The following is a 70106-nucleotide window of genomic DNA, read 5'->3' as shown; positions in this document are numbered from 1 at the left end:
GGTTTTTGATGCAAACATTTTATGAACATGCAGTGGGCTAACCTGGGAGACAGTGAGCTCTCTGAACCTCAAGATGCTTATGCAGGAGAAAAATAACTACTTTGTCCCATGTTGTAGAGAGTTCCCCCCCACCCCCCAGCCTGCCCTTCTACATGACTTCCTACAAGTCAGCCTGCACCTAGCAGATGCCCATGGAGATGAGCATTGGCCCCAGGAGAAATGGCCTCATGCTCACCATTATCCATTCTCTCTCCCTTTCATTTCAAACCATGACTGGCTCTCTTCCAGTCTGGCTCTTTAAGGATAGAGAGCAAGGGTTGGGGGCTCTGAGGGCTTGTAGAAGGCTAGTATTGGCCCTCTACCTTCCTTGTCCAAGGCACACAAACTAGGAAGAGGAAAGAGCCTTTGACAGAATTGGGCGCAGGTTGTAATAGTTTGAAGGGACTCTGTCTGAAACCATGTGTCCACCATCCTCTCCATTATGTAGCTGTGGAGGCTGAGGTCCAGACAGGTGACGTGACATACCCCAAGCCACATGCCAGACAACGAGAGATCTGGGCTAGAAAGCACAACCGGACCCAGGCCAGATCCCTCCCCAGCTGCTCATCCCCTCCTCTCCCTGTGTGACTTTCTAGTTGGAAAATCTTCTCCCCGAAACTTGGTCCCTCTTTTGGTAAACCAGAAAATCAGAATCACTGTGTTTTGGTATTTTGTAGTCCATGCTGTGTCCCGGGGAATACAAGAGCGATTGAACATACATTTTCTGCAGACATTATTGAATCCCTTTTCATTCTTAGGGGAAACGACAACAGGACCACCACTCACTACCTTGTGGTTACCGTCCTGGGGTCAAACACACTTTCTTTCCAAACCTTCCTTCAACACTACCTGTGTAACTCAGCCAAGTCACTGCTTGTAAGACTTGATGTTCCCATCTGTAAAGTTGGGTCAAGATGATTCTTTCCTACAGGGATTTTCATGAGGCTGACCTGAGAAAGATGGACCTGCTTTTAGGGACACTAGGCACATGGTAGGGGCTGGGGTCAGCACGCACTCCCATTCTTTCTCCTCCTACCTGTGAGAACTCATGTGCCCAGATGGGGGGATGCCCAGACATGCCTCTCTTGCCTGACAAGGCCTGGCGTTGGTGCCTCTTTGAGCTTGGCAAGAAGGTGACAGAGAAACATGCCTCCCTAGTGGAGAGGTAAGCTCCTGGGTGAGGCTCAAACCACTCCCAACCTTTATCTGCATCTCTCTCCTGGTGGGGAAGCCAGCTCATTAGCTGTTTAGGTGCTGGAAATGAGGCTGAGTCTGCCCACCATACCCGCTCCCCTCCCAGCTGCAGGCTCCTGGAGCCTGGGACTGGGCCCTTCTCCTAAAGATAACAGACTTAGAGTTGCCAGGGCCTTGGAGATTGTCTGGTGCAACCTTCACTTAACAGATGGGGAATGGCAGAAGCGGGTGGGGGACTTTGCCCAAGGCCTCAAGGCCAGAGGAGGCTGGACATAGGCTCAGCCGAAGACCGCCCCCCTCACCCTGCCTAGCAGTTGGTCTGGAGCTTTTACATTTATTATCAATCCTGGAGGCAGCAGAGCAGAAAGGTTTAGAGCTCTCTGGCTGTGTGTTCAGACAGCTCCAACCCTGGCACTGCCATTTCCTGGCTGTGTGACCTTAGGGAAGTTACTTATCCTCTGTGAGCCTTACATTCCTCATTGACAGCATGGAGTGATGGGGTCGGATTAAATTAGAGGACATTTGCAAGAACTTAGTACTGTACTTGGCACATAGTAAGCACTCAATAAATAATAAATAATGACAGCTATAGGATACCACATCATACTCTGCACTGTTGACGTTTCGGGTCAGAGAAGGCTTTGTTCTGTGCAAGGCACAGATGCAACCCTGTGCACCCTATATTTAGCAGCGTCCCCAGCCTCTGTCTACCTACTAGATGCCAGTAGCACCCCTCTCCCCAAGCTGCGACATCCCAAAATGTCTCTAGACTTCATCACATGTGCCCCAGGGTCAAAATCACCCGTGGTTGAACACCCAGGCCTGAAGAAGTCCTACTCAGCTTTCCAGGCTCAGCTCAAGTGTCACCTGCTCCGTGAAGCTTTCCCTGACTTGCCAGGCAGAACTGCCTGGCACTCTCCAGATTCTAATACCGGGTCAGACCCTGGCATCAGCATCGAGAGCTGTGTGTCCTTGGTCAGGTGACTTCCCTTCTCTAGGCTTCCACCTGCTCACCTATATCAGGGGTGAAAGATAGTGTAAAGGTGAGGGATCCTACGTCAAAAGTGCCAAATACTTCCCTGACCAGTGCAGCTCAGTCGGTTGGGCGTTGTCCCGCAAAGGGAAAGGTCACCAGTTCAATCCCTGGTCAGGGGACATGCCTGAGTTGCGGGTTTAGTCTCTAGGCGGGGCGCTTAAAAGAGGCAACCAACTGATGTTTCTCTTACACTGATGTTTCTCTCCCTCTCTATCTCCCTTCCTTTCTCTCTAAAATAAATAAGTAAACAAAATCTGTTTTTAAAAAGTGCCTGATACTGTGCCTGGCACACACCAATTTTTAAGTGTCTTTTTAATTTTTTTCAGATTATAGGATTAGCATAATAAACAGAGCCTTATGATGTAACAGTTAAAGTCTCCCAGTAGTCCCACCCCATGGGAAAACTTGCTTAGAATTGTTTTCTAGTTCTACAGAATTTTTGTTGTGTAAATAGCATGTGAATGTGTATATGAGTGTGTGTGTGGGGGGGGGGTTCTTTTTTTCTTTTTCTTACTGCTGAGCACTAGACCGCAGAGCAAAGGGGAGGGAGGGAACCCCATCTCAGCAGGTTTGGGGACTTCTCAGGCAATACTTACTGAGCTCTAGTCTGATGTCTGGGGCTGTACTAAGCGCATTTATGGTATTACCTCATTTAATCTTCATACTGCCCTACCCAGTGGGTACTGTAATTTGATTCCTTTATAGATAAGTAAACAGAGGCGCAGGAATGCAGTGACTTGTTTGGTCGCCCAGCTGGTAAATGGCAGGGGCAGGATTTGAGGCCACCCTGACACGGCCACTCATAGACTGAGCTGCCTCTGAAGGCCGGGTAGTCGTCTTCCCACCTCCCCACCCCCTCCCTGCCTGTCTTTGTATTTCAAGTACTCAGCACAGGGTCAGGCTGAGGACACCGTCTGTGCCAGCTGATGCACCAAGGGCAGGCGGCTGGATGTCATCTTGGTCAGGCATGGTATCCGGCTCTCTGGCCAGCTCAGCTTCCTGACCTCCAGGGAAAGGATCGGGTTCAGGCCCAGCCACCCTCTCCAGGCTCATGTGACCGCTGGAGCCGTTCCCAAGGCCTCCTTCATGCCACAGGAGACAGCAGTATGTCAGCCTTGGATGGGGGCCTTGAAAAACTTGGTGTAGGGATCCAGGGACACTGAGGCAGCCACATAGGGAAAGAGCTTAAAGGGTTAAGGGACTGGGTTTGAATTCTGCCTCTAGATTCCCCCACCTGAATGGAAGGTAATGCCTTCTCTGCACCCTTTCCCAATCTGGGAAATGGAAGTAGGAACAAGACTGTCCACTTCATGTATAAAGAAGGAGAGAGAGTTTCTGCCCATGCAAAGAAATGACAGACACAAAGGACAGGGAGGCAGCCAAGCTGCCTGTGTCCTGAGAGGCAGCCTCTGCTGTGACTTTTATGTGCAAGCAGCAGCCTCCGTGGGGGCGAGGCTGGCGGCGAGTCAAAGCCAGGACTAGCTGTCGGTGTCTTACTTCCCTCGTCACTGGTGTCCTGTTCATTCAGGACGCCTTGGCTAAGCACAGGCTACCGTGTGGAAACCTAGAGTTGAAGTTCATTTCATAGAGAGGAAAGGACCTGGTAGGGAGTGACTACAGAAGTAATAACAACTCTAAAAAAGGCACTGGCCGAAGTCTACTGGCTACGTGCTGTTTGCCGGGTGCTGTTACAGGCACTGAATCCTCACAGCAGCCCCGCCTCCCTTCCCTACTCCGAGTGGGACTAGGATCAGCCCATCGCACAGATGAATACACTGAGGCTGAGAGGCCCAGTAACTTGTCCGAGATCACACTGCAAGTGTGAGGCAGAGCTGGGATGCAGACTAGGGTCTGTCTGGCCTAGAGTTCGGCCTCCCCACCAATATTCGAACTGCCTCAGGGAGCATCCGAATGGGGAGGGAGCTCGGAAGCCATCCAGTTCCACCCTCTCCCCACTTTCCACATGGGAAGTGGACACACCCATGGCTAGACCGGAACCCAGCTCTGTGGGCTCTCATCCGGTGGCGTTTTCACAGCATCATTGACCTTCGGGACCTTGAGAGCTGCTTGGACACTGGGGGTGGGGGAGGGGCATGGAGGACTTGGAGGTGGGTTACATTTTGTACTCAGAGATTAATTCCGTAATTTCTCCAGTTGACACCCCTGTTGTAGATACTGAGGCTACAGCCTGTGGGGGGCCCGGGAGAGAAGGAATGAGCCCCGGCCTTGCTGTGGTTCTCTGTCCCTCTCTCTCTTGATTAATCTTCACGGCAACCCTATGAACTGGGTCTCATCGCTACATTTTTAAATGAGGAAACTGAGGCTCAGGAACTAGGCCTAAGTACAACCACTAAGTGTCACTGAAGCTGGAACTCCGACTCAGGTTACCTGAGTCTGCCCAGGGACAGGCGTGGAGGTGAGCACCCTGTGATTTGCTGTGGCTGGAAGGGAGGCTATATGGGAGGAGGTGAGAATGGGAGAGGTCTGACCAGCTCAAGAAGGACCTTGAATACACCCTCCCCCAGCCCAAGGAGCTTGGACTTGATCCTGGAGATGCAGTGGAGCCAGGAACAGGTTTGAACAGGCGTGCATGGCCCGGTCCCATCTGCTCAGGGTGGCCTGGTGGGAGAGCCTGGAGGCTGGGGGAGCAGCCAGGATGTGTGGCCAGAGGCGGCAAAGCTCAGAGACAGACAAGATATACAAGAGTTCATATCTGTCGGGAGGAGTAGGAGCATAGGGAGTCTGGGCATTGAAGAAGGGTTGGGAGGAAAGGAAAAAGGAGAGGCAAGTTCAGTTTGCCCTGTGAAGATTTCCAGCATCCTTGGGTGAGAGGGAAGAGAGAGAAGGGAAGAGAGAGCAGTACCAGGGCAAGGAGAAGGGGAGAGGGCCTCAAGCACCTCCGACGTGCCAGCACCATGCTGGGCCCTTTCATGGGTGCCGTCTCATTTAATCCTCATCACAGCCTCGTGATGGCTCTTATCCCCATCTGATGACAGGGCTGCAAGAGGTGGGCCCTGAGAAAGGAAAGAAGTGCCACTGGGATTAGAACCCAGACTTTTCTGATGCCAGAGTTCATGCTGCCTCCACTGGGCTACGCTGATCGGTGAGGGGGCAGAGTCCCTGAAGTCAAGGGGAAGTCAAGGGGAGATGGCTTCCTGAGGCAGCCTTGTCCTCTGGGCTGGGAGAGGGTGGCCTCGCAGGAGGGGAGGTCTGGCTCTCTGTCCAACCCAGCTGCTGTCCCAGCCCTGGCCTCTCCAAGGCTTCGGGAGCCCCAGAGCCTCTCAGCTGACATTTTTGTGTAACTGTGTGCTCAGGTCTGCACCAGCCCTGACTCCGTCCCCTCTCTGGGGGAAGGGGTGGAGAGCTGTGGCTCTGCCCTCTGCAGGTGCCTCCTCCTCTCCCCTCCTCCTGCCCTGCCTCAGCTCTGATTGGCCCCTGCAGAGGCCAGCTCCCCCAGGCTGACCTTCAAGGCCTTCTCCACGCCCCCAACGCTCACCTGAGCCGGCCTCATGGCCTTTCGGCTTGTGACTGCCCCTGGCCACATACTTGGCTCCTGCCGTCCCTTACTGCCCCCACATCCTGCACACACCGGGTAGGTGTGCCCCTGCCTGACTAGTCCTGTCCAGCGAAACGCTTGGGCCCTACCCTGGAGACTAGAAGGAACCCTGCCCACCTCTTTCCCTGATCCTTCCACCAAAAATAAACTCTCTCCTGGAAGCTCCCCAGGTCTGAGCCCCTACTTTCCATATAATTGTAATTACCGTGATGATAATGACAACAGCTAAGAGCAACAGAGCACATCTGAGCATCGTGGCGGGTCGTGAATTAGGTCGTCATGTAATCTGCACAATCCCGTGGAGCCTGCACTGCTATTAGTTGCGCTTCACGGATTTGGAAACTGAGGTGGAGGGAGGGTGTCACAAACACAGTCGGGTGGTGGCAGCCAGTTGGGTTGGTTCCTAGGTGGTCCCACCATGTTTATTCCGTTCTCCCATGGAGTCTTCATATTCACGTTTCTGCCTCCCCAACCAACTGCAGCCTCCTCAAGGGCAAGACTGTGTCTGTAGCCCCTGGAGTGGCTGGCCCAAGGCCTGACCGTGGGTGACCAGACATGATGCTGTGTTGAACTGAGTGGGAGACAGAGCAGCCAAGGGCTTCCAGCACGGATTTGGAGTCACTCAGAGCCCCTCCTGAGCTGAGTGACCTTAGGCCAGCCGCATGACCTCTCTGAGCCTCCGTTTCTCCCTCTGTGAGACGGAGGTGATAAGGCACTAACCTCATGAGCTTGTGAGAATTAGATAACATGACGCCTGTGAAATTCAAACCCCAATCACGCCACCTCCAGCCCGTCTGGTCCTGAGCTCTGGCAGTGCCACAATCCTTCCCCCCGGTTAGCCCTGTCACTTAGGAGTTTATTGATAGCTTCGTGTTTCTTCTCAGACCTCTGCTAGGGGTAAATTACCCGGTTGGTCCTCCTGTGTCAATCCATGTGGCTGTGGGCCACCTGGTCCCTCTTCTTGGACTTTAATTTCCTGTTTCAGAAATCCAGGGGGCTGGACCAGATGGTCCCGGGAGCTCCTTCCTGCCCTGGCTGCCTGAGGACGCAGGGAGGCACCTGGACACAGCAAGGGGTGAGGATGTGGAGAAGTGACTCAAAGCCTCACTTGGGACATGGTGAGCACTCCATCTCCTGAGCGCTCAGTGTATGCCAAGCTCTGGCCTGTGAGGCTACATGCTTCCTGGTATTCATCTCATTTCACCCTCCCAACCATAGGAGGTATTGTTATCCCCACTTCACAGATGAGGGGCTGGGGCACAGAGAGTTGGGGTACGTGCCCAAGGTCACACAGCGAGCCTGTGGCAGAGCCAGCTTCCTGACCAGGTCTGATCCCAGGCCTGGAAGGAGATGAGGAAAGGGGGCGGGGAGGGGGTGGAGGCAAAGCTCAGGCTGCCTCCTAGTCCTGCTCTGTGAGTTCCAGGGTTTGGCTTTCCTAAGTTAGCTGTTCCCTCAGTCTGGGAAGCCCCCCTGGGGTGAGCTGCCTGCCTGGGACTCTCTCCCCTCCCACCCTTCCGGAGGTGAGCTCAGATCTGTGCAGCCTCTTCCCTGGACAGATTCACAGTGAAATCACTCTGTGCCTGGCCCTGTCCTAGGTACTGAGAGCGAAAATCGAGCAGATGCAGCCCTGCCCTCCAGAGCCCACAGTCTCATAGGGGAGATGGACAGGTCACTCTGTAGTGGATATGCCACATGTGCCACCATGGTGCCAGTGAAGGAGTGCCTAGGGCAGTGTGGACAGTGTAAGATACTTCTCAGTGGAGGTGACATTTACTCTAGGTCTTAAGAGATGGGCGTGAGTGTAGTAAGTGAAGAACAATGTGGGTGAGCACTCCAGACAGACAGAGGGAACAGCAGGTGCAAAGACCTGGAGGACGGCAAGCAGGGTGCTTAGTGCCTCTAAAGCAGCTCCGTCCAGGAGCTTCTAGAATGGTGGGAGTGCCATGCATCTGTGCTGTCTGATGCTGACGCCACGAGCTACCTGTGGCTTTTGAGCACTTGAAACGTGCACCCCAGTGCAACCGGTGCAACTGAGGAACATAAGTTTTAATTTTATTTAGTTTTGATTTTGTTTTAATTTGAACAGACACATGTGGCTAGTAGACCTCTACCGTATTGCACCGTGCAGGTCTAGACCAAGAGATAAGGCTGGAAAAGAAATCTGGGGCCCATGGTGAAGGGCCTTGAATACCTTGTTCCGACGTGTGCTATTCTTCCCAGACTGTGGAGATCTTGCAGAAGGCGCAGGGAGAGAAACATGGACACATCTGCCCTTTACAACAATCCCTCCAGCTGCTGGGATGGGGTGGGGTGGGGGGGGCGCACTTGGAAAGTACAGGGGCAGGGAGGGACCTGGGGCCACAGCCCAGGAGTTTGGAGGGGGGCTAAGGGGTGGGGGTGGTGATGGCAGAAGGCATAGAGAGTGGGTAACAAATTTCAGGGCAAACTGAAGACTGGATTGGTAGGTGAACAGTGTCAAAGATGACTCCCTGATTTCTGGCTTCACTGGCAGTGGGGGGTGGGGTGCCCTTCACTGAGATGGGGAACATGGTGGGGTAGGTTGGGAGTCCCCTAATATTGTACTTCCAGCATTCACTGCGATGTTAATGTCTGTGTCGCTGTGTTCCCAACTCCTCTGCACCTCTCCTGAAGCATCATGGGTTGGAACTTGTCCCTCATCACTCTCCCTGACACAGCACCATGTGGGGCCCCATTCGAGTGCTGCTGGGGTCCAAGAGGAAGGGACAGGCCTGCCATCCCTATTCGCTGGCCATGAAGGCGGGAAGGAATGTGTCCAGTCCCTCAGGGGCCCTGTTCAGAACACAGCCTCCAGGGCAGTTTTCTCAGACTCTGAAGAGCCACCTGGGGGTGCTGGGTCCTTTGCGGACCCACGAGGACCACCAGTGGGGAAGACTGCAGCACTGGGCCCACCTCCTCAAACACGCATCTCCGCCAGACCTTGTCCAGAGCTGGACGGGCCCAAGGCAGCCAGGGAGGGCCTGAGCAGCTCTTATGAGATCCATCTGCTCCAGCGGCTCAGATGCACAGGAATCAATCAGGAATGACTTTCAGCTGTGAGTAATCCAGACCTGACTAAAAGGAGCTGAAATTAGATGGCGGTGTATTTCTCCTCCATGCAAAAAAAATAATAAGTCTAAAGGAAAGGACCCGAGGCAGTGATGTGCTGGAGCCAGTTTGTACCGGTTCCCGAGAGCTGACCATGCAAACCTCTTCGCAGCCGGGTGGTGTCCTGTGACCTCTCCTGTTGAGAGCTTGAAACCGGCTTGGGTGGGAGCGTTCACATCACAGAAACTGGCAGTAAACCCCCTGTAAACTGGGGCTTTTTCCCCCGCAGAGGGAGCTGAAGGAGCAGCTTCAGGCCCTTCAGGACAGCGAGCGGGAGCACACAGAGGCGCTGCAGCTCCTCAAACGACAGCTGGCGGAGACCAAGGTGAGCCAGGCCTGGGCTCGGAGGTGGAGCCGGCCGGATGGGGCGGGGCTCCGTTGGGGGCGGGGCCAGCAGGGAAAGAGAGGGGCAGAGGCTGGTGCCTACTGTGGGGGCGGGGCTTTGAGGGGCCAAACTCCAAGTGGAAGGGTCGGAGCTGTGGGAGTGAAAATGAGGTTGAAGTTTCAGCAAAGATGAACGGGGTGGGACTCACTCCAGGGTGACTGAGGTCAAGGATTTGGTTTAGCGCTTAGGTTAAGAGTGGGCCCTCTTCTCCCTTCTTTGGGTGGAAGTAGAGGTAGGACCAGGGACCCTGGGGAAAATCCTGGCTCCCTGCAGGGGTCTTTTCCCCTCTTGCATCATTAAACACATCTTCCCTTGAAGCTCCGGCCATGGGCTTATGGATTCTGAAAAATAGGGTCAAACCCTGCAGTCTCTGGCTACCATGGTTAAAAAAAAAAAAGCCTTTTTTCTTGACTTGAGAGGGGGGCTGTGAGTTCTGAGACAGCCACTCACTCACTGTGTGACTTGCAGAAAACTGCATACTTTTATGGAGTTCCTGTCCGTACAGTGCGGACTCTGCCAGGCTCCTCGCAGCTCGCTTCTGGATCCTGGCGCACGTCTGAGGTGCTCCCTCTAAGCTCCCCTCACAGACAGCTCACTAACTGGGCAAGGCTTGCTTTGATTGCTGGCCCGTCTTTCTGGGACCAAGAACTGGGGACCCAGGCCCAGCTGCTGGGCTCTCAGGTGATTTCACTCTGGCTGCACTTCATCGGCAGGAGCGCCACAGCCAGCAGCAGCTGGAGCGGGGCGTTAGGAATGCTCTGGGCCTGGGGAGGCCACACTGGAGCACCAGGAGGCCATGGGAGATCCAGATCTGTGCCCCGGCGTGGTGACCTGCTGTGGGGTCTCACACATTTCTTCAGAGAACATTCCAGAGGGACCCTCCGGGCAGGACCCCCCGCAGGCAACAGATGAGAAACAGTGCCAGGACTCTGGCCTGTCTGCTTCTCACAGCCTCAGTTTCCCCATCTGCCTGGTGATTCTATGCCTTCCTCGAAAAGAGAAGCAAATGGAAGCCTCTGTCTGGATGAGGTGGGAATGTGATGGTCTGTTTCTTCTCCCCAGCATTCTCCTTTCTCCATCCCCCTCCTTGTTTTTCTCCACTGACCTCTTCCTCCTCTGATTTCCTGTCCATCTGTCTACCTCTGGGGGGTCCTGTGGGGCCACCTTCCCCTCCAGCTCCCCCAGCCCTGCTTCCTGTCTGGACCAGGGTGTTTATACAAGAGATGCCTATGGATGCTTTGGAGGTCATATTTCACCTGGTGCCTGACTCGGCTTTCCTGCGGCGCCTGCTCCCCCAGTGGCCCAGCCGGAGGGTCTGTCTGACCTCCCCAGGCCCAGTGTTTTCCTTGGTCGGCTCTGCCTGAGCGATGCATTCTTGGCAGGGTGTTTTTCTGTAATGGCCCCAGCTCCTCCAAGCCCCAGTGTGTTCCCAGGGAGGTGGTGGGCTGGGGCGGGGGCTTCTTTCCCAGCCTCAGCAGTGAAGGGACTACTGGGGCAGGGGGGCGGGGGCGATGGGGTAGCTCTTCCATAGAAAGAACTAACGTAACTGGGACACACCCATTAGGATAAACCTTCCTCTGCTAGAAACTGTTTCCCATGCATTGCCGCACAGCACACCACCTCCACAAGAACAGGACTCCCCAGATCTAGCACGGTGCTTCCCACACAGGAAATAGTCCTCGAACAAATGAGGGGGTGGGTGGGAACACCCTTTGAGGTAGAAACTATTATCACCATTTCATCAGCAAGGAGACTGAGACACAGAGAGGTGGAGGGGCTGGCCTGAGGTCCCAGAGCTAGTCAGTGGCCAATTGGAAGCTTATGTTCCAATTCTGTCAGAACCTAGTGCCCATCCCAGCCTCGTGCTGGGAGAACCTCAGCCGGATCCTTGGCTTTGTGATCAGCAAACCGGGTAGGTCAGGAAACATGCTTGGGTCTCCTGGGGTGGCTGCCACCCAGATGTTCAACTTCAGAGCTGCCTCTCCCACTTTCCCTACCCATCCTCTGTTCTTCTGGGGAATCCTGGGCTCCCCCCTAGAAATAAGGTGGAGTTTGCACCCACCTTTGTAGAGTAGTCTTGGGCAAGACCCTTCACTCCTTTACCTCTCAGGCTGCTACCAGCCTTGCATCAAGCCCTGGGATGGAGGGGGGTGGGGGGGTGGTTGAGGGGTAGAGCCGAGGAAGACATCATTACCATAGGGCAGGGGGGTTGATCTAGCCGGGAGCCACATGAACCGTGGGACAGCGCATTAAGTATTTATAAAATGCTCTGGGAACTTTTAAGTAACTGCTTGAAAAAGTAAAGGAAGGTGTCACAGAGGAGATAGCTTTTGAATAAATGATTGTTGGGGTGTCCACTCTAGGCAGGTAGAATGGAAATGCAGTGGCACTAGAGAGGTAAGATAGGATTAATTAAGGACTCTAAATGCCAGGCTAAGGAATTTGGAACTTAACTAGTCATCCAGGAGCCAAGAAAGGCCCCCAGACGCAGAACTGGCCGTGACCCAGTTTACGCATTGGAAGGATCACTCAGGCAGTGAGTTTGTTGGCCGAGACACAGAGTTGACTTTGGACCGAGTGAACTGGAGGGCCTCCGGGTCCCGGGTTATGTGTGGAAGAGGCAGGTAGAAAGATGAATGTGTGCTCAGGAGATGCGGAAGGCTAACAGTAAGGACAGGACATGGGAGCCATCCTCAAAGCCAGGAGAGCCGGCAGTGCGAGAGGACACGTGGGATGAGAAGGGGAGGAGCTGCCCCAGGCACACCCCGAAGAACCTGGGTGGCAGGGAGGGAGCAACCACAGAGGTGGGAGGCAAACCAGAACTTTCAGCTAGTAGAGGGGGCCCCCATGGGCCAAAGGCTGCTACACAGAGGTTGAGGGGGGAGTCGAAGGGGCGGCCATGGGACTGGGGGAACTTTGCAGGGCAGCGGACGATGGTGCCCGAAGGGCAGGCCCCGTCTTCTCTGTCTGCGACCTGCCACTGCAGAAGCCTCTGCCCGCCCTGAGTGAGGGGCTCAGGAAGGCCACAGGCAGCCTGGTTGTTCTTCCCCAGCCTCCCCCCCACCCCTTTGTCTGCCTGGCGCTCTGGGTGGGCATGCGCAGGGAGGCTGGCCCACTGCCAGCAGTTCTTCCTGCAGGCCGGCCGCCCAGACAGGGAGGGAACTGGCCCTAATTGAGCCTTTGTGGAGCCTCCCACAGAGCCCTGGACACTGCGCACCGCAGGACGCCTGACTCTGTGAACTCCCAGCCAGAATCCCACAAAGTGAGATCGCAGAGGCAGGCCCCACACACTGCTGTGGCCGGGCCACACGCCCGTGCCCTGTGTGTATCATCCTGACTCGCGCTGGCCCCTCTTTCCATTTCCCTCGCCCGCGGTTGACATCCCGCTCATCCTCCGGGCTGCAGCTCAGAAGCCAGCTGTCAGTGAAGACTTCCAGGATGCGTTAGAACTGATGCCTTTTTAATTGGCAGGCTCTTTCTCTGAACCTCGAACAATGCCATGCATGTGGTGAGCGTTCCCTCACTTAACCCGCACCGTAACCCTGCAGTGTGGTTGTGCTCCCTCTCTCACGGATAAGAGAACTCAGGTTCAGACAGCAGGCAGCTGAGGTTGCTCCAGACCCAGGGCTAGGTGCTTCCCCATCGCGATGAGCACAGAAGCCTGTGCCCTGCCCTTGCTCTTCCTTGGCCAGCGGGTGTCAGGGGTGGTGGGACAGACGGGGCGAGTGACCACCGAGGTTTGCCCCGCGTATTGCAGTTTCTAAAGCTTCTGATATCTGTCATCTATTTGTCATCTTTGTTTGAGCCCGTGAGTGATTTGGTTAAAAAGTAAAGACTCAACTGTATCCCAGGTGACACTCACAACTTTCTCCCCGCCCCCTATACCAGCTTCGGCTTCCCATCCCTCTGACCCCCGAGCCAGAAATCGGGCATCATCCTCACACCTTCCTCACTGCAGCCTGCCAGGTGGTCACCAGGGCCAAAGGTGTCTTTGACACCCTAAATGTCTTTCAAGACATGTATGTCCTTTTGCTGATCCTGCCGTTCATGCCTCATTGTCTCACCTGGACCACCCCATTAGTTTCCTAATGGGGCGCACAGAATCATTGGCTGCGCCTGGCCGTGGGAGTCATTTCGGACCACCGTACCTTCTCTCACGCCCCTGCCCCCATCAAGCGTGTCCTCTCCCCCTTTCCTCTCCGAGTGCTAAGGCTCTCAGTGTCCTCCTCTCACCCAGGGGTCGCCCCACCTGCTCTCCCTAACATAACCCTGACGGCTGTCCCCACAGTCTTCCACCAAAAGCCTGCGCACCACTATCAGCGAGGCCTTCGAGCGGCTGCACCGGCTGCTGCGGGAGCGGCAGAAGGCCATGCTGGAGGAGCTGGAGGCCGACACGGCGCGCACACTGACCGACATTGAGCAGAAAGTCCAGCGCTACAGCCAGCAGCTGCGCAAGGTGCAGGAAGGGGCCCAGATCCTGCAGGAGCGGCTGGCCGAGACGGACCGACACACCTTCCTGGCCGGGGTGGCCTCACTGTCAGAGAGGTGAGTGCCCGCCTGTCAGGGACCTTCCCCAGATGGGTATCCCCTCCCCAGCCCATGCGGGGTGGTGGGGATGGGGCAGATGGGGCGGTTAGCAGAGAATTCATTCGTTCCAATCTTTATCAAATATATTGGACATGTTTCGTGTGCCAGAGACTATGCTGAAGGCTTGATGTATTTATATATACATAATACAGTATATTACTTGTGTTATAAATGTATGTTACAGTACGTATTGATATATTATTTATAACATTGCTATTGTATCATAGCCCTCCTGAAGGTAGTTACCACCATCAACCCCGTCACACATGTGGACACTGAGGCACAGAGAAGCTACATCAGTGGGCTGAGGCTCCTCATGTGGCGTGTCAGGAGAGCCAGGATTCAACCCCAGGTCTCTCTGGTGCCACCTTTAATGACAGTAACACCTAATCACGGATTTGTTGATGATCCATGCTGATAACTACCATCATGTATTTGGCGTTGACCATGGCTAAGCACTGTGGTAAACATTTTGTGTATGTTATGCCATGTAATCCGTATAGCCTAGAAGGCAGGTGCTATCACAGGGCCCATTATAAAGATGAGGAAACTGAGGCTGATAGCTAAGAGGTAGAAAGCGGTACGAGCAGGCACTTGAATCTGGGTCCGGCAGACTTCACACACGCAACCTCACCTGTGTTAGCTACCGGGAAGGTGGCTGGCCGCAGGGCCCCCGTGTTGGGACGGGAATCCAGCCCCCGATGCAGCCGGCTCTCCTGCTCTCCTTCCAGGCTCAAAGGCAAAATCCACGAGACCAACCTGACATACGAAGACTTTCCAACCTCCAAGTACACAGGCCCCCTGCAGTACACCATCTGGAAGTCCCTGTTTCAGGACATCCACCCAGGTAAGGCCCCGCCTGCCTCTCAACGAGAGTGCCCAGGAAGAAGCAAGGATTATCAGGGGCTGAGGCTAGATGGGGCGCATCCCAGCCCAGCTCCCCTCTCTAAACACAGCAAGGGTGCAGGACGAAGGGACAAAGAGTGCCTTGCTGAGCACCTACTGTGTTCTAGAGCCTATGCCGAGCACACGTACAATCACTTAGCTCAAGGAATCCTCATACAGCCCCAGGAGGTAAGTTCTGTTAGTATACCCATTCTCCAGATGAAGAGACCGAGGCCCTGGGCAGTTCACAATATAAAGCACCTACCTCACACCAGGTACTACTCCAGGTGCTAGAGATACAGCAGTGAGCAAAACAGGCAAAAATCTCTGCCCCTGCAGATCTTACATCCTAGGTGTGAGAGAGTAAGATAGAAAAGTAAATAAGTAAAATGCAGAGTTTATTAGGTAATGATAAAGGATAAGGAAGCGGGCTCGGGGATGCTGAGGTAGGATCGAGATTCTGGATCGGGAATGCAGTTAGAAGGCCACACTGAGAAGGAGGCATGGGGGTAAAGACCTAAGGGAAGGAGAGTGACCTGTGTAGCCATCCCCGGGAGGAGCGTTCCTGGCAACAGGAAGAGCATGTGCAAAGGCCCTGAGGCGGGAGCAAGCCCAGAGTGTTCAAAGAGCAGTACAGAGGCCGGTGTGGCTGGCGTGGCACAAGGGAAAAGGGAGGCCAATGTGAGGAGGAGAGGCACGGACTAGCGGCCAGACCCTGAGGGCCTGCAGACCGGTGTGAGAACTTGAGACTTCATGCTGAGTGAGAGGGGGGCCACTGGAGGGTTGGGGGCAGTGAAGAGACTTGAGCTGGCTGGGGTTTGTAAAGGATTTCTCTGGCTGCCGTGTTGAGAAGAGACTGAAGAGGGTCGAGGATGGAGGCTGGGAAAAGGGTTAGGAGACTGCTACTGTGATCCAGATGAGAGATGTTGGCAGCTCGGAGCAGGGCCGTGACAGCGCGGGTGGTGAGGAGTGATCGGATTTAGGATCTGCTTTCATGGGAGAGCGACAGGATTTGCCAAAGGATTGGATCTCACGTGTGAGAGAACGAAGACGAGGAAGCCGGTGACGATTTTGGCAGAGGTGACTGAAGGATAGATTGAGGTTTGCGGTGCCAGTTAGGTGTCTCAGTGCTGATGTGGGGGAGGCGGTTGTCATGGCAAGTCTGCAGTGCAGGAGAAAGGTCACGGCTGGCGTCCTCAGCACAAGGACCATGGTGAGTGAGCCCGGATGAGATCACCTAGGAAGTGAGGGTAGGTGGAAGAGAGAGGGAGCCACTCTAACATTTGGAGCCCTGACACATTCAGGGGCAGGAGGGAGGCCCAGCCAAGGAGACAGAGAAGGAGCCGCCGGAGAAGAAGGAGGGAACCCTGGGCCGTCCTGGAGGCTGAACGGATAAAGTGGTTCCATTAGGAGAGTGGCTGGTGGTGACAGGCTGCTAAGCCAAGGGTGGGAGAACCCGAAACTGACTGTTCTCCAGGTCTAGGGACATGGAGGGCTTTGCTGACTTTAACAAGAGCTATTTCAGTGGAGCAGTAGGGCCGAAGAGCCTGATTGGAGGTCATCCAAGGGAGGTGGAAGGAGAGGAAGTGGAGACCGCGATTTCAGGGAGTTTTCTTTAAGGGAAGGACAGGGAGTATGGCAGCAGCTGTTTGTTTAAGACAGAAGAAATAACAGTGTATCTGTGGGATGATGGGAAAGACCCAGGGGGAGAAGGCAGAACTGAAGGTGAAGGAGGGGGAGCGTGACTGGAGTGACGGCCCAGGAGCGGGACCTGCTGGGAGCCCAGAGAAGGCAGAGTAATGGGCACTGAGCAGTGGGGCTCGTGGGAGTCCTCTGCTGAAGGCTTCACCTCCCGCAGGGAGGCAGGGAGGCCCTTGTCAGAGATGAGGGTGGGCACACGGGGGTAAAGGAGGTTTGCCGAGAGGGGAGAAGTCCGAACAGTTTTCCAGCAGAGTGAGTAGGCCCTGGGGCTCAGTGCCTTCCCGAAGCCACACAACCCACGGGGGCCGCAGGCTCCAGCCTCTGGCCGCAGAGAACCTGTGTGTTCCTGAGTCTGGCACGATGTCCTTCACGGGCAAGGCACGGGGATGTAGCAGGGAATTCTCCCCAAGAGGCAGGCACTATTATTATCCTCATTTTTTCAGGTGAGGAAACTGAGGCACAGAGCTGTTAGGAGCTTGTCCACAGTCACAGCCTTGTCCAGCAAGACAAGGACTATGCGTGAAAGGGACTTACCCAGCACTGTGGGAGCCCAGAGCAGGCAATGGGGGGCTCTGGATGGAGCGGGGTAGGGAGCAGCCAGGGGATGTTGAACATCACTGAATAGATAATGTTTGAACTGAGTGCCAAAAGCCACGGGCTTTGCCGCTCAGGGAAGGGCGGGCCTGGAAGTATCTCCAGACAGTCCCTGGTGGGGAGGGCAAGGGCATGAGCATGGGCATGAATGACCCCAGGGTGTTCACACCCAGGCTTTTGGGCAGGGATGGGGAGGGGCTGAGGCCCATCACCAAGCACATAAATGCCAGAGGTGGGGCTCCCCCGTAGGTGACGGAAGGCCTCATGTGATGCGCCATTACCAATTTCACAGAAGTGAAGAGACACCTCCTGCTGCTCCATGCCCTTGTTCAGAAAGGGGGCAGCAGTTGGGGAAAGGCCCGTTTTCCAGCAGACGGGGTGGGACTCTGGGTTATCCTCCTGGGCCTGGGGTCTCCATGTGCTCCGACCCTTGGAGGGACCTCCACAGTGGAACCCAGCAGGGTGAGGGCCACTCATGGCTGAAGCAGCATAACGCAAGGAGGCAAGCAGCACGTCCAAGGGTCCTGTTCCCTCCCCAGCCCCTGACCCAGGGAGGCCCCTCAGGTAGAGGGTCTCAGAGCTCTCTTTGCTTCAGGTGCCGCCTGTTGCACCCCTGTCACAGCTCACAGAGGCAGTCCAGGCATCTCAGGCTGATGAGGCTCTATGAGCCACATTCTCCCTCCTCCATACTCCTACACACGCTGCTCCCTTTGCCTGGAGCCCTCTACACAAACCTCAGTCATTGATGCCTAACCTGTACCTCTTTTATGTCTTAGTTTATAAACACCCCCTCTGGGAAGCCTTCCTGGATTTCTCCAGGTGGCCCTAGGCTTTCCTGGTCTCACTGCTTTGTCAGTGTCCCTGTGGCTGTCTCCTTCACTAGACTGTGAGCTCCAAGGGGTCAGGAGCTGGGTCTGATTCATCACTGCCTATCCCCAGCAGCCAACACAGTAAATGTCTATTGATGAATGAATAAAAAATTGAGTCCTTGTCTCAGTTCTGCAGTTAGAATAGTAACTGGCATAAAGTAGGGACTTAATAAACATTTGTTGACTGAAGGAACTTGCCACACCTTCCTAAACAAGTTGCTTCCTTCCTTTGAGCCTCTGCCCTCCTCTGCGAAACAGGGATGCTTGTGTTCCCGTCCCGAGCTCTCCCACAAGAGAGCTCGTGGATGTGGGAACTCGCTGCTTGCCCCAGAGCGGGTTTCTCAGCCTCATCACTACTGACATTTGGGGCTGGATGAGGCCTTGTTGTGGGGGGCTGTTCTATGCATGGTAGGGTGTGTGGCAGCATCCCTGGTCTCCACGCAACTGGATGCCGCACCGTCCCTCTCCCCAGACTGCCCGAGGTGCCCTGCGAGGCAGATCGCCCCAGTCGAGAGCCACTGCCCCAGGGAAAGCTCCCCGTGCACTAGGCGAGGCGAGGGGCTGAGGGAGCAGAGTAACATGTGCCCTGAACGTCCTGCCAGAACAGAGGCCCCTGGGGGGTTCAGAGAACAGTGATCTGGTTAGCGAGGCCCCTTCTTTTGTCAGCAGGGCCTGTGAAGTCATTCTGACTCCTCTGCCAGCACCAAGGCCCTTTATGTCCGGATGGGAGGGGCGGGCACCCCCAGGGACCCAGCCCGAGGATTCTAGCAGCTCCCTGCGTGCCCCCTTTGCAGCTCAGACTCCCCGTTGGCTCATCTGAGAGCTCTATCTAGCACCTGTCACTCCCCCCAAACCCTCACCCCCTGCTCTGGAACCTCTCCCACCACTCACCCCTCGTCCCACCCCTCAGCTGACATTGGAAACCCTCCTCCAACTGCCTGGCCTGCTTGTCCCAGCTCTCAGGCATCAAATTCTTCCCCAGCCAGGCCAGGTGGCCATTGTCCCAAGGACACCAGACACTACTCCCTTTTTCCCTGGCCTGTTCTCAACTACCCCTGCTTATCCGAATCCAGTCATTCTGGGTTCCATCACGCTCACTCCCCACCTAGCTGTGCGCCCAGGGCCAGTCACTGCCCTCTCTGATCCTGTGTCTTCGTCTGTGAAACAGGGGTCGGGAAAGTGTGATCTACCTCCCAGGGTAGGCGTGAGAGTTAAATAAAACCACTTATTTGTGATAATAACCTGGAACTTAGTGAGTACTTGACACCTGCTTGTCCTTATTACCGTGAATGCCAGATGGGTCCTCAGTCTTGCCGAACAGGCTTCCTGGGGCCACAGAAAGGGCGGAGCATGTGAGAAAAGACCTTAACTCATGTTCCAGTGCTCTTCCACCCCCAGTGACAACTTGAGCAAGCCACTGACCTTAGAGAATTCTCCTTGGAGCCTCAGTTTCCACTTCTGAAAAATGGGTATGGTTATTGGCGTTCCTGGGGTATTCCCACCAGCTAGTGGGTAGGGAAGTGTTTTTGAAACGCCAGCACTGTGCAGCTGAGGGCCTGAGCAGGTGCGAGGCCTGAGGGGCCAGAGTTTTTAAAGGACTGGCCAGAGGAAAGAGCTGATGGCGTCTCCCGTCCTGTTGGGCCTGAGCATGCTCAAAGCCACAGTCCTTGAGAACAGAGGCACGGGATACTCACTGCTGGACTGTGGGGCTTCTGTGCTGCTGGGGCTACTGTAGGTTCCTTGTTGTGTGCTTAACAATGGCCTGGAGACATTTCCTGGGGCCTCCACAGTCCACGCTCCTTCCAGAATGCCTTTGACCTTGTGGTCTCAGAGAGGCTTAAATGGACCAAGAACCGGCCTGGAGACCAGACGGGCTGCCTGCTTTTTGTTTCTATAAAACAGTGTCTTGGGCCTAGGAAAGAGCTCTGCCCTGTAAAGTAGTAAACCCCAGGGGACTGGATTTGTTTCCCTGGGTCTGTCCCAGTCTGCAAGGATAAAGGATGCTTGGAGGGGTGGCCTGACTTCCAGAAGGGAGAAAAGGTGTCGCATGTCCTCTTCTGGGTCTCCCTCTGTTCTGAAGGCTGTTCACTCCGAGGTCAGCCCTAGCCTCAGGGAGGGTAAGAGAGTGGCTAGAAGACAGGACCCTCTGTTTACGATGAAGTGGGAGGCCCCAGAGGTGCCCCTCAGCCCACCCTTTGGGGTATAAAAGCCTCCCAAGAGTCAGGCCACACCTTCTGCCTAATAACACCAGGCCCCGCCATGGCTCTGCGCTGAGATGTCCGGTCCTGCCCCTGTTATCAGGACTCCCCCACCCCCACCCCTAGGCCCACTTAATGAATGGTGGGTCCTGCCCTCATCCAGCCCCCTGCGCTTCTGTGCCCAGGACCTGGCTCCCAGGGCAGGATTTCCTCTTCGTGGGCTCACTGGTGCCGCCCAATCTCAGGACCACTGGCCGCCCACTTGGCTGCCTCCTAGAGCCGCTCCCCAACTCGCAGCAGCACTAGAAGTGGCCTGTGCTGTTCTACCTCTGGGGCTGAGCCCTCCTGCCTGTGTGCCGGTCTCCCCCAATCATCCTGGGCACCTCAGATAAAAGGCCCAGATGCCTGCAGGGCACTCAGAGCTGCTGTTACCCACCCCTGGGCCTTGTACCTGCTCTGACCCTATGCCACAGACACCTGAGTGTGGCCCACATTCCACAGCCAGTACGAGTGGCCCCATCTGTGTCTCATTAGATTCTTCCTTTATCTCCTCCCCCTCCACACACACACACATGCATGCACACGCGCACACACACTTTCTACACCCCTCTCCACCTTTTACCTCCTGACCCCACTGTGGGAATTCCCACATTCCGAGTGACAGGAGCCTTCTCATTCTGACAGGCCGCAGACAGGGTAACACATTCATACTCGGATCCAGCGTCTTCCTTCTCGTGGCTCCCCCTCTTCAATGTGCCTGGACAGAGAATCATGTTTCCCTTGACCCCTCTGTTCACAGGGCTAATTGTTTCCGTGCAGCCCTCTGAATTCTAAGAACAGGAAGGGAAAGTGTGAAACGCAAAACTAAATTTACTCCTGACAGCCCTGACTGGTGTGGCTGGGTTGGGCATCATTCCTCAAAGTGAAAGTTTGCTGGTTCGATTCCCGGTTGGGGTGCATGCCTGGGTTGCAGGTTCGATCCCTGGTCAAGGACGGTGTGAGAGGCAGCCCATCAGTGTTTCTCTCCCCTTCTTTCTACCTCCCCTCCCTTCTCTCTAAAAATAAATAAAATCTTTAAGAAAAAGTTACTCCTGCCAGAGCTCACAGAAGGAGCTCACTGTGTCAAACAGGCAGCTGTGCTGGTGGGTGCACGGACAGACGCAGAGTTCAGGGCTGGCTGTTGCTACCTGCTGGGGACAGTCGCCATCACCGAGGCAGTGACCTTCTGTGCATGTACATGGCCAACGGGAGTGGCTGAAGTAGGGGTCGTGCTCCAGCCAAGTGTAACCATGCCCTGTTCACTGGTGAGGAAGGTGCCAGAAAGCCGGATGAAGTCCTTTCTTTACTCCAAAGAAGTGGCGACAGGACTTCTTCTTCCTGCCTTTCCCCCACTCCGTCTTGCTCTGTCCTGGAAATGGTCGTCCGCACTAAGGAGGATCACTTCTGCAGTCCCCTTTCTTCCGACTGGGCATCAGCTCCCTCGGGGAGGAAAGAGTAGACAGACGAGCGTCCGTCTGTGGGACTTGGAGAGGCGAATCTGCTGAGCCAGCGAGGCCAGCACAGAGCCAGGCGACCCAGCCCGTGCTGCCGGCCCAAAGAGCAACACAGATTGGGCCCGTTTGGTTTGGCGAGCCTTTCCAGAAATCCACCATGTGCGCTGGGCACACGAGGGAGAGGCGGCTGGAGAGTGCACAGTCCTTCCCTCCTGGGAAAGTGTGGGCACAGAGCACTGCACCCTGTACTGGGAGAGGCACAAACCAAGTTAAAGCATCTTGGAGGAAAGAGGGAGCACACCTGCTGGGTACCCAGGAAGGCGTCCCAGAGGACCAGCCTTGGAACTGAGCCTGGTGGGGGTGGGGTGGGGATGGTTACGATAAGCAGAGGGGAAGTGGCGGAGGGGACACTCTGAGTGAAGGCCTTGGGCCCAAGCAGGAGGGAGGCAGCAGCCGAGAGGGAGACTGGAAGGGAGGGCAGAGCGGGGCCTCACTGACCGTGACTGGTCCCGGCTCTGCCGGTGTTTGCTGAGTTACCTGAGACCAGTCTTGTCTCCTCTCTGGGTTTCAGTCTCCCCATCTGTCAAATGGGAGAACTGGCCCAGAATCAGTGGCTTTCAGCTTTTTCAGATCCATTATCTACCTTCCTAACAAATAACGTGTAATGTCTCAAAGACAGAATGACCTTTTAACAATTTCAAGTGTATATATATAATATATGCACATATACATACATATGTACTCATATATACTCTGACTCCAATGTAAAGGAAAAGCAGAAAGAAATAGACTGTAATACACTATTGTGCATGTCACTGTGTACATGTTCGCTCACACCCACACTAGGAAACACAACGAAGCAGTCAGGGGAGACGCACCGCTCTGCCCCAGATGCAGCCCAAACAGGTCGGTTACATCAGTCAACCACATTGTTCTTAGAGATGTAGATTCCAAAGATGTGAACAATTCTCAGTGAAGTTTGAAACAAAAACTTAGTGGTTCCTCAGTTGCATTCCAGAATACTCGGTATATATTAAAACTGCATAAAAAGTATTATAATTTGAAAGTTATTGGTGGGGTGGCCTAGGACTGCCCTGTGGGTTTCACTCGAGACATTTTAATAACACTCCTGTATCCTGTCTTTGAGACAATCCAAACACCCCCCACAAATTTCCAAATCATGCCCTAGGGGGATTATCCAGCCCTCGAATAATCTTTCCGCTCCCTCCCAGCTCTGAAACCTTCTGATTCTGGACCTCATTTCTGGCTTGTTCAACAAACTTTTGTGAAGTGCCCACTATGTGCCATGCCCCAGGCGTCAGCAACAAACAAGCAGCCAGAGCCCCTGCTCCCCGAGCTGAGCTGAAGTCTGGCAGGACCTTAGCCTTCGTCCTGCCATTTTACAGAAGAGGAAGCTGAGGCTGGAGAGGCTTGTATTCAGCATCACACATCCTCCCGGGGCCCAGCCAGAACCTGACCCTCAGGGAGGTTCCACGGAATGGGTCCACAGCCTTCCCTCCACTCATGTCTCCCTTCTCCATCCCCTGCAGTGCCAGCTGCCCTGACCCTGGACCCGGGCACCGCCCACCAGCGCCTGATTCTGTCAGATGACTGCACCATCGTGGCCTACGGCAACCTGCACCCACAGCCTCTGCAGGACTCGCCAAAGCGCTTCGACGTGGAGGTGTCGGTGCTGGGCTCCGAGGCCTTCAGTGGCGGCGTCCACTACTGGGAGGTGGTGGTGGCGGAGAAGACCCAGTGGGTGATCGGGCTGGCACACGAGGCCGCAAGCCGCAAGGGCAGCATCCAGATCCAGCCGAGCCGCGGTTTCTACTGCATCGTCATGCACGATGGCAACCAGTACAGCGCCTGCACGGAGCCCTGGACACGGCTCAACGTCCGAGATAAGCTTGACAAGGTGGGCGTCTTCCTGGACTACGACCAAGGCCTGCTTATCTTCTACAACGCCGATGACATGTCCTGGCTGTACACCTTCCGTGAGAAGTTCCCTGGCAAGCTCTGCTCCTACTTCAGCCCCGGGCAGAGCCACGCCAATGGCAAGAATGTGCAGCCCTTGAGGATCAACACCGTCCGTATCTAGCGCAACGGAAGGAACCCGCAAGCACCAGGGCCAAGGCCGCCAGCAAGAGCCCTGCCCAGGGGACGGAGGCCTGACTCCGGTCCAGCTCGGCGAGCCTGAGACCCCAGGCTCGTCGTTTACCCTTCAGCCTCCCTCATCTGTTAAATGGAGGTTGTGCTCCGAGACTCCTAAGCCCTCTCTCAGCATTGATGTTCTGTAGCTCTGACCTTGATGGGGATGTACCTTTGGTCCAAGGATGTGACATGGCTTCTCCTCAGGGCAGCCCCTGCCCGACCCTCATCCCCATCCTCCAAGGGGCAGGGGACTGTCTCCCTATGTCTCCCTCCTGCCCACATGCCCTAACCTCAGGATACGTCAGAGTGTTGTTGCCAATAGTTGGCAGCTCGAAAGATACTCAGAACCCTCTTAGGCTCCCAGGCCTAAGACTGCCCCTGCCCAAGGTAGTGATGGGCCAGTTTAACCTTGACCCCAGCCCACAGTGAGCACGGGCAGTATCTGGACCTAGGGTGGCCTGAGAAGTGCCCTCTCCTTCCACCTCCGGACCAAGAACTTTATTGTTCCTGCTTTCCCCCCTTCTCTGCAGGTAGAGATAGTGCTGTGACCTGTGGAAGGCACCCAGTAGTCGAGCCCATGTTACAGTTACTGTACCACCACCGTCCTGCGCACGCGCCTAATGGTGGGACAATGGCACACCTCAAGGCTGATCAGAGCCCGGTAGCCTAACGGCAGCTACAGGACAAGCATCATCAGGTGAAGAGGCTTGGATACGGGTCCAGCCAGACCTCTGTGACCAGGCGTGGGGGGGGGGGGGGGGGCGTGGCGCTGCAGTGAGCAGCTGTTTTCATCAGAACCTGAGAACTGGAAAGGGCTGTTGGGTGGGAACTCTCAGCAGGCTTCTATCTCCGTGAAGATCCCATTGTAGAAAACAAGAGCTGCTTTAGCTGGTTTAATTAGACAGGATTTATTACTGGGTCCCTGACGGCTCTGAAAAATCATTGCAAGGGCTGGAGGAGCAGACTCTTCGCTGAATTTCCCGGAATGGCTCCCAGCTGCCAGATCCATCATGTCTCCTGACCAGGAACACTGCTTCCGTGTGCAGGAAGCCACGGCTGCAGGAAGCTGCTGACTGCAGAAGTGTGCTCCCTCTGCTACTCGTCATGCCAGCAAATGGATGTCCTGAGGCCTGCCGCTCTCTCACTCAATTCAGTTCCCAAATGCAGGTCTCTAATGAAGGATTCTGTTTGGGGGATTGTAAATCAGATCCTGCACCTTGGTTGCAAGGGAGTCTGGGAAATGTAGTTTTCTTTTTTCCAGCCTCAGCCATTTCTCTCTCTCTCTCGCTCTCTCTCACACACACACACACACACACACACCCCATACCCACCACTAGAAGGAAGTTCAAATGGAGGTTGAACAAACCCATCCATGGTTTTTGCCGCTGGAGTCTACCTCCAGGCCTTGGCTTTGCACCAGCAGAGCCTCCAGGTTTCCTGCTCCCGGGCTCTGGTCCTGCCCAGGGGCAGGAGCCCAGAGGACGGGCCTACAGGGCCAAGCTGAAGTGTCTCTCCAGCCTTGGCTTTTCTTTCTAGTCCTGGGGCCTGGATTCTGAACTTGGAATCTCTGATCAAATCCATCCCAAAGGATCCAGACTAGCTGAACTTGGGGGTCTCTCACCTCACAATGCTTCCCACTGGGGCCCACCTGGGGCAGAAGAAATCCTCGGTTTTACCCCACCCCTTCATCTACTGGAATCTGGGCCACCCCCAGCAATATTTTAAACGTTGCCCATTTTGTGAGTTATGATAAATTTGTATTAAATTAAAGTTATAGGGTATCAGTGGTCAGTTTCATTCATTTTGACAAAAAGGCCTACCCATTGTGTCTCAGGCAGTCTACGTACATTAGCATGGGTAATGCTAATGTGCATGGGTAATCCACAAAGCACCCTATTGGGTAGATAGTATATGCCCATTTTACAGAAGTGGAAAAATGAGATTAATAAGACATGACTTATCTACACAAAGAGAAGAGGCAAAGGCAGCCTGACCTTGGGGAAGAAGGAGGGATCAGCAAAGATCTTACCCAGGGCAATGGCTAAGACTACAATAACCCCATTCAGATCCCTGTTTGTGGTCAGCGGGCAAGACGCTAGTACTTTTTGCCCTGGCTGGTGTGGCTCAGTGGATTGAGTGCCAGCCTGTGAACTGAAAGGTTGTCGGTTCAATTCGAGGTCAGGACACATGCCTGGGTTGTGGGCCAGGATCCTGGTTGTTGGGAGCATGCTGATCAACGTTTCTCTCCCTCTTTCTCCCTCCCTTCCCCTCTCTCTAAAAATGAATAAATCTTTTAAGTGCTGGTACTTTTTAAGGCAAGCCCATGAAGTTGATATCATCTTAGTGTTTGAGTGGAGGGACGTTACTTCCCAGGGGACCCACAGCCAGTATCAGGAGATCTAGGAATCAGACCCAGGCCCATCCAAAGCCAGAGCCAAACTCTTCACTGGACCTCCCTGGGCTTCTCAACTTTGAGGACCGTTTCAGTGACAGGAAGTGGCCCCCAGAACTGTGATCTCCCTGGGATTCAAAGTGGAAGCCTGACCCAGGCCACACACCACTGTGGAACCCTGCAATTGTGAGTCCAGACTCCACTGCAAGCCAAGCCTCATGTGCCTCCGGGGGTCAGGGGCAGGCTCATGAAAACACCGTGTGCAGCTGAGTAGGTCCCCTCTCTCCCTGGGCCTCAGGTTTCCCATCTCTACTGGGGAGGGGCCAGAGGTCTAGTTAATTGGTAGCCAAAGTCTGGCTCTGATGGTTCAGGATTCTAAGTCTAATGTTCGTCTCGGGGCTTGGCCTGCTCAGCACCTAACAAGGCCATTAACTCTGGATTCTTCTCTCTGGGGTGGAGCAGGAACAGAAAACAACAGAGATAAGGTCTCTTGGCAGCACAGAGCTTGGCTCGGGGGCTCTGGGGATGCGCCTTCCCTCCTGCCAGAGAGAGCATCCCCGGAGGCTGACTGCTCACACCTGAGCAGCATTCCCAGCTTCCCCACCTCCTGTCCGGGTCCAGGCTCTGTTCGCTGTCCCCAGAAGCTCCACCAGGAGATAAGTTGCAAAGGACCATGTCACAGGCATAAATACAGGGGGCGGGGGGGGTTGGATATGGGGGGGGTGCTGACCAAGGTGCTGAATCATCATTGCCCACCAGGGCATATGGGCATATAGTTATTTCTCCTTACCCATGATTCCCCCAGTTCCCTGGGAATCCTGAACCACATAAGGGAAGAGGGAGTGATGGGAAGTAGAGCAGAAACCCGGGTGGGGGCGGGGGTAGGGCAGGGGCGTGGAGGATGTGGTCAGGAGGCACAACCTCCAAAATAATAGCAGGAGAAGAGGAAAACTTTTATTTTGAAATGTGCTCATTTTTCTTTATTTTTCCTTTTACCTGGATGAACTTTTGTGGGGTTTTTTTTTTACCCTGAATACAGCAGTCTTCTATCTTATTTCAAAATTTCGACAGTTCTCTCATATTTCTTACTATTAAAAAATGCTCTCCACTCACCCTAGGAATTAGATGAAGTAGAGGAAGAAGTGACACTTGGGACCAGAGGTCCAGGGGCTTCCTACTCCAGTGTCATGACAACAGAGAGCCTTTCAAAGATGGAACCAGAGGCACAAAGCCCAGGTTCTCATGAGCTCCCCCAAACTGTGGGCCTGGATGTGATCACATCTGAAGGCTGGAGAAGCCTGGTGGACCTTCCAGCCCAATTCAGAGGCTCAGAGCGAGCTGGTTTCTAGCTCAAGGACATACAGCACGTGGCACAGCTGAGGCCAAAGCCCCGGTTTCCTGGCCCCAGTTAGCACACAGCGGGGAGAATGGCCAGCGGGGAGGACCCCTGACCAGGCAAGGAGAAGGAGCACAGTGGGGAAGCTGCAAGTGGGCAGGGGCAGGGCTGAGGAGGGAGGTGCCAGAGGAGAGGGACCCCCACATCTAGAGGGTCTGCAAGGGCTGCAGCTCAAAGGTCATAGAGCCGGGAAGTTCTCTCTAAGGTGGAGACAGACCAGCTGAGCATGCGGGTCAGCATCACAGCCTCCAGGAGGGCTGCTGAGAGACCATGGATCTCACCTGTCATTTTACAGATGAGAAAACGGAGACCCAAATGGGAGGACACCAGCCTGTGCGGCAGACCCAGGCCCAACCCAGGTCTCCCAACTCCTAGCCAGCCGCTCTTTTCACGGAACCTTTAATCTCCCTCCTGTGGATTCTGGTGCCTCCTCCCACCCCCTGGGAACCCTGATTGTGAGCAGAAGGAGAAGGGGAGTGGCCAGGGCCCCCACAGCCCCAGGCACCAGGAGCTGGGTGCCTTCCTCCATCCTCACTCCCAAAGAGAAGGGAGAATCGGTGGTACCCCTCCGGCCCCTCCTCCGGGTCAGAACCAGTTGGTGCCTGCCCACACCTGGTGCCTCTGTTGCCGGCAGCAGAGCCCAGAGCCAGCACCAGCCACAGCAGGGGCAAAGTCACCAGGGCAGCTGCTGGAGCCACAGGGAGTCACAGGTGAGTGAGGGCATAGGGAACGGCGGCCCCAGGGGGTCCCCTGATTCCATGGCACCTTATTCCAGCCCTGAGGCCTGGAGTGGTTTGGGGGTTTTGAAATCTTTTTTTTCCCCCAGAGAAGGGGCTTTTGCCCGCTCACTCCCTGGGCCAGTTCCTCAGCCCCACCCCTTGCAAACCTGAGGCTGGAGCCCTTCCCTGACCGAACTGCTGGACTACGAGCAGGAACAGGGAAGTGCAGGCCAGCGGCTCCGTTTCTGCCCCTGGAAGGTGAAGCAGATCGGAGCCCTGAGAGGTCCCAGAAACAGCAGAGACTGGCTGCAGGTGTGTGCCTCTCACAGCTGTGGGCCTAGTCCTGGGTGAACCCTGCTAAACCTGGGTGGGTCCCAGCTCCACTTCCGACTCTCCAGTGGTCCCCGATGTCTCCCTTACAGGTGTCCACTCCTCACTGGTTCGGCAAGAAGAATGGTGACCCCGGGCTATGGGGCAGCCACCGGTTCCAAGGTTCTAGCGTGGGGAGGCCTCTCGAAGTTTGCACAACTGCACTCCCCACCCCTCCCCTTCCTCTGTCACACTTCTGAAATGCCCTCCTCCATCCCTTCATTCCTTCATCCAAACTTACCCTCCGGTGCTCCTCGGGGTAACTGGCTTACAGTTCGAGGCGCCGCCCCCTTCCTGACCTACGAGCACATATAATAGGAACCACTCCAAAGGAGCAGCTAGTGGTGGGATTGCAGGCACCACACCAAGCGGGTGTGGGAGAGAGTACAGGGGGACAGGAAGGGGGAGGGGACTTCTCAGGACTCCACACAGGCAGCACCACAGCAGCCACTGCTGTGTGGGCACAGACCCAGCTAGAAAGGACAGTGGCTCCGTGGACCGAGCCCTTCCAGGCCTCACTCTCGGCTCAGCCTTCAGCCCTCAGTCCTCTCACCAGCACCCTGCCCAGCACAGGCCAGCGGCGACACAACACAGCCCCTCTGTTCCCAGAGGCTTCCTGTGGGGGCAGAAAAGACTGCACGTCATGCTAGAGGCAGAGCACCCAAGAATATGAGGATCCTGCCCTGGCTGGTGTGGGTCCGTGGGTTGGAGCATCATCCCGTAGACTGAAGAGTCACGGGTTTGATTCTCAGTCAGGGCACTTGCCTAGTTTACAGGTTCAGTCCCCCTTCGGGCGAGTCTAGAGGCAACCGATTGATGCATCTCTCTCACATTGATGTTTCTCTCCCTCTCTCTCTCCTTCCCTCCCCCCTCTTTAAAATCAATGAGCATGTCCTCGGATAAGGATTAGAAAGAAGAAGAGCATTAGGATCCCAAACAGAGAGTGTTAAGCATATTTTGGTCCTCAGCACCCCTGCTTTTGTAATACTCACTCCCTGCCCAGAATGCCCTTGCCCTCTTCTTTCTTCTGTTGAAATCATACTCACCCTTCACATCCCACTCAAGGTGAAGCTGTCCGTCATTCCCGTCCAGCAGAACTCAACGCTCTGGGCCCCTGCAGCACGTTGGGACTCTCCTTACCCCTAGAACGTGAGCAGGCCGAAGCAGGGGTCATGCCCTGGCTCTGCCTGCTGGGCACAGAAGGGGTCCCAGAAAGTGTTTACTGGCTGGTGTCAAAGCTGGAATCACGAAAGCCCCCCATCTCCAAGTTGGGAGGATTCTTAGAGACTGGAGACAGCTCCCCCCTAAAGATGTCGGGGTGGCTGCTGAGTGCCCAGGGTAAGCCTACTGGTCACCCCCAGCCAGATTTTGCACAGGGAGAACCAGGGCGTTGGCGAAGGCTAGGACAGTTGTTCAGCTGTTTGCCTTTTTAAAAGTTATAAAACAACTTATGCTTATTGTTTTAAAAATTCGAATAAATATAAGACTATCAAGCTCAGAGACCCCTCATTCGGCTCCCAGAAGCCAACAGCTGTTAACAGTCTGGCGCAGGTCCTTCTGGGCCTGCTTGCTTATGCACACACATAAACAGAATTTCCTTTTACAGAACTATGCTCACTTATCATCTTTCTATGTGTTCCATGTAGAAACAAAGGGAATTGATTGCTGGCCAAAAGGTTTGTCCATTTAAAAACGTGTTGCTTTCCTAACTAAATTTCTTTTCTTACAACATGCTCATCGTAGAAACTTTGGAAAATACAGCTGAGTCACACAGAGGATAAGTGACCATGGCCACTGCCCAGAGACAACCACTGTGAGCGATTTCCTTGGTGGAAAGTTTTACAGCCTTTTTTCCCACGTGAGTGTGTTTAGTTACAAGTATCGGGACACACTCTGCTATTGTCCCATGGCTTGCTTTTTGTTCTCGTTATTTTGCCACTTAATAACACACCCATGAGCCTCTTTTCACGTTGTTAAATGTCTTCTATGGCATCAGTTTAGTATGATAAGGGATGTTTGACCTCAGGGCCCCCCAGAAGCCTACTTGTCCTGACTGACTCCCATTCTGAGTTGGGAGCCTGCTACAACAGCTGACTGGAAGTCGTTGCCCCAGGGCATGACCTCGCTCTGTCCCCTTCCTTTCAGAAAGGGAGCGCCCGTGGAAGGCCTTGAGCACCTGCCACCTTGACCCCTCCTGAGCTGAGGCCCGAACACCCCGCTGATGGGTGCCCAGCTCCCCTGCAACTTCTCCACTGCTGCCCACCGGAGCAGTAAGTAGACGCTTGGCCTTTTCTTCTGCCACACCCTGCTGCCACCCCAAGGCCCAGAATGCAAGAGGTGTGGGTGCTTAGGTGGTCTTCACTGTGAGGCAAGGGAGGGCTTAGTGATCCGAGTTGGGGGGTGGAGAACGCCACTTGCCCGTGCACTTCAGCCAGCTCTTCAGCCAGCTCTGCCTCCTACTGATGGCGCTGAGGAAGGAACTGGGCGGGTAGGAACCAGGGGTGGCTGGGAGGGGGCTGGGCTATTTGAAAGTTTTCTGGCCCCCAAAGCAAATACCCAATTTCTTAGTCTAAGCCAGTGCTCTACCCCAGGAAACTACTAGTCAAATAGTGTAAAATTAAGTGTAATCTTGGGCAGGGCCTTTCTCCTCTTTTGGGGGTTGGGGGGCAGGGGTCTCAATACCATGTGGCTCGGAAGGCACCTCTCCAAGCTCTGGAATTCTATGGCCCAATTTGGACTCAAGTTTTCAAATGTCCTCTTTTCTTTCGAAGTCCCTGCACACTTCAGGATTTGTTGCATTTAATTGTGCACCAGGCCTTGTTTGGGGCATTATTAACATAATTATTCTTACGAGCTATCATCTCCTCCCAGCAAGCCTGAGAGGAGGTACCACTTGTATCCCGGTCTTCCAGATGAGAACACTAAATCTGGAGAGTTATAAGATGATTTTCCAGTTAGGTGGCAGAGCTCAAATTTTAGCCCAGGGCCGTGGCTCCCAAACCCCTGCTCCTTCCCACCCCGCCCCGTGCTGCTCTGTGGTGTGTGCGGGGATCCTTCTTCCCTTGCTGCGGTTGAAGAAACTGAGGGCAGAGAAGAGAGGCGAATTCCTCAAGGTCACACAGCAAGTTCATGGCAGAGCAGCACTGACTACTTTTCAAAGACAGCAGCTTGTGAACCAGAAGCAGCCTTTGAACTGTATTCCAGAGCCCAGAACTGAGCAGGAGTGGGGTGGTCAAGTGGGAAAGGCTGTGTTTGCTCAGCCCAGCCTGGGTCCACCCTCCTTCCAGAGAAGTGTTGACTTTGGGCAAGTCCTATAGAAGAAAAGGTGACATGACCTGTAGGGTGGGAGAGGGCTGGGCCAAAGGAACAACCTTTCCCCCCCTTTTTGACCATGACCTGAATTTATTTCCTTAACCTTATTTTTATTGTTGACACTATTATAGATGTCCCAATTCCTCCCCCTTCCCTCCCTTCCCTCGGGCCATCATCACACTGTGGTCTGTGTCTGCGGGTCGTGCGTGTGTGCTCTATGGCTCTGATCCCTTCCCCTCCTTTTGCCCCGCCCCCCTCACCCTCTCCTCTGACAGCTGTCAGTCTGTTCCACATAGCCGTGCCTTTGTTTTTATTTTGCGGAATCCCCCTTCTTCTCCCGTCTCCTCTGGGACAGCCCCACTGTGCTTACTCTCTCATTTAGTCACTTACCCAGCAAGTCACTTAGGTAAGCAATGACAGGTGCACCCCAGGTCTCTATCACGGAGTTGACGGTGACCAGGCAGCCACAGCACATGTGCTGTGGGCTAGGCTAGGACAAGAGGGGAGTCACAGGGACTCAGAGAAGAGCAGCCAGCTGGGGGAGATACGGCTGAAGCTGAGACCTGCAAGGTGAGTAAGAGTTGGGCAAAGTGTTTCCGGGAGAGGGAACAGCATGTGCAGGGGACAGAGGCTAGAAATGAGGTCATGGGGCAGAGGGCTGAATGTGAGGCAGGGGGCAGAGCAATGACTCGGCGGAGGAAAGCAGGAGCAGGCCATGCCATGCTGTGGGCTCTCTGAGGGCCATGGGGACCCACGATAAGGATTTAAGCAGGGAACAGGATATGACCATATTTGTACAGGGCATGGCAAGGCTGGAGGCAGGGAGTCCAGAGAGAAGGCTGAAAGGCTGGAAGGGTGAAGCATGGGGCGGAGTGAAAGATGGGAAAAGTGAAAGAGGGCAGAAGTGAGGACCCAGTGGTTCTCCTAGGAACAAGGGGGACTGTTTCAGAGCTGGGTTACTCAGCCGCACTCCCCTTCCTCCGCAAGGACAGGCACAGCAAGCTGGCCATCCTGTAGAACCAGACCCAGAGGCCCCACACTGTTCCCAGCAGCAGCAGAACCTTAGAATGTGATTCTTGCAGCCTCCTGCAATATCCCTGGGTAAACACGTGTGGTGACAGGGAGCCCAGCCCATCCTACCACTGGACAATAATGATTAGGAGTTCTGCTTTTACATGGGTCCCCTTGCGTCCCTACTGGTCCTGGCTCTGTCTTCCTCTCCCCCAACCCAAAACAAGGCTGGTTTCCTTTCCGTTGGACAGTCTTTTACAGATCTCTCTGTTTATTCTTTTACCAAGGACTTATTGAGGAACTATTATGTGCCAGGGGTTGTCTTACTGGTCTGGGCCACCTGCCTGGCCAATGGTGAGTGTTTAGGACTTGCTTGTTGGGAAGCACGTGGACAGCATGAATCCTGGCAGCATACAGACCTGGGTTCAAATCCTGTCCATATCCCTTACTCTTTAACCTCAGACAAACCAGCCTCTGTACTGCAGCTTCTCCATCTGACAAATAGTAATAGCAATGGCAGCTTGCCAGACTGGATAAGACAAGGCCTATAAAGCACCTGGCGTTACTAATATCACTTCTCTCCCGTGTACCAAGCATCTTCTAAGTGCCAAACACTGTGGGGAAAGGACTATTGGCCACTTGCCCAAGGTCACTCGATCTTTGCCTCTGAGCACAGTCTTGCCCTGCACCATGCTGCCTCCAGACCTGGGACCCCAGTGTTGTGTGAGCCGTGTCTGCGGAGGACAGGGACAGCCTGCCCCAGGGAAGCAGTCCTCTGCCCCTGCCCTGACGCCCCCATCCCTTTGCCAGATGCGGGCAGCTGGCAGGCTCCAGTGATCATCATTCCAACCCTGCTCTCCTCGTCCACCCTGCTGGTCGTCAGCTGCATCTTATGGAAGACATGCCGCCGGTGGGCTCGGGTCACCAGCCCCAGCCCTCAGTCCCAGTGAGGAGCCCAGGTAAGCCACGCAAGGACCACATGGACAGAGAGTTCCATTTCTGTTTTACTCTTAATGTCCTTGCGCACAACACCCGAGAAAAGCCCTGTTCCGTCTGTATTGCCCAAAGGGGTGGCACATAACCCCTCGGTCAAAAGGAGGAACTCTCCTTACTCTCTTGAGGCAAGAAAAGATGATGTGCTGCCTTGAATAAAGCCTCACAGTGGTCACAGCCACACTGTGTGACCTCAGAGTCCCCTGTGCCCACACCCAGGGTCTGTTGGATGGTAACTCACCAACCCCTTGGGTCAAGGAAGCCCATTCTGCACCCCTGTAATTGTGGCCCTGAGTGACCGTGGATCAAGGCTGTCCTTGGCCACACACTGCCCCCCCCCACCTCCCTAGGCCCATCCCCACCCCCGGCCCAATGGAGCCTCTGCAGGGAATCTTACTGAGAAGCAAAACATCCCCCTCCAGGAACTGTATGAGAGCCCTTCTGTTTTTACCCCAGTTTGGGCGGGGCTTATCACGTTATCCAGGACTTAACAGTCCTTAGAATTTTCCACTTCTCATATCTTAAAACACTCATATTACCTGTGCATTCCTGAGGTCATGGAGTTTCAGCTTAGTATATGTTCTTGTGGCGAACACAGCCCTAAAGCCCCTGGCAGGCAAAGCCTGGCTGGTATGGAAACTGCCAGGGCCCTGGACTCCTGTCCAGCCTGGAGCCTCCCTGCTCCCTGATCTGCTGCCTGCACTCTGGGATTCAGAGTGAGAAAGTGGGTCTCACTCACTGGGCTATTACGAAAGCCCAGGATCCTCACCACTGCCCTAAGATCTCAGGTCATCTGCTCTGTCTGCCAGCCACAGGTTCATGCCTTCACCCACTTATCCAATGACACCCAAGTATGTACCATGAGCCAGGCATGCCAGGTGCTGGGTTTAAAACAAATGAGACTCAGACTAGTGATGTAATGGCTGAAACAGAATAATGACAACAGAGTATAGGAAGCACTTGGGCAGGGTACAGAAGTCTATGCAGCATAAAGAGGCCACTAAACAGCCAGGAGAGGAGGGCTAAAGCAAGCTTTCAAGAAGTGGCATCTAAACCAAGACCTGAAAGTTGATCAGGAGCTTGCTCGAGGGAAGGTGGGAAAGATAGTCCCGTCAGAGAGAACAAAAAGTACAGTGTAAGGATTTGCAAACCCTGGTCCAATTCCTGGCTTTATAAATAAAGTTTTATTGAAACATAGACATGTCAATACATAAGTCACTACATTCACTTATATGTTGTCTCTGGCAGCTTTTGCTCTACATAGTAGAGCAGAATAGTTTTGACAGAAATGCTATGGCTTGCAAAATATAAAATATTTACTATCTGGCCCTTGACAGAAAAACTTTGCTGACTCCTAGAGGTGAGAGAGCTGATGCTGCCTTTTAGGATCCCAGTGGCTGGAGGAACAGTGGGAAATGTGCAACAGGCAGCTCACAATGACCTGAGCCCTTCTTCCCACAGCCATAGTGGATTGACCCAGGAGTGGATATACATGATTTAAAGACTTTATTTACTTTAGGAGGGGAAGGGAAGGTGACAGAGAAGGAGAGAAACATTAGTAGGTTGCCTATCATAGGTTGTCTCCCAACTGGGGATCTGGCCCACAATCTAGGCATGTGCCCTGACTGGGAATTGAACCAGTGACCTTTTGGTTCATAGGCCAGCACTCAATCCACTGAGCCACACCAGCCAGGGCTAGACATACTTGATTTAAACTGACCTGATAGATTTCCTCTTACTAGGAATCTGAAATATGGAACAGAAGGCCCAGAAATGGAGCCAAGTCACAGTAGTGTCTGTGAACCTCTGCTGCTTAGGCCCCCAGTCTGGTTAATCAACAACTCCCTTGATTCAGAAGGCCCTTGCCGTCAATCCCCCAAACTTCCAATTTTCATTTTCCTTCAAAGTCAAGTTCCTGTTACTTTTCATGAAAAAAACTTTAAAGGAATGGAGATGAAGCTGCCAGAGTATACAGGTTTAGTCAGCGTGGTCCAGTTTAAGTACAATGTGAACCATCTATAATTTTACATTTTCTAGTAGCCAAGTAGCCACACTTTAAACAGTAAAACGAAATGAGTGAAATTAATTAATAATATATTTTATTTCACCCAACATATACAAACTATTATCATTTCAATATGTAATCAATATTTTAAAATTGTTAATGTGATATTTATATTCTTCTCTTTGGGCTGTATCTTTGAAGTCTGGAGGTATTTTACACTTATAGCACATCCTGAATCATGCCACATTTCAAGTGCTCCGTAGCCAAATGAGCTTGTGGCAAACATCATGGACAGCACAGTTTTAGACACTCAGGCCCTGGCTAAAGCCATGGCTTTATTCTGAAAAAAGTGGGCGTCCCCGGAACAGACTCACTCCAGGAAGTAACATGATGAAAACTTCATTGTAGTTGGATCACTCTGACTTCCACTTAAAGAATGGGCTGGACCAGAGCTGAGACTAGAAATGGGGAGATTATTTGGAGTTGAAATAATCCAAATAGAGGATGAGAGACCATGATGATGGAGTCTGCCAGTGGCAGCAGGGATGGAGAGAAGCACCTGAAGTCAAGAGATGCTTAGGAGGCAGAAATAACATCCCTCATCATCATCGTTGCTCCCCACCACGCCTCACTTTTCCCACCTGCATCTCCTTCCCACCACTCTATTCCAAATACCTTCACCTCCCTCTCTGGCGACCAAAACAGCAACCTGCCTCCACTGTTTACTATCTGTTCTAGGTTAAGATACCTCACATTTAAGCCTGCTCCCTAATTTTTTAATAGAAATAATTTAAGTGGCCCTGGCTGGCATAGCTCAGTGGATTGAGCGCGGACTGCAAACCAAAGTGTTGCGGGTTCGATTCCCAGTCAGGGTACATGCCTGGGTTGCAGGCCATGACCCCCAGCAACCACACATTGATGTTTCTCCCTCTCTTTCTCCCTCCATTCCCTCTCTAAAAAGAAATAAAATCTTTAAAAAAAAAGAAAAATAAATAATTTAAGTGGTTACTAGGGGTAGCATGTGTCATGTGCTGTTCTAACCTTTCTAAATATGTTCACTTATTTAATCCTTAGAACAACAGTATGAGGTGCGTCCTATTATTCCATTTTACAAATGCAGAAACTGTAGCACAGTCTCGCAGCAGGAAACACAGGATTCCACCACAGGCAGGGAGGGATCGGAATTTGTGTGATAATATCCCCTTCACCGAGTCGTGTGAATTAAGTGACATAATTCGAGTGAAGGGCGATGGCAGGGCATGGCACACAGCAGGTACTCTATTTTAAAATGTAACACAGCCTGGCCTCCAGGTAAAGAATTCGTTCAAAGACCCTGATTTTTTTGCGTGAAGTCAGGTGTCTCCTCTCGGGTGTAATATGGATGGGTGACGGGGACCCCGGAGGCGAGACCCCCTAGAAACACACAGCTGCTATAGGTTAAATTGAAGCGGAAGTACCTCGTGAGCAAGGGTCCGCCTTCCGGTGTTACATTGGGCCTTTCTAGCCTCTCTGTTTCCCACGCTACCGCGTTGTGAGCTCTCCCAACTCCCGCGGGAGTCCCGCCCTCGGCGAAAGTGCGGTTTTCCAGTGGTGGAGTCTGAGAGCTGCATCTCCGTCTTTTAACCAATGTATTCTGCTGCCTTTTTTCACTGTTGGGTAAAGTCAGACTCTCCTCCTGGCCGGCAGAGGGCGCGAGAGCTTGTGGCTCGAAACCCTGTACACCCTCGGACACCACGGAAGTGACATCACACTACCGGAAATTCTCCCCCGCCCGCGGAGTCTGAGTGTGGATTCTCGCGTCTGTAAGGCGGGTGACCTAGGCTCCGGAAAACAGTGGTTAAGGGTACCGTTTCCAGCCCTCACCATATCAAATAGTCAAATGAGGAAACTGAAGTCCTAGAGGGAGGGGTTTGCTCATATTCACTCAGGCCGGCGCGCCTGCACCCGACTCCTCGGAGCAGGGGGACCCTGCGGGTTTTGAAATCAGAAATATTCATAGTGCAGAGAAGGGGAAACCGAAACCCGGAGAGAGACAGGGACTTGCGGGGTAGGCAAGGTTGCCAGATTTAGCAACTAGAGGATGAATAGCTGAAGCTGAATTTCAGATAAACAACAATGGTTTAAGAATATTCTAAATATTTCATGATCCATATATGCGTCCTGTATTTTACATGGCATTCTTAGGTCAAGGTCACCCAGCTGAGTGGAAAAGCAGGAAGGGCTATTGAGATGTCCTCGATGCCTCCACACCTAAGGCTCACTAGTATGTAGACCTGTGCTTTTCCTAGGTGTAATCCTGAGGTGGCCTGAAGGGACCACAGCCTTCGGGTCAGTGGTCTTCCCTCCGCAGGATCTATCTAAGCTGCTGTTGAGGAGCTGAGAGGGGGCCAAATACCCACCCCCGAGGATTCAGGGGTACCCCCTCCCCCCACCCTTCAAGACTAGTTTATTCAAGACAGCAGGTACTTTGTGCCCAGCACAAACTCAGGCAAGTAGGAGAAACTCCCTGTCTTTTTTTTTTTTAATTAACAATTTTGCGGGAAAACATAGAGGAAAATTATAATACTTTGTAGTCAACTGTTCTTTTTTTTTTAAATATGAGATTGTTTATTTTTAAAGATCTTATTTATTTATTTTTAGAGAGGGAAGAGAGGGAAGAAGAGAGAGAGAGAGACATCAATGTGTGGTTGCTGGGGGCCATGGCCTGCAACCCAGGCATGTGCCCTGACTGGGAATCGAACCTGCAACACTTTGGTTCACAGCCTGCGCTCAATCCACTGAACTACGCCAGCCAGGGCTTCTACTGTTCTTTAATGTGGGTAAATGCAGAGTGCTATGAAAGCTCAGAGAAGTAATAAATACCTAACGAAGAGAAAAGGGAGAGAGACCCCAGCTGTGACCTGAAAGCTTCAGTCAGTTATTTGTGTGTAGGGCAGTATTCTAGGCACTGGGGACACAAGCAAAACAAATTCTGCCCTTAAGAGTTTAATTCTAAATAAAATGTATGTCACCTTGGCTGGTGTACTCAGTGGGTTGAGCACAGGCTGTGAACCAAGGGGTCACTGGTTCCATTCCCAGCTGGGCACATGCCTAGGTTGCAGGCCAGGTCCCCAGTGAGGGGTATGTGAGAGGCAACCACACATTGATGTTTCTCTCCTCTTTCTCCCTCCCTTCCCCCTCTCTAAAAATGAATAAATAGTATCTTTAATAAATAAATAAAATATATGTCAAGTGGTGATCTGTTGGGAGGGGAATTAAGGCTGCTAAGGGGATTATGGAATGGTGGGTTAGGAGTGGGACAATTAAGTTGTAAAGAGGATGGTTGGGAAAGCTTCAGGGAGATGAGGTTGACCCAAGACTTGGAGGGGTGGGGGGAAGAAATCATGAGGGTATTTGGGGTTATAAGGAAACATGTCTGGCTTGTTAGAGGAGCAGGAAGAGTGATGCACCGCCTCCAATGTGATAGCTTTCTAAGGGATGTTTAGTGATACTAGTGACAACGTATTTCTTGCCTTAAGTATTGTCTTCAGAATCCCATTCCTGTTCAGTGTAACTCCACACACCTAGGTGGGGAACTGCTTTCAATAGTGTGTTCAGAAAAGACCGTCCCAAGAAGGGGATATTTAAGTGGTGGCCTTTATGATGAGAACGAGCCACCCCTGGAGAAGCTGGAAGAAGAGTTACTTGGGAACAGCAGGGCAAAGGTCTGGAGGCAGGAAAGAGCCAGTTGAGTGTGAGGAGCTGAAGAGAGGCCACGGGCTGGAGTACGGTGAGAAAAAAAGGTGGCATGAGATAAGACGGGAGGTGGGCAGAGGTCCTGGGCAGTTCAGCCTTTATTAGCATCACAGTAGGAAGCAACTGAAGGGTCTTCAGCAGAGGACTGACGAGATAGGATTCATGGGTCACGAAAAGATTCCTTTGACTGCTAGGAGGCTGCGCTGGATGATTTTGCTGGTTGAATTTTTTCAGGCTTTGCTGCTCATCCCAGAGGTGCCAGGAAGAGGGTTTAAAATGGAGCAAAGGGTTGAATGGGAACGGCCATCTTTTCACCTGCCCCATGGTCCCTTTACAGCTGGAATGAGCTAACTTGGGCAGCTGGGTTTCCAGGGGGAGGGATGGCACTGCTCCACAGAGCCACCATCCTCCTCCTGGGTAGGGGTGGATAGAGATGACAACTTGTGTCCCTCAGAGCCCCAGACCCCCATCAGGCTCCCTAGCCAGCCCGTCCTGGTTAAAGTGAAGGAAGTACATGCTACCTCCAGCCCCCCAGGTCTCCTCCCGCTGCCCATTTGGAATACATTTTCAATGATCTTCGCAAAGGTTCTGTCGTGCTTCTGCTCCAGAAGCAATAAGGCTCCCTACCGTCTGCAGAATTCAGTCCAAATTCCTGGCTCTGTTATTCAAGGCCCTCTGCACGTGCTCTGCATCGTGAGTTCCTTGAGAACTCAACTCGACTCTGCATCACCTTGCCTACCACAGAGCTGTGGCCACAGTAAGGAATCAAAAGGAGCTCAAGACATTACCTTTTGAGATCCATAGATTCGTACAAAGTAGATTAGTGGTTGCCAGGGGACTTAGGGGAGGGGAAAATGGGGAGTGACTATAGATGAATTTCTTTTTGAGGTGATAAACATGTCTAGAATTAAATAGTGGTAAGGGTTGTACAAACTCTATACTAAAAACCGCCAAGTTTATACTTTGAAAGGTGAATTGTAAGGTATGTGAGTTACATCTCAATTTTTTTTTAATGCAGAAGGAAAACCTTTTGGGTCACCTGTTGCAGCTGAGGAAACACTAAAATCTGAACTCTTTTGCTTAGCCTGAGACCCTTGCAGTGTGAAGCAGCCTTTGTCCTGACAAAAACGTCTAGTCTGAGGAGACAATCAGACATTGCACTGGGCATGTCAGTATCCATGGCCAGCCCTGTCCTAACAAGGACCGCATCAGTTACCAGCCACCCTGCCACCCCGTGTTGCCATTACTCTTACTGCCTTGCAGACCTGCAAAGAAGTGAGGGTGCAGGGTCTCCTCAAAACCCATCTCTTTGCTCTTTATGTTTGGTGTGAACTTCCAAAGCTGTGTCAAATCCTCCATTGCCCCCACTGTGGGTCAGGACATAGGCTGGGTGCCAGGTTCACCCAGAGGTCCCTCTCAGTCATGAGCTGAGCCCCAGGGCTGAAGGGAAGCAACTCTGACCCCACCTTGGCCCCTGACAGCCACCCTTCCTCATGCCGCCAGGCACAGAGGCCTGTGGAAAGGAGAGAGATGAGTCCCAGAAGCCGGTGCCAGCAGGAGATGCCCATACTGCAGCCAGGTCAGGATGGAGGCACAGGCCAGGGGTCCTCAGTGCAGGGTGGGAAATCTCGCTGCTGGCCTAGCCCAGGCTGAATTGAACTTCCAGATTCCACTGGAGTATTAAAAAACCTAAATATTTATTTGTTTCATATTTACAAAGGTGGGAAGGAGACCAAGGGAGACCCCAAGAACACCCCTCACCTGGCTGACCAGGCCCCTTTGCGTTGCAGAGGAGGCAGACACAGCTGGAAGGAACAGGATTTATGTTGCATACTTGAACTACAGCGAGTGTAAGACCGGTCCTATGTACAGGGCAGAAACACTGCAGGTGGAGTGTGGGGGGCAGCAGAGCGAGCACCAGAGTCCTGGCCAGAGGGTGCCCTGCTTGCCACCCTCCCCAACTCTCCCAGAGGCATCCTTGTGCCCTGCTGGAGTTCTCCCAGGGGAATGGGGCCTGCTCACATGATGCTCGCCGGGGTGAAGACAGGGGCCACACACAAGGTGTCTGTGATCTCCCAGCCGCAGGACAGAGGCTTGCACACGCCCTCAGTGTCCCCGTCTTGTTCTGCAGGCAGCAGCTGCTCTCGCAGTGCTTCCCTGTGGGTGAAAGACAGGCACCAGAGGCCACCAGTGTGGGACCCACAGGCTGGGACTCCTGATGACCCTGCACTGGAAGACCTGGCCCTGTCAGGTATAGGGGTCGCACCTGGGCCCCAGAGCCCAGCCTCAGGCAGGGGAAGGCCTGCTGACCCCTCTTCCCCAACCCTTCTAGTCCAACCCCCCAAAAAGGAAAGGAACCCATGTTTACTGAGCACTTACTATGTGCCAGGCACTTTACTTACGCTGTCTACTTTTATCCTCCCCCAAACCTGTAAGGGCAGCATTATCATCCCCATTTTACTGATGAGGAGGAAGTTGAGACAGAGAGAGACCTGCCCAAGGTGGTAGAACTAGAATTCCACCCAACTCTCTTTCACATTCTTTATACTCTAAGCTTGGAACTTAAAAAAAAAATCTCCTTTCCCATTCAAAAAATCCCACAAACTCTCTCCTCCTACCCACCCATGCAGATACACAGCTCCATCATCTGATCAGCCACACATTGGGAGTCTTGTCCCCCCCACCCAGATGATTCCTGCAGAGTCCAGATCCTGAACATCCTCACAGGTGCACACCTCTCTCCGTTCCCGCTGCCACCACCCTCTCTAGCCGGGAACACACAGCCTTGTGGATCTGCTCCTGCCTCCTGCAGACATTTCTGGTCCGGGGGCCATCTTTCCAAACAGCAAATCCCTGCTCGTGAGTTACCAACAGCTTCTCTCCGCTCAGGCCCCATGCGATCTGGCCCCTCCAGGCCCCTCCAGGCACCCCAGCCTCTCCTCCTGGGTGCCACCACAGCACCGCCTTTCAGGCTCACACACACCCCAGGCCTGTGCACGTAGTTGTGCCTCTGCCTGCATCCTCACCCCTCACTAATTCCTCCTCGGTCTTCAGGGCCCACCTTCAGCGACTGAATGAACCTCAGGGAAGACTTTGCTGAATCCCATAGCACAGTGTACTTCTTGATAACAGCAGGGTTCAATACCTGCTTCTGTGACATTCCGTCAACCACAGCAGGGCAGGGAGTTAGTGCCCGGGCCCCCAGCGGTAACGCTGGCACAGAGTGAGCACTTACTCCGTGCTGAGGGCAGACGCCCCTGCCCTCCGCAGCCATCTCCCCAGCCCCAGAAGCGGGACGTGGGGCTCTTCACTGCCGACCACTTGTGCGACCTCAACCAAGTGACCTGCTTGTGATAACACTGATCCCACAGAGTTGTGTGTGGTTAGAAGGAAATAATTATCAATCCTGATAGACGTGTTTAACAAACTCAGTTTTCCTCCCATCTCGTTCACCTTCTGGTCTCACGAGACCCCAGCGCTGGCCGAGTGAGGCAAGCAGGGCCAGCGTTAGGCTCATGTTCTAGGTGGGCAGACGGAGGCCGAGCGAGCACACATCTTCTCTTTCACAGAGCAGCCACCTGACTGGTCAGCTCCGTGCGCTTTCACCCTGGATCCATGTAGCAGCTAGAGCGGTCTCTCTAAAATGCAAGTCAGACCATGCCGCTCCCCTGCTTCGAGCCAGTCTGTGCTTCCCCCTCGCTGCTGACAGCCCTTCATCAGTGTCCAAGGCCCTTCTCAGACCCAGCCCTGCCCCTGCCCCAGCCACGACCGCCTCACATAGTTTCAAGAAGGCAGAATGCTCGCTCCCTGTTCCCTCTTCCTGGAACCCCCTCCTGCCTCCTGCTGCCCAACTCCCCCTCGTCTCCCAGGCTTTACTCCGTGGGGATGTGGATCTGGGCCCCGGGGAGGAATCTAAGCTTCTACAACCTGCCCTCTCCACCCGGCACAGAATTATCAGGAGTCCTGCCTGTTTCTCTGTGTCTCACTGGCTCTGAGCTCTTCAAGGGAAGCTCAGCCTCATTCGTGGCCCCAGCCCCATGCCGAGCACAGGCCTCTCTTGGAATCAGCAGCCAAGAGCTACTTTCAAGCTGGATGTCACAGAAGCAGGGTCTCAAATCTCAGGCTTTCCTTATTGCTTCTGTCCAGTCTGCTCCTTCTCCCACCCCCCCACCCCCCGCACTCCACGTCCCAGCAGGGTCCCCTTACCAGGCCACCCGGGACATGGCATAGGTGATGCGGCAGGTCTGGGCCCCTCCAAAGAGGGAACCCATGCCCACGGTGTAGGCGCCCATGTTCTCAAAGACCAGCCAGTCCCCTACGTGTAGTTGCGGCAGCCACAGGCCCTCAGCTACGCAGTCACAGCCATCAAGCGCCGGGCCCCACAGGCTGCTGCTGTGCAGCGGCTGCTCTGTGGATGGTTTCTGCAAGAGAGAGGAGTGACCACATTCACTCTCCTGGGCATACTGTTCACAGCTCATCACTCCCGCCCTCCCAAGCCTCCCACGCTCCCACAGCCAATAGGATAAGGACTGGATGGGCCTCTTAGCCTAGCATTTAAGGCCCTCCCACTTCTCTGCTGCCCTTGCCTCTTAACCTCTGAAGCCACAATGCCTCTTAAATCCAGGCTCCGACACTTGCTAGCTGTGTGACCTTCAGCAAGCTTCTTCATCCCTCTGTGCCTCAGTTTGCTCATTTGTAAAATGGGAATTATAATAGTATCACCTCATAGGGATATATCAGCGTACATAAAGCATTTAGAACAGTGTCTGACGCATGACAAGGACCAGCGAGATAGCGCTGTCACTGTTATTGTTACCTCCTCTCTGCTTCAGTCTTTCCTGGCAAATCTGCCGCTTTCCAGACCCCATGTGTGTCCACACCTCTGCAGCCTTCCCTGTTCCTCAAATCCAGCTTGTGCCCTGGGCCCCACCCTGGGGCATCCTGTTCCCTGAAGGCCTCCCAGAACCCCTCATTCCATACCAGGCCAGGTCACGAGAGCCAAAGTACCCGTGTGTGTGAGACCCAGACTCCCTCAGGCCCTCAGTCTGGCAAGGAGCGCCTCCAACGGCCACAGAGTGGCCTGGCAGAGGTCACAGAGAGCCCCGTAGAGTGAGCATAATTATTCCCATTTCAGGGAAACTGAGGCTCTGAGAGGTTATGTGACTTTCCCAAAGACACAACTACCAGTTACATTAAATTTTAATATTTTTCTTAAATTAATTCCAAATTCAGAAAAGAAACGTGGTACACGGACCATTTGCAGACAAGCAGGATGCCAATGCAACTCGTCTCAGTGCGGGGGACCCTGCCGGGCAGGTCCCAGAGGAGGAGTCATGACCGAAAGATGGACTTGAGGGAATCCTGACCATGCCCTTCAAGGCCCTCACTCCGCTTCCCACTGCACTTGCTCTGGGCTCCCCAAGTGAACCCTGCTTCCCTTCCCCAGCCCCAGCCTTCCCCTTGCTATTCCCTGAGGCCCCAAACCTGCCAGTCCCCCATTTCCCCTTTGGATCAGCAGTCCTCAACATTTTTGCCACCAGAGACCAGTTTTGGTTTCGTGGAAGACAATGTTTCCACTGTCGGTGAGGGGCGGGGGATGAGGCCAGGGGGTTGTGGGCGGGGAAAGGAGGCAGCACTCAGGCCTGGGATTGGGGCGGGAGGCAGGAGGCGGAGCTTAGGTGGAAATGCAAGCAGCCTCCACGGATGGAGAGGGGGAGGTCGGGGGACCCCTGCTTTAGATCTGAGTTGACACGCCTCATGGAAGCCTTTCCTAAAACTTTATGCTCCCACAAGCTTTGCCTCCATAGCATTCACCTTAATTTATAAGCAGGCATTTGTGAAATGTGTCTGCTCAGCCTGCAGACTGCAAATTGGATGAGCCCAGAGATCATGACAGTCTCGTTCCCCTCATCTTCTCCATGCCCTGCAGTCTGGCATACAGTACGGGCTTTTTGAATAATACCTTTTAAATGAATGAATGGGAAATGCATGAGTGAAAAAAAAAAGACAAAGAGCGAGAAAGAAAGAAAAAGAAGACGTGAACAGAAGCCATCCAAAGAGCCTAGAAGGAAGCAGTGGAGAAGGCCAACAGAGGAAAAAGGAAAGGCATTTCAGTACCTTTGCCAGCAGCAGAAAAGGGTAAAGTTGAGAAAGAAAAGCCACAGGTTCCATAAGCAAGTTTCAAAACTTTGTCAAGTTTTGACAAAAAATTAATAAGCCATTAGTCTCATTAATTTTAAAAAATGTACAGCTTATTAACATCAAGAATGAGACCCTGCCCAGCATGGCTCAGTTGGTTCAGCATCATCCCACAAAGCTAAAGGTCACTGGTTCGATTCCCAGTCAGGACACATGCCTGGGTTGCAGGCACAGTCCTAGGTTGGAGCACATGAGAGAGGCAACCAATCAATGTTTCTCTTCCTCTCTTTCTCCCTCCCCTCCCCCTAAAAATAAATTTTTTCAAAAAGGATGAGCATTACCCTATATGCATTCATTCATTCAACAAATACTTATTAAGCAACTACTATGTGCCAAGCTCTGATGCAGGAGCTGGGGATGCAGCAGTGAGCACACACACACACACACAGAACAAAGTTCCCGTGCTCAGGAAGCTCACATGCTAGAAAGGGAGACGAACATATAGCCTTGTTCATATAACTTAATATTCTTGTCTATAAGCTTTCTGTTAATAAGTAAAATTAATCTCAGTTGCTCTGAACTATTTCCTTTAGCTCTAACCAGTAAAAAATGTTAAGCCAGCTTTTAAAGATGGTACTGGGGACTGGGAGGAATGCTACATAAATGTACCAACAAGAATCCTTGAAAAAAGAGATTTCAAAGGCTCTTCTACAGTAAAGTAAAAAAAAAAAAACCAACAACTTTGAGTTACGTTAGAGTTCTCTCACTTCTTATTAGCAGCGTAAATTTTTTAAATAAGTGGGGGAAAGATTTTACAAGTTTACAAGAAATAATGCAAAGCTACTCTCTTGCTATTTAAAGTCATTTTTTTAATCTGCAAAACAGAGGGTGGTGCAAAGGTAGATTTACAGTTGTGAGCACATGAAAGACAGAGTGGCAAGAAGCTTGAAAGTCTCAGCTCCCTTTATGAGTCCAAACACTGAACAAAAGTGGACAAACATGTAAAAATACAAGACACCTCGTCTGCTACTGAGAGGGCAGGGGGGTTCTAGTTTACAGGCCATGCCCACCACTACTTCACGCTTCATCTGGAAGCCTTTGGCAATTCCCCTTCTACAGATGAGACAAGCCAGAGAGAGGAAGGGACCTGCTCTAGGTTCTGGAGGGAGTTAGGAGCAGACTGCTGCTAGTCCCAGACACGGGGCCTGCTGGCTGTACCCCACTGGCTGCACCCCACTGGCTGCTAATATCTGAGTGGATCCACGGAAGAAACAAGGTCAAACATTTGAAACGGCCCACGGCCCTGATGTAAATTCCCAACTTCTAAAGAATAAATGGATAATTCCTATACTACATAAAGCATACCAAAATATTTAAAATGGAAAAATGAGATGAACAAGGGCAGCACACAAAAAGGAAAGAACACAGAAGCAACTAGTAAGTCTGAAGTGTGCTTTTCCTCTAGAGCAGCCTGTGCCAGGGCAGCTTTGGGCGAGTTTCTTTCCTGGTTGGCTGGTAGGTGCAACACCTCCAGGACCTCCTTAGCACTTAACAACTAAATGCCCCAGGATCCTCTATCAGCTGAAATTCTTTGGCTGCCCAATAAATGCTGGCAGGTAGATACAACTGAGAAACGACATTGTGGGATTTCCTCGCTTGTTCTAAAACAGTGCAAGAGAATTAGATGGACGTTTAAAACATCTTATATTTTACATGACTGAGGACTGGTTGATCTCAGGTCACTTCTGTCTCCAGTTACTGTTTTTTTTTTTATATATATAAAATTCCACAACAGAGTTGTCTCTATAAGCTTTTCTACTTTTTACAATTAAAGCACTCGATCAGTACTTGCTACTCCACTGGAACTGCCCGGCAAGGCCAGCCACGATACCCCAAGTGAGAGGTCCAGTCCTCTTCCTACTCGCCCTTCAGGGCTGTTTGATGGGGCTGACTTCATCTTCTGGAACCAGTGTCTTAGCTTTTGCAGTGATGTTTAGCTTCTCAGTCTTTGCTGCTTCCTCCTCTTCTTTTCCCAAGGAGTTGTTCGTGGACTTCTCCACACTGATTCCCTCGCTGAGAAGACTGTCCACATTCTATGGCTTTAAATACCATCTCTAATGAAGACACAGAGATATCTCTCCAACTTATCTCTCCTAAACTCTAGAGTTCTCAAATTGCTTATTTGAAATTTTTATTTGGATATCTCAAAAACATCTCCATCTCAAACAAACAAACAAAAAAAGAACAAAACCTATAGTCAAACTCTCACTTGTGAACATAGAGGCAAAAGTCCAAAAGGAGTGAATCCCTGGCTAACCGAATCCACACTCGCATTCCTCATGTACAAGGGGGGGACAATGTGAACGAGTCAATCATGGCTTCATCATAACATGGAAAAGGAAGACCCAAGATTCAAATGTAATTTTCTCTGTACATATCAACATGGCATTCACTGGCCTGCCGCATCTACTCTTGATTAAAACTACACATAAAACAAAACACAATCCCACAATGAAGGGTATTTAAAAGAAGGAGATAATGCTAACTTAATGGAGATACACTAGAATGGCCTCATTTCAGAACCAGAAGCAACCTTAGTAATTAAAGTTAGACTCCATCATTTTCAGATGAAGAAGCAAGAGAAACAAGGCTCGGAGAGATTGAGTGACTTGCCTAATGTTATTCAGCTAATATATGGCAGAGCCAGGACTCGAACCCATGTCTTCTGACCCCAAGTCTGAGGCTTTCTGTCATCATCCCTATTTTATATATCATGAGACATTCTAGCAATTGCTATTAGGGGGGAAAGAAACTAAGAAAATATAATATGTACAAAATGAAGAAATACAATATCACATTGCAGAACACATGTCTGTCCCTCTGGAAGGTTCGGAGGGGAGAGGTGTGGTTGTCAGAGGAACCGATGAGCACCCACACGTGCGCCAGAGTCTCAGCTCAAAACACGGGACAACGTCTCCACTCACAACAGTGATGAAAGCACCAAGTTATCGAATCCTTGGATGTTCTTGGGCCATAAGAATACTTATTCAGCCCTGGCTGGCGTAGCTCAGTGGATGGAGCGCGGGCTGGGAACCAAAGTGTCCCAGGTTCGATTCCCAGCCAGGGTACATTCCTGGGTTGCAGGCCATAACCCCCAGCAACCGCACATTGATGTTTCTCTCTCTCTCTCTCTCTCTCTCTCTCTCTCTCTCCCTCCCTTCCCTCTCTAAAAAATAAATAAATAAAATCTTAAAAAAAAAAAAAGAATACTTATTCAAAGGAAATAATAAAAATTTAATGGGAGAAATAAAATACAAGACCTCTACCTCTCCTAGCTGGAAAAATCTAGTAAAATAAAAAGGAGAATTCTTTCCAAGTTAATAAATAGATGAAATAAACTATACTAATTAAAAATCCCTGAGATATTTTTCTAAATGTTAGGAAAAGTGTGATAAAAGAAAAATGGGACTATCAAAGAATATTAATAAGAAATGATGACAGATTCAAGTTTTCGTAAAAGAACGTTTGTATCATGGGTAAGATATAGGAAATAATAATAAATGAATATCGATGTACTCACTACTTAGCTAAAGAAATATAAAATTTCTTGGGATGGGAGTAAAAGATAGAAAATTGTACTGCAACAACAATTAAAATTAAAAAATTAAGAAATATAAAATTTCCAGTTTCTCTGAAACCCCTATGTGGGCCCACCCAGCGACATGCCCCTTCCCTGACCCCTCCTGAGATACCCAGTATCCTAAATTTTGTTTTCATCCTTCTCTTGACTTACTTTGTTTTCCAAGAGCATAGGCAACCTTGAACAATACAGTGTAGCTATACAATGAGGGCCCATCATTATGGGCCTGGAGGAGGGAGAGGGGCTCCCTCTACCTGCCGCAGATGAGGGGCAGGAAGTGCTACAAAGAGGAGCTAATGTTTGACTGGGCCTTGAAAAACCAGACGGACCCGAGAGGAAAGGAAAAAAAAACACACACACACACATTGAAAGCTCGCAATGGTCTAGGTGCTGGTTGGACACTTAAGTGTCCTTCCGGAAGAGGGACCACACAAAGTCCTGGAGCTGTGAAAATACAAGGGCGTGTCTGACTTTCTTTCCCCTTCGAGACACCCACTGGTGCTGTGGGAGACACTGTGCTGCATCCACTGACAAGGAAGAAGGCCCGTCAATTCCTATGCCCTTATTAACGTGGGAAAACCCGTTAAAAAGGAACTGTTTTCTTTACTTCTAGGAATTTCCCTCAGAGCAACGATCAGAGATGGATGTCAAGATGCACTCACAGTGATCACAAACAGGAAACTAATGGCCAACCACCAGGGTTCGATTGGTTAAACTACTCTGCAGCCGTCAGAAGCAGGTGGCCAGAGGTCAGTTACCGGCACGGAAAGAACCACACCCATACTAAGTGAGGAAGAGCAGGTTACAGAACAATATGACCCCAACCTGACGGGGGGAAAAAGCAAAACACATTTTTTAAAGACTGAAAAAGAAATCTAATGCTCAAAAACTCTGTATGGTGTGGGGTTATGGGTGATAACCTTTGTCCTTGTTGCCTATTTTCCACAGTGAATATGCTTTACTCTTTAACAGTTAGATAGCAGCCCTGGATGATGTGGCTCGGTTGGTTGGAGCATTGTTCCATGAACCAAAAGGTCTCGGGTTGAATTTCCAGTTGGGGCACACTCCTAGGCTGTGGGTTTGGTCCCCAGTGGGGGCGCATACAAGAGGCAAACAATGGATGTTTCTCTCCCTCTTTCCCACCCTCCCTTCCTCTCTCTCTCAAATCAATAAGCATGTCCTTGGGTAAGGATTAATAATAAATAAATAAATAAATAAATAAATACATAAAAATTAGATTACAGCACACCAAAAAATGTTATTTTAAACACACCCGCACGATGGACCCCAGGCCCCGGTGGCTCACCTTCGGCAGGGTGGGGGTGGGGCAGGTGTTCTCAAACAGCACCGAGTTGAAGAGCCCGTAGATGCCCTCATCCAGGTGGTACACGATGGTCTTGGGGACAGAACCGGTCTCATCTGCAGGGAGGGAGGGGCCCGTGGCAGGGCAAGCAGCGAGACGAAGGGGTGGGAGTGGGGAGCTGGCACGACAGTGGGCTCCATGGGGACGATAGGCTACTGAAGTGAAAGGGCTGCCTCTGCCTCAGCTACCAGCCCGCACCTGTGCCCTCCTGTGACACGAGGGTCACTGCCTTCTTGGAAACACTCACGCTTGTAGCCAAGCAACCCTGCCCAAGACACACGCCTCGCCTGCAGCTGAGCCTCCTGAGGCCCCAGCAAAGGCAGAAGAGCAGTCCACCCAAACTCAGGCCCCCAAGAGGTTAAGCCACATGCTCAGAGGCACAACACTGGGGCAGAGAATGAGTGAGAAGCCAGGTCTGCTGCTGGGACTAGAGAGGACAATTCCCCAGATCTATAAAGGTGACCAGAAGAACGCCATTCACATACTCACACACACACAGAGACATTCTACCTTAAGCCCACCTCCCCACACACGGATTCTCTTGTGGGACTGCCGAGAGGACTGATCTAGCCAGAAGGGCAGGGAAGAGTGATGATGTTAGCAGTGTGGACACAGACACCTGAATCAGACCAGCCTGAACTTGAATCCTCGCACTGCCCCTCATCAGCTGTGTGACCTTGGGCAAGTGACTCAGCCTTTCCATGCCTACATCTGTCATCTGTAAAGTGGGCTTAGACAAATAGACGCTGTCATCGATTATTTTCATTATGTGATGAGACGCAGTAGGGTGAGCAAGAGGCAGTCCATAGGAGAGGAGACAAACATGGGATCCAATGCAGGCTTTGCCTCCTACTAGCTATTTAGCGATTCATTTGTATTTGCTTTGGTTCTCAGTTTCCTCATCCGTATAATACAGTTAATAAAGTATCTATTCTACCTAAGGTTGTTTTTATTTTAATCTTCATAAAATATGAGCATGCATGGGAAAAAAATATGTTAAATAAGTGTCCTGGGAGAGAGGCAACTTGATTGTAAGATTTCATAAAGCAAGGACGCAGTTTGTGGATTCCCCACTCCCTAAAGCCAGACCCTGCTCAGCCAGCCAGTCTCTACCTTCAGGGAAGAATGAGGCGCTGCTGCCCACCTGGTACCTACCCTCCCTGCCAGGCTGCTCCAGAAGAACCTCCTTCTTGGCAATGATGCTGACTGCCAAGGTGAAGGCCGAGCTCACATAGTAGCGACCCAGCTGGGCCAGGATGTCCACACCACAGCCCTCCGGGAAGTACAGGTCCAAGGCTGAGTTGATCACAGAAGCGAGCTGGCGGTGGTAGAAGGATAGGAGGTGGACAATTACATGTTTGAAGTATAGGGTTTATGTCAAAGACTTGCTACAGCTCCAAGTCTGTTTCTTGAGAGCTTGTTCGATTTCAGAAAGAAGGACTTGGCAGCTAGGTGCTAAGGCCCCAGCTGGTAACCAGGGACAGCTGGCCAAGAAGGTGGGTGGGGAGCAGAGTGGGGTCAGGCCCCCTCATCCTGTGTAACTCACTCTTCTCAATGCCCCCCCCCACCCCCAGGGAGAAGAGGCAATCTCAAAATAACACTTGGTACTAAGATGCCAGAAGCCCTGGTGTGGATTTTTCTTTCATAAAAAACAAATCTGTTAAATGACATATTTTTTACAGAAAAACTAACAAGAAAAAAGGAGCTCAAAACCACCTCTAATTTCAGCATGGATGGACCTAGAGGGTATTACGCTAAATGAAATAAATCAGAGAAAGACAAATACCATATGGTTTCACTTAGATGTGGAATCTAAAGAACAAAGTAAACGAACAAACAAACTTGAGACAGACTCATGAACACAGAAAACAGACTGATGGTTGCCGGAGGGGAAGGGTTGGGGACTGAGGACAGAGGGGAGGGATTCAGAAGGACAGATGGGTAGTTACAGACCAGTCACAGGGACATAAAGTACAGCACAGGGAATACGGTCAACAATATTGTAATAACACGTTGTAAAGTATAATCGTATACTTTACACTATTCTGAAACTAATACAAAATAATATTGAATATAAACTATAATAGAAAAAAAACTTTAGTTTAAAAAAAAAAAAAAGAATCACTCCTCCCCTGGCTGGTGTGGCTCAGCCCGCTGGAGCACTGTCCTGTGAACCGGAAGGTTGAGTGCAGGTTCAGTTCCCAGTTGGGGGCACATGCCTGGGTTGCGGGTTCGGTCCCAGGCAGGGCATGTGTGAAAGGCAACTGATCAATGTTTCTCTCCCCCTCTCTCTCCCTCCTTTCCCCTCCCTCTAAAATCAATAAGCATGTCCTTGGGTGAGAAGAAAAAAAAATCACTCCTAATTCTATTATCCTGATAAACCTAATCATTGTTAACTTTTTGGAGTAGCTCCTTTAATTCTTTTTTTATGATAAACAAGCTGGGGCTATACACACGTCTTTTATAACCTGTTTTACTCAAGAGACGTGAATGGCCTTTACATGTAACTAAATGTCTTCATAAGAATGTTTCATAATTTAACCAATCCCTGACAGCCAGATAGACCAAGGAGGTGCAGTGGAATTCTGTGATGTACAGGCTGCTGTGCTCATCTGTGAGGCCAATTCTTTGTGTCTATAGTGAGTTATTTTCTCGGGGACAGGTCTTTGATGCAGATATTCCGAGATGAAGCTCTTACTACTAAGGAGGAGCGCCCCCTAGTGGTTGGAGTGGAGACGGACATGACACATTTTTCTGGATTTTTTCTCATGGATGGTGGCGGTGGACAGGTTCGTTTTCCTTTTCCTGCCTTCCCATTTGATTTCTTATCAGCCCAGACCTTCAGAGAGCTTAATGACGTATGCAAGTATGGCCTGGTTGAGCCTCAAATATGTGGGTGAGTCAGGCCGAGCTGCGTGTGCAGCCAGCTCTACCGTGGACTCAGAAAGTGATATAACGTCTATGAGCCTCGTTTGCTCAGCAGTAACACAAGGTTAGTAACGAGATCCAGGCAAAGCACCAAGCTCAGCACTTAGCACATAGGACTCGCGCAGAGGGGCTTCCCATCTCCATTATAACCCTCCCTGCCCCGCCCCCACCCCCACCCCCACCCCCACAGAGCTCAACACCATGCTTCCAGCCTCAGGGTTACCTCTTCGAATCTCACTTTGGCCCCCTCCACTCCAGGAAAGCCGCCACCAAGGTCCAGGATATGCATCCTGTGGCCCAGCTGGGCACCCATTTCAAACACAACTCGGGCGTCTGCAATGGACTGAGCATAGGCCTGAGGGTCGGGACAGCCACTGCAGAGGTGAAAGCTGGAAAAGGAGGAAGAGCCTCGGCTTACAAGCAGGACCACAGGTGCCACCACCTCAGCCCCAGCCAGGAAAGGCACATTGGACTCGGTGCCCATTTGGCAGATGTAACGACTGAGTGCCTAAGAGGTTAAATGGGTTGCTGTGGGTCATGCGGCAAGTGAGGGGCAGGCATTCTGCCACTATGGCAGGGCCTTCTGGGATGAGAGCCAAGACCCCAGAGTCAACCGGATTTGGATGTACCCCTCCATCAGCGGTGTGTGACCTGCCTGGGCTTCAGTTTTTCCATCTATAAAGTGAGGAGAAGACCTCAAAAGCTGTGAGATAATGTATATGGAACATTTAGCACAGGGCCTGGAATGTCCTAAGTACAGATAAATGAAAGCTATGTTGTTAGGTGATCACCACTACGTATTCCACGCCCTTGTAAGGAGAGAAGCACAGCAAAGGTGTGGCCTGCAGGCTGGTAAAACTCCTGCAGAGCCAGGTCCCTCCAGGGACCTCCTGGGACACCTGGGGACTGTGGGGTTGGGGCAGCAGGACTCACCAAACCTTCTTTCCAAAGAGAGGAAACTCTCACGTGGCAGAATTCCACGCCCAGGGACAGGCCCTCCCTGGAGGACCTTGGGCAGTGCTCATACCAACTCTTGGGCAGAGTTGATTAACTCCTGGGAAAGAGGCAGTGGGTCTGGTGTGGGTGGAGGGGGGAGACTGACAGACACTCACCTCACACCCACCACCTCCACATGGCTCTCCTTAGCGTTTTGAAGCAGATGTCTGCAGGATTTCAGCAACGCTCCAAACTTGAGGCTGAGGTGGCTCAGGGAGTGGGAGTCCTCGGTGGCAATGCACAGAACCATCCTGGGGAGACACACAGCGTACCTCCGCCAGGTAGACCCTGCCTCCCCCACCCCAACCACTTCTCTGAGTCAAGGGATGTGAAGCCCAGCAGCTCAGAGCCATCCAACCCCACGGGTACCCGGGCCCCTTTCTCTCCCTGCACAGCCATCAGCCTCTGAGTACTGTCCCATCCAGTCCCTAAACGTCCCTGGGCCCTTCCTGCAGTCCCTGCCCTGGTCAGACCTCAACCGTTCCCCCCCACCCCCCGCCCCCGGGGGCAGCTCCACTTCCTCTAAATTAGCCACTGTACCAGCCGGGCTTTCCCAACTTTCTTTGTAAGAGGAAAACTTCTCTATTTTTCAAACACAGTCTTATCGAGAACCCCACGATCATGTGTGACAAAATGGAAGCTGCTGTGGGTAACGCAGAGTGGCCCACCACCTGGCCTCCTCTTCACCCCCAGGTCCCTCCCTGGAGTCCCCAGGGTGCTAAGTGACCTTGTGAGAGCCTCAGTCTGAGCAAAATGTCCAGCCCTGACCCCTTGCAAGGCCCGTTTGCATCAGGTCCCTGCCCCATGACCAGCATCATTCAGTCCCCCTCACCCCTCACCCATGGTGTCTGTCTTCTAGTCTCACCAGATTTCTGCTTATCCCACAGATGCCCCATGCTATTTCGATCTCTATGCATTTGCCTATGCAGCTCTCTCTGACACACTGTTTGTGCCCTCCCCAAACTGGGTTCACTACTCAAGGCCCACCTCCAAAGCAAGTTCTTTCATGAAGCGTTCTCAACCACCCCTCCAGTTCTCTCAGCCATGCCTTTGCCAGAGTCAGGTCCTGGCATCCTGGGTCCAGTTCAAGGTGCTTGCCCCAACCTCCTGTGGCCCTGGCTGGGTCCAGGGCAGGGTCCCTGGCTCCAGCTCCACCCCTCCCACCCTCTCCGCCTCCACACACGAGTGGCTCTCAGCTTACTTGGCACTGGGGTGGCTCTTCACCACCTTTGCCAACTCCATCTCATTGTCAAAGCTCAGCAGCTGGACCCCGTGCTTGGCAGCATACTTGATCTGCGCAATTTGCTTACAGGGATGCGCGTAGATGATCTTACTGGCAGGGACACCAATACGCTGGACCAGCTCCATCTCTGTCTGTGGGGTCCCAAAGGTGGAGGTGAGGAGGCAGCAGGGCCTGCTTGGGCCCGCAGAAGCCAAGGAAACACAGATGAGAGGCAAAGTCATAGCTATGCACGCAGAGGTCCATAAGAAGTGGGCCTCACTGTCAAACAACAGACAGACATGCGAAAGTCAGGGTCATGCTGCTTCCCCATTGGCGGCCAGGCAGGGCTGCCACGCCCAGCTGCGCAGGCGTGGCACTGCGCTAGCCCCCGCGTCTGTTCACATAGGACACGTGGTAGGTTTGTGTACTAAGTGCAGCCTCCTGACAATAAACTGGTATATTCCGCTTCTCACAAAACTGGTATATTTATTATAACAATTCAGTGTCTCAAGGAAGGGGTACATTTTCTTTAAAAAATTTTTTTAAATGGTTTTACAAAGACATTGATTTGTTCCACTTATTTATTCATTCATGTGGTTGATTCTGCTATGTGCCCTGACCAGGGATCTAACCTGCAGCCTGGACGTATAGGGATGATACTCTAACCCACTGAGCTACCCAGCCAGGGCGGGGTGCATTTTCTAATTCACACAAAGGCATTGTAAGAACTCATGGTGGCCCTAACTACAGACTTCTGATGCATTTTCCTGAGAGATGTAAATGCTTAGAGGATATTAGTTGACGTGTTAGAAAGTTCACAAGGCCAGGAGTCTTTTTGACACAGGCCTGCGGCATGCATGGCACTGTGCTGGCGACTCCTGCGAGCTCCGCCCCCATGGGGCCGCCTCCCCCTCACCTTTGCGGAACACTGCTCCCCCTGATGGCTGCGTGTTGACACAGACAATGGTGATTACAATGACAGCAACCATGGTCACGGAGCACCCACCACCAGCGGGCACCCAGTGAGACACTTCCTACGTCAGGTGTCAGCAAATTTCTTCTACACAGGACCAGAGAGTAGATAGTTGAGGCTTTGTAGGCTGCACAGTTTCTGTCACAACCACCCCACTGCCACTGTGGCCCCCAACTAGCCACAGACAATGTAGAAGTGAGTGAGCTAGACGGGGGTCCAATAAAACTTTGCAAAATCAGCAATAGGCTGGATTTGGCTCACCACCCAGTTTGCCAACCCTTGCTGTGCATTAACTCCTTTATGTGCTCCTTGCAATAACCCCACCCAATGGGTATTCGCTCCTGTTCCACAGAGCAGGAAGCTGGGGCTCAGAGATGCCATGCAGCAAGTAGGTGGCAGAACCAACTTTCAAACTCAGGCCTGACTCTCTGTGACTAAGGGAAAGAAGCCAGTTTAGAAACAGGAAAGGAGGCACAAGGCCATTTCTAGCCATCCTGAGTTTGCAATAAGACTCTAATTTTAATTGAATAACTTTTCAGCACAAGGTATGTATGTGCATTATCTCAGGTGACGCCTATACCTGTCCTATGAAATATTTATTGGCCACGTTTTACAGAGGACAGAGCGGTCCCCCTGCCGGCGGTGACACGGCCAGGAATTAGCAGAGCAGGACACAAAGGTCCAGCTGCAGAGCTGGAGTAGCTGCCCCAAGTCTGGGCGGATATGACGCTGTTTCCCTCCCTGCTTCACCACGTGAGGCGAGGAGCAGTGCTAGCACTGTGGGGGCCTGAGGTTTAGCTTTGCTTATAAATATGTAAATAATAATCACTGTAATCATTGAGAAATGCAAGTCAAAACCACAATGAGATTGCACACCTGTCAGAATGGCTATCATCAGGAAGAAATACCAAGCACTGGCAAGGATGTGGCAAAAAGGGAACCCTCCTGCACGGTTGGCGGGAATGTAAATTGGTGCAACCACTGTGGAAAACAGTGTGGAGATTTCCCAACAAAATTAAAAATAGAACTGCCATATGACCCAGGAGTCTCACTTCTGGGTGTTTATCAGAAGAAATAAAAAAAAAACACTAATTCAAAAAGATATATGCATCCCTGTGTTCACTGCAGCACTATTTGCAATAGCCAAAATACGGAAGGAACCTAGTGGTCCATTGGTAGATGAATGGATGCAGAAGATGTGGCAGGCAGATACAACAGAATACTACTCAGCCATCAAAAAGAACGAAACCTTGCCATTTGTGACACAATGGATGGACCTAGAGCATTTTATGCTAAATAAAATGATTCTGACAGAGAAAGACAAATATCATATCATTTCACTTATATGTGGAATCTGAAAAACAAAATAAACAAACAAAACAAAATACAAACAGCTTCACAGATACAGAGAACAAACCGATAGTTACCAGAGAGAAAGGGAGTGGGAGGAGGGCAAAAAAAAAGGCGAAGGGGAATAAGAGATAACATTTCTGGTTATATGATACATTAGTATGGGAATGTAGCGTGCAGCACAGAGGCTACAGTCAATAACACCGTAACTCTCTGTGGTGACTATTGTGTGGTGGTGACCACTGAGTGAGGCGCACCAATGTCTAATCACAGTATTGTACACCTGAACTAGTATAATATTTCCATCCTGCCAGTGACAGAAACTGTTTCAAGGGTTTCAGGAAGGGAAATGACATGCTCAGGTCTGCAGTTTAAATGCAAGTCTAAATGCATATCAGTGGGGCCTTGACTGGCATGGCTCAGTCAGTTGGGCATCATCCTGCAAAGCAAAATGTCACTGGTTCGATTCCCGATCAGGGCACATTCCTGGGTTGCTGGTTCAGTCCCTGGTCACGGCATGTGCAAGAGGCAGCCGATGGATGTTTCTCTCTCACATCAATGGTTCTCTCCTTCTCTTTCTCCCTCCCCTTCCCTCCCTCTGAAAATAAATAAATAAAATTTTAAAATAACCTTAAATGCATATCACTCTGGCTACCCAGAAGGGCCCGAGGGGATTGTGGGGAGACTGTCACAGTCACCCTGGCAGAGATAACAGAGTCTGCACCAGGAAGGCAGGGCCGGCAAGCCTGGTGGTGGATTACATGTGGGGATGCAGGGTGAGGATGTATCAGGGGACTCCATGCATAGCAGACCAAGGGACGCTTCTCAAAGGAAGGATCGTGAGTATATTTGAAAACACTGGATGCCAGGCATCCTGTTACATTATCAAGCCAGCAGCTGGCTATATAGGTCTGGGTAGTAGAATCAAAACATGGGAGGCAGCAGCACATCAATGGCATTCAAAGCCATGGGAAGAGATGAAATTCCCTAAGCAGAGGGGGGTTTACAAGAGAAGGAAGCCTGAGCCAGAATCGAGGAACCCTCCTATTGAGAGAGCAGTAGGTGATAAGGAAAAGCTGGCACGCAGGACCTGCACAGAGGTGAAAGGAGAGAGAATGCCTCCAGAAGAGGCAGAACAGGACAGAGATTCTAATGCCATTTCTGTCCAAGCAAAGCCTGTCCTACAACTCGAGTCTGTATGGAAGGTGGTGTCTCCACTATCGGGGATATGAGTGAGGGTGGGCCAGGGCCTGAGCAGCATTCGCTTTCATCTGACACACTTCAGAGGTCTTTAAAAGTAGGAACATCTGTTATTGCTGAGTGTGTCTTTAAGAGATTATGTGGTTAATGGGGGAGTTGCTACTCAGCGGGCATCAGGTCTCAGTTCCGTAAGTGAGTAAGTTCTAGAGATCCGCCATACAACATTGTGCCTGCAATTAGCCACACTGGACTTTAAAAAAAAAAGCCCTTGCATTGAATATTGTTGAGAGGCCAAGCAATAGGAGGATTGAGGAGTGTCCCCAACAAGGTGGAAATGCGCCAACACAGACAGCTCTCCAACACCTGCCGAGTGGCCGGCTATTGCCGAACACTGCATGCCATGTGACCACCTTTTCTGTTTTATCACAAAATCACAAGATAGCATGTATGTTTTCTATGTCGTACTTGCAAGTATTTTCAAATACGAATATACCCACCAAACCCAAATTCATAGTGGCAATGATCTCCGGAGACATACAGCCGATGTCCTACTTGTGTGTGTGTGTGTGTGTAAACACATATATTATTTGAATGATTCAAAATGAAGGTCTAAAACAAAGTGTTCACTGTATCCAGGAGATCACTGGGGACGTCGGGAAGAGGAGTACCTTGGAGTAGTGAGAGTGAAGGCCGGGAAGCAATGGTGCGAGGAGCAGGTGCTAAGGGACGGTGACAAGCGAGTGCAGACAGTTCATTTTGGCTGTGAAGAAAGAGCAAGGGATCAGGGTGGGGGGTGATGGGGTGTTCAGGGAAGGCTTTTGAAGATAGAAGCACGCTAAGGGAGACAGCAGGAGAGGGAAAGCGATGGGGTCAGGGGAGATGACATGAGGTCTTTGGAAAGGTGGGCAGGCCAGAGGGTGTGGTCTGTGCCCTTGACCCCCAGGTTCTCCAACACAAATCCGTACACCCTGCCCCAGCTCACTGCTAAGCCCTCAGTCACTGTGCTAAGCACAACCACCAGCTATGGCTGACCAGAAGAGGGCAGCCTTGGACTTTCAAAAAAACCTGGGTGCCCCACAGCTACCTCTTAGTAAATGCACCCAAAGGTCTGCGCGATCCCACCCACCAGGAGGGGTGCTTGGCCTCTCCTGGTCCTCGTGGTCAGCATCTGTCACCAGCTTCACCGCAGCTCAGCCCTCCCCTCTCTAGAATCCTGGAAAAGACAGCTGCTGTAGCATCAGAGCCCATTGCTGTACACCAGCAGCCACTTCCCAGTAAGTCACTCAGCCTCTGCTGCTTTCTTTTTACATTAAATGTGTCCTCAGAGGACTGTTGTCAGAGCCAAGGTAATAGTAATTACCTCACGTGGTTGTTTCGAGAATAAGATGAGATCATGTACAGAAAATGCTCGGCAAAGCCCCTGGCTCGACAGAAGCACTGGTAGATGCTTTTAAAGCCTCCACTGACCTCACACCCTTTGAAGGCAGCCCCTGAGGCTGGTGGGCCAAGGGCCCCCTCTCTGGGTTTCCAGCAGCAGATGATTCTAGTCAGTGGGGTTCAGTCCTGTTCTTCACCCCTAGACCAAGGGGCCCAGAAACAGATCTCCTTCCTCTTTGCCCAGAGCAGAGGCCTGGTGTGTGCAGAGGAGAGTCCTGGCTGTGCTACTGGTTGGCTCCCAGTTTGCTCAACTGTAAAATGGCATCTCTCTCCCCATGCCCCTCGCAGGGCTTTATGTGACACACGCACAACTGGGTGTGCAAAGCAAGAGGTAATGCAACGGGGCTTTGTGGGTGATGAGAGAGGGAGACTCATCTATCGGTAGCAGCATTTCCATTAGTCCCTGATAAAGGTTAAGCTGCTCCTCCCGGCGGTCCCACCCTGGTGCACACCTGTCTCCCACTGGAATCCCACCAGCCCTGTCGTCCTGACCAGGATAGCTCTTCTCCTTTCCCCCCAGGGCTCCCTTCTAAAGCCCTCCTCACAACACCCAGTGACATTGCTGCCTTTAAAGGGTTTAAAGAGGGTTTTTTAAAGGGCTTAAAAAGGATTCCCCTCAAAATAATCATTACTAGCCATTACAAAAAATAACAGTAATGACAATAACACAAACCAGTGCCCACCAGGAACCTCAGGGCCTTTGCATATGCTGTTCCCTCTGTCTAGAATGCCCTTCCCCTTGTTATCCACCTGGTGTGATCCTTTGCTTCCTTCGGGTCTGTATTCAAATTTCAGCAAAGCCTTCCTTAGCCAAACTATCTAAAAGTGCTATCTTCTCTCCGAACATTCCATACTTCCCTTTCCCACTTTAATTTTCTCCATCTAAAATACTATACACTTTCTTTTTAAAAAATATGCCTATTGATTAGAGAGAAAGGGAGAGAGAGAAAAACATTGATGTGAGAGAGAAACATTGATTGGTCACCTTCTGTGCTCCCTGACTGGACCGAACCTGCAACCTAGGTGTATGCCCTGACCAGGAATCGAACCTGCAACCTCCACACCCTTCTGGTGCACAGGATGATGCTCCAACCAACTGAGCCACACCAGCCAGGGCAATGCTATGCATTTTCATTGTTTAACTTATTTAACTTATTTTAGAAAGGAAGCTCCATGAAGAAAGGGCTTTTTGCTGTTTTGTGCACTTGCTAAATCCCCACCTAGAACAGTACTTGGCACCACAGTAGCTTCTCAATAAATGTCTGCTGAGTAAATAAATATACCCAAAGCTGTACTCTGAGGGAGCTTTGTAGCTAAAAGGCTTTTCTCAAGTAAGAACAGAACTAAAATAGATAAGCTAATGTGGTGATGAAAAAATAGGTGAGCTTTCAACTCAAGGACAGCAGAGTCTGTCTCACTCTGTGGCCAGCCGTACCTATCACAGTGACCCGCACAATGCAGGAGCTCAATGAATAAAGAATGATAGTAAATAAGAAAGGAAATCTAAATTGAGTGGGAGAGAATTAAGACAATGGCATTAATAAAATTAGAAAAGTGATAGAATTGGCAACGAATAACAAAACTCTAAAAGGATTAGTCAAGAAAATGTATCACCTATTATTAAGATTATATAAGAAAACAAAACCAAGAGTAAGAGGGTGTTTTTGTTTTGTTTTAGTTAAAAGCTCTATGTATAGAGCCACATATAGCTCTATGCCGAGAAGTTTGAAAGCTTAAAAAGATGTCCCAAAAATAAAAAGAAAAAGATGACCCCGCTACCCCAGGGACGCACATGGTTCTGATTTGCAGCTTCAAGACTGGCAAATGCCATGCTTGTTTCTCCCTCCCTCATCCCTTAAACCCCCTTCCAAGTGAGTGGCCCTTCCAGAGGGCAGTGGCCAACTGCCAGTCACTCCTGCCTCCCCAGGGCCCACCCACAGCAGCCCAGCAGCCGTATGTGTGCTGAGTAGGCAGCAAGGGTCCGTGTGCTGGTGGGGGCAGCGGCTCACCTTGTTGGCACAGCTGAAGCCCAGCCCCAGCTCAGCCAGGACCTTCAGCACGCCCGGGCTGCTGTTGCACTTGACAGTGTAAAAGGGCCGGACTCTAGGCAGGCACTTCAGAAAGTGGAAGTGCTTCCTCACTACCGCACCCAGGTCGGCCACGAAGAAGGCAGTGACCTCCCCCTGCACAACAAGATGGGTGAATGTGAGACCCTACCCAGCTCCCGCCTTCTGCATGCCATTCCTGATCCTCCCAAATACCTGCCCCAAGCTCGGCTGCGGCCACAGAGCACCTTGCTCTAAATTCTCTGGGGCTTCCCAAGTCTACAGGACACCTTGCTCTGAGTTCTCTGGGGCAGACCAGTTCTACAGGACAGAAGGTAAACTCCCCAGCCTGGCATTTGCGGATCTGGGATCCAGCCCTTGTCCCTCCCCTCCCTGCAGTTCAAACACCAGCTACAGGCTGGATTCTTTATTTTCCCACCTCCAAGCCTCTGTTCCCAGCATGCCCTTCACAGAGAACACCCTTCCCCAACTTGTGTCTGGCAAATTCCTGGTCTACCTTAAATGGGTTTCATCTCCAATGCCACCTCCCCCAGACCAAGAAGGCAACTCTGCTTTTAAGGCTCCCACTGCATTTTGCTCTTGCTCCCAAAGTATCAGAACTGTGTATGCATCTGTCTTCTCCAGAAAAAGATCACTTCCTTGAAGGCCAAAGCTGTGGCCTACAGCCCACTGCTTTTCACATATGGGTACCCAATGAAGCCTTGAGGTAGTCGCGCTGCCAATGCAAACCATGCCTGCAGACAAGTGGCCCTAACGGATTTGCTGAACATGGAACACGGATCAGGCTATGGGTGAGTCCACATAACTGAAACTTCCCCAGGACTCAGTTTTCCTTTATGCAACACTTTTTTTTTTTTTTTTTACTGATGACCACTTGGTGTTGGGAGTTATGTTAGGGGACAGAAATGACCCCATGGGAGTCTCTACGCAATGCAGTGGGGGCCGTGGAGAAAGAAAACACAAAAGCAGCCTGCACAATCAGGAAAGGGGGATACTGATGAGTAGTAAGGGATGAGTAGTAATAGGTAAGAGGGAGAGAGGCCAGGAGAAGGGTGTTCTAAGCAAAGGGGTGATAGGGATAGAGCACGTGGCATCTTTGGGACTATGACATACGCTGGGGGAGAAGCTGGAAATGGGGCCAGGAAGGCAGAGGAGTCCTGATTTGACCCTGTAAGCTACTGGGACTTGGGAAAAGAATTCTAATTTTGAGCAGGGCTGTGATCAAGTTGGGGTGAGGGATGAGGCAGGGAGGAGGTTGGGGGGCCTCTTGAGAGATGAGGTCAGGACTACAAGACAGGTTCTGGAGGAGCACACTAGAGGGTATTTTAAGGAGGCTGAATTCACAGAGCTTGGTGATGCCTCGATTGGGAGGTGGGTGTGAGGAGAGGGAGAAGAAGGGGCTGCCAGGTTTCTGACCTAGATCTAGGGCTAGGTAGATGACAGTGGTGCTCTCATCAAGGCAGGGAATGGGAAGGGCAGGTTTGAGAGCCAGGGATAAATGAACCTGTCTCTTGAAATATCTTGCTATCTTGAAGAGTAAGGGCCGAATACCAAATAAGTGAAAGAGTAAGACGAGGACCCCATCAGAGGAGGCAGCTGGGCCTGCACAGGGAACAGGGGACCCACCCCCACTCGCAGCCCCTCACCATGGTGGCCTGTGAGGCCCCCAGAGTGAGTTCCTCCAGCAGGTCTCGGGTGCTGAAACCTTCCTCCACCATCACAAAGTCCGTTTCACTCAGGTAGCCAGCCATGCCGAGGAGAGGCCGATGGGCTGGATGGAGCCGCCGCTGCCGCACTGCCGCTGTCGCCGCCGCCTTAGAAAGTATGCAACACACTGCAGGGGGAGAGTGAGGAGTCTGCTGGGCGGGTGTGGACGGGGGAGGGGGACCTGCCTCCGCTGATCCTCTCACTTCCCCAAGCGGGGGTGCCCAGTCCCGCCACACCGCGCCACACCCCTCGCACAAATCTGAGGCGCTGAGGTTCACTGGGACAGGATTCCATCGAGAATCCTGGACTGGAGCAAAGCATTACACGCCTAGATGTCGCTGCCTCTCAGAGCCTCAGTTTCCCCATCTCTAAATTGATGAGTTGTTTTGGAAATCCTTTCCAATTCTGAAATTCGGATTTTAGTTAAAAAAAAAAACAAAAACAAACAAACAAAAAAAAAAACAGAAAGAAAGAGCAACGGAGCAGGGAAGCCCAGAACCACCGGTAGCCAAGTTTCCGGCGTGCCCTTAGTCCTGACCACGCCCACCTACAGAGGCCCCGGGTTGTCTTCCCTAGGATTCTCAGCTCCAGAGCCGGAGCTTAAGTTCCGGTCCACTCTCTATTGAGTGACCCTGGGTACACCCCGCCCCCTCTCAGAGCCTCAGTTTCACCATTTGTAAACGAGGGCTGGCTGATCCAGGAGTGCTAGGATTCTAAGCGTGCATGGGGTCGCCAGGCGGGCTCCAGGTCGAGAACCAAAAGATGAGGTTCTGTCCCGGTGAGCCCTCCCGAAGGCAGGGCCAAGGTTCCGCTCTCCCCCTCACACACACACACACACACACACACACACACACACACACACCCTTACCAAGCCCCGTCCTCCTTCGCGGGGGCCAGAGCCAGGCGCGCTGCTAGGGGGGGTCGCCGGTGACCTCGAAACTTGTGCAACACCCCGAGGAGTGGCAGTTGCGGAGCCGAGGCCCCTGCTGAAAAGAGGCAAGAGGGGCAACGGGCACATCAGCACCGGAGCAAAGGGCTCCTGCATCCCGAGGCTCTCAGAGCCACTCCCACACTCGCCTTAAAACGCATTTACACGGCTTTTTCCCATAGATCTTCCTAGCAAGTGAATTGGATCCACCGCGCCTCCGCTAGCTCGCTCCCCCGGGATCCGACCCCGCGGCCAGCGCCCGCCAGCTCAGCGACCGCCCGCTCAGCAGCTACAGACTCCAAGCCCCGCCTTCCTCCCCACCGCCCACTTATATAAACCCCGCCCAGACCCCGCCCCTGTCGCTCAGGCCCCGCCTCCAGTAGCCCTGGCAACCGGGTGCTGCCATCCCATTGGTCAATTCTGACAAAAAGCATTCATCTCTGCCAGCCAGCTCCGCAAACCTGAGCCTTAGTTCCCCAGGCTGGTCCATGGCTACCCACGCCTGGAAATCGGAACTGCAGAGTCGCCAACTTCAGCATCCCCGGGGTGTCTACGCGGTGAGACGCTTAGACTCTGGATTTGGAATCTTAAAGAGTGGGCAGGAAGCCAGGAGATTTCCTATTTGCCTTTTCTGTGACTACCTCCTTTCCTGTGTCGCTCCTCCCTCGAAGTACAGGTCAAAAGTTATCTTGTATTAATTTTCTAATAAAATCATTTTCATTTAATTGCCTCTTCCAACATATTCTCTGATTCCTCCAACTCAAACCCAGCCAAAATGTCTTCAGAGAGCCTTCTTGTGATTTTCCCAGCTCCAGGCAATCCCTCCCTTCATTCCATCCTCTGAATCTGGCAAACACCTATTACCTATCAAATGAAATGTGTCTGACTTCCCCATTCAAAGCATTTCTTCTCTTCTACACCTGAAAAACTCCTACTCATCCATCTAAGGCCCGTATGCCACCTCCCCTGTTGAGCTTCCCAGGAAGGACTGTCCTGGTCTGGAGGAGCAATGGAACTCAACGCATGTCTATGCTGTGCCGACTCCTGGCTCCTTCGGCTCTGGTTACCCACAAGGTGAGGTTCGGTTTTGTTTTACACTTCTTGTTTAATTGTACTGCTCAGCGAGTGCGTGAGCTCCCAAGAGCAGGAACTGAGTGCCTGGCATACACAAGAGTGCAGAAGATTGAATATCTGTGTTACTCAAAGGCTAATTTAAAAGTTCATCTGGAACAGTAATTATATGAGAACCACTAAGACATTCTGAAAAAAAGAAGAAAGAGGACTTTCTCTACCAGATAGCAAAGGATTTTATAAAGCTATAATCTTGGAAACAGCATAGTGGTGGTGCAGGAAGAGACAGTGGTAGAACAGAACAGTCTAGAATAGTCTTTTTTTAAAAAAGATTTATTTATTTATTTATTTTAGAGAGGGGGGATGGGAGGGAGAAAGAGAGAGAAACATCAGTGTGAGAAACATCAATCGCTTGCCTCTCACACACCATCAACCGGGGACCTGGCCCACAACCCAGGCATATGCCCTGACTGGGAATTGAACCAGTGACCTTTCAATTTGAAGAATGATGCCAAACCCACTGAGCCACACCAGTCAGGGCTAGAATAGCCTTGTGCATGTTGGAGAATGTGGTACGTAATGAAGGCAGCTTTTCAAACCAGTGGGGCCAAAAGGCTTTCGGTCTAACATATTTGTTCATGTCCCTGGTCAGGCTGTAGGCCTCTTGAAAGGCAGAGGCACTTCTAGTCCTGCCTCGGTATCTGCCTAGGGCACCCTGCACAACCTAACCAGATCATGCAGAGCAGTGACCATGGAGTCTGGAAGACCATTTTCTGCCCCCCTCCCAGTCTGACTGCTGGTGTCCTTGGGTAGGTAATTTCGCTTAGAGTCATTCTGCCTGGCTTGAGTTCAGACTGAATGATTTCTCTGGGCCCTTCTACCTGGAATCTTCCTGCTTTCTATGCATAGGAAGTGTCTCAGGATTCAGTCAGCTTTACAGGAAGGGTCATTTTCAGGTCCATGCTCTGAGAGAGATTTGTAGTCACACGTATCATAGTATGAATTAGTGACTGTGGTCCTCCTGAGAACAAGCAACTACTTACTAGGAGTAGGTAGACCAGAACAGCCACGACTGCATCTTCAAAGGGAGCCCTCAAGAAAAGATAGCAGTAAGAGGAGGGGAGGGGCACCCAAAGAAAGTTTGGCTCAATTTTTTTTAATCCTCACCTGAGGATACGTTCATTGATTTTAGAGAGAGGGGAAGGGAGGGAGAGGAATATTGATCAGCTGCCTTCCACACACCCCCAACCATGGACTAAACCTGCAACCTAGGCATGTGCCCCAACTGGGAGTAAACCCATGACCTTTCAACTTATGGGATGACCCTTCAACCAACAGCCACACTGGCCAGGGTTTTAGTTTTTTAACCACTTTTTTAAGCTGGGTGTATCTGGATGTCATGGTCTAAGTCCCCCTCACTAGCTCTTTTCATCCCCTGGTACAGAGGAGGCACACAGTAGGTGCATTCAGTATGTCTACTGAATTCATCAATGAAGGTAAGAAGAAACAAACCAGAATCTAGTCTGTCCATTTGTTATCTGTCAAGGGTTAGTGGACTGGATACAGACAAACTGGATTTATCTTTTTCCCTACTGGGTATGTTATATCACCAAATCTCCATGACAACGCTATGTCACAGGAGCTATAATTGTTCCCATTTTACAAATGAAAAATCTGAGACCTGGAGCTCAGCAAGTTGCCAAGGGTCACACAGCAAGTAAGGATGGAACCTAGATTTAAACTTATCTCTCCGACTCTTAACCTTTATGATTCACTGTCAACCAGTGGCTGAACATTCTGGCCCCAGCTCAACAAAAACCATCCAGTCATCCTGTTGGCAGCCAGCCCAAAGGTTAGCAGCTCCTCTCCTGCCAGCTTCTCACGCCACTGTTATCCACAGATGCTGTGCAGAGCCCTCTGTAATAAGCTGCTGAAGCAGGACAAAGAGCCTCTGATCTCTGGCCAGGATCATGTCCATCAATTTCAACCTATTCTTCCTAAACCAATCATAACGAAAGCCATAAACACTGCAAAAGGAAAACTGTCCTACATGTGTGCCTAGAGCTGGAAAGTTTGCAAAATACTTTCCTGTTGATCATTTCAGGATTCCCAGTACTTCATGGGGTTGGATGTCAGGTAAATTTAGGTTTGGCAGAGGAAAATAAAAAAGCCAAAAATAACCAAGCCATAAACCAGCATTGGTTTATTCTGTGAAGTGTGTAGTATATAACACTGGAGGTAAGCAGTCCAAGTCTGGTGTGGCAGTTCCACAAAGCCATGAGAAACCAAGGGACCTCCTCTCACCTCTGCCATCCTCAGCTCCTTATTTCTAGCCTCCTGGTCCAAAATGGCTGCTGGAGCTCCAGCCACATTCCCGGGGCTAATATTGAACCAGTATACACAAGCATGACTAGACAAATTGTTCATGATCCACGTCCTTTTTGATTGATGAGTGCCCATCTCCATGCTGATTGTTAAATATTTTAAACACCAACCCTATACATTCCAAGCATTAGGAAGCCCCCCTTTAAGCAGCCATCCTCAAATTCCACCTACATTAATTTCCTACGGTAGCTGTAAAAAAAAAGTACCAAAAACTGGGTCACTCAAAAACAGATAACTATTGTCTCACAGTTCTGGAAGCCAGAAGTCCAAAATCAAGGTGTCAGCAGTGCCATGCTCTCTCTGATGGTTCTAGAAGAGAGTCTTTGCTGCTTCTAGCTTCTGGTGTTTGCTGGCAATCCCTGGTGTTCCTTGGTATTCTTAGGCTTGGAGGATCTTCACTCCAGTACATGAAGAAAGGGCTATCTTCTCCCCTTTTGTCTTCACATTATCTTCCCTGTGCACATGTCTGACTCTGTGTCCAAATTTCCCCTTAAATAAGGACTCCAGTCATTCTGAATTAGAATTACCCACATGACCTTATTTTAACTTGATTGTGTAAAAACCCTGTTTTCAAATAAGGTCACATGCTGTGGTACTGGAGTTAGAAATTTACCATATCTTTTGGGGGGGCCACAATTCAACCCCGAACAACATCCAATACTTCCTTTCATATAGTTGGCCAAAACATAGATACATGGTGCCACCTAGCTGCAAGGGAGGCAGGAAGGCATAGTCAGTAGTTAAATACACTGTTGCTTCCTTGAACCCCCAATAAAGTCAAAATACTAAAAAGAAATGGAGGCTGGATATTGTGTGAAGACTGGCAGTCTCTGCCACAAGTAGGAAAGGTTATTTCCCCCTTTACAGATCAGCATACCCATCAGGATGATTATGGAATTTACTCTATAGGGAGAGGTAGACAGAGAAGTAAATAAACATTCATTAAGCACCTA

At 51.7% G+C, this 70106-nt stretch overlaps 2 protein-coding genes across 5 annotated transcripts in view; one reads left to right on the top strand and one right to left on the bottom strand.

The window, feature by feature from the left end:
• The window catches only part of TRIM62 (tripartite motif containing 62), a 28089-nt gene extending 2491 nt beyond the window's left edge, over window positions 1–25598 (top strand). Inside the window, exons 3-7 of one of the 3 annotated variants that reach the window (XM_045860012.1) lie at window positions 6811–6900; window positions 9181–9276; window positions 13625–13881; window positions 14655–14770; window positions 23214–25598. In XM_045860012.1, the coding sequence (XP_045715968.1) occupies window positions 6811–6900; window positions 9181–9276; window positions 13625–13881; window positions 14655–14770; window positions 23214–23764 (1110 nt within the window). In that variant the 3' untranslated portion in view covers window positions 23765–25598. The other 2 variants (XM_045860014.1, XM_045860013.1) reach the window with 2 other exon arrangements.
• A 14278-nt stretch (window positions 25599–39876) lies between these two features.
• Window positions 39877–65760, bottom strand: AZIN2 (antizyme inhibitor 2). 2 transcript variants are annotated; one of them, XM_045860055.1, is made up of 11 exons: window positions 65638–65760; window positions 64709–64896; window positions 63006–63179; window positions 56016–56188; window positions 54931–55065; window positions 54042–54207; window positions 52046–52208; window positions 50834–50946; window positions 43956–44170; window positions 41772–41906; window positions 39877–39989 (listed from the first exon to the last, which is right to left on the bottom strand). In XM_045860055.1, exons 2-11 carry the CDS (start codon window positions 64811–64813, stop codon window positions 39980–39982), a joined length of 1389 nt encoding a protein of 462 aa, XP_045716011.1. In that variant the 5' UTR covers window positions 64814–64896; window positions 65638–65760; the 3' UTR covers window positions 39877–39979. The 2 variants fall into 2 exon arrangements, with proteins under 2 accessions (XP_045716011.1, XP_045716012.1); XM_045860056.1 differs by lacking the exons at window positions 39877–39989; window positions 63006–63179 and having other exon boundaries at window positions 41517–41906.
• Window positions 65761–70106: the final 4346 nt, after the last annotated feature.

Source organism: Phyllostomus hastatus, unplaced genomic scaffold, assembly GCF_019186645.2.
Source record: "Phyllostomus hastatus isolate PE091 unplaced genomic scaffold, TTU_PhHast_1.1 phas_scaffold_182, whole genome shotgun sequence".
Classification (NCBI taxonomy): Eukaryota; Metazoa; Chordata; class Mammalia; order Chiroptera; family Phyllostomidae; genus Phyllostomus; species Phyllostomus hastatus.
This window is presented reverse-complemented; position numbering and strand designations above follow the sequence as displayed.

Bases quoted from the DNA above. Each gene is read 5' to 3' on its own strand.
- AZIN2 (XM_045860055.1), bottom strand. From the start codon at position 64,813: ATGGCTGGCTACCTGAGTGAAACGGACTTTGTGATGGTGGAGGAAGGT. The intron at 54,208-54,930 runs GTGAGTGTCTGT...CTCCTTTTCCAG, and splicing joins GTGGAGGTGGTGGGTGTGAG to CTTTCACCTCTGCAGTGGCT. The intron at 44,171-50,833 runs GTGAGCCACCGG...TCTCTCTTGCAG, and splicing joins CCACCCCCACCCTGCCGAAG to AAACCATCCACAGAGCAGCC.